Source organism: Musca vetustissima, unplaced genomic scaffold, assembly GCF_032173495.1.
Source record: "Musca vetustissima isolate MV318-11 ecotype Yass unplaced genomic scaffold, APGP_CSIRO_Mvet_v1 utg21051, whole genome shotgun sequence".
In the NCBI taxonomy this organism is placed as follows: Eukaryota; Metazoa; Arthropoda; class Insecta; order Diptera; family Muscidae; genus Musca; species Musca vetustissima.
Genome location: NW_026877149.1, coordinates 1 through 64822, shown reverse-complemented (window position 1 = coordinate 64822; position 64822 = coordinate 1). Strand labels below are relative to the sequence as shown.

General features: G+C 36.0%; 2 protein-coding genes across 2 annotated transcripts; both read right to left on the bottom strand.

Annotated features, from left to right (window-relative positions):
* Positions 1-15057: 15057 nt before the first annotated feature.
* LOC133321728 (lysophosphatidylcholine acyltransferase-like) lies at positions 15058-30888 on the bottom strand. Its single transcript, XM_061530809.1, has 10 exons — positions 30667-30888; positions 21603-21748; positions 21306-21523; positions 19104-19371; positions 18898-19035; positions 18703-18828; positions 18477-18627; positions 18302-18403; positions 18082-18226; positions 15058-15149 (listed from the first exon to the last, which is right to left on the bottom strand). The coding sequence occupies exons 1-10, from the start codon at positions 30886-30888 to the stop codon at positions 15058-15060; spliced, it is 1608 nt and encodes a 535-aa protein (XP_061386793.1).
* Positions 30889-36935: 6047 nt separating this feature from the next.
* Positions 36936-37498, bottom strand: LOC133321726 (RNA-binding motif protein, X-linked 2-like). Its single transcript, XM_061530808.1, has 2 exons — positions 37485-37498; positions 36936-37404 (listed from the first exon to the last, which is right to left on the bottom strand). The coding sequence occupies exons 1-2, from the start codon at positions 37496-37498 to the stop codon at positions 36936-36938; spliced, it is 483 nt and encodes a 160-aa protein (XP_061386792.1).
* Between the last annotated feature and the right edge of the window lie 27324 nt (positions 37499-64822).

The window sequence follows — 64822 nt, the reverse complement described above, 5'->3', positions numbered from 1 at the left end:
TTGGCCACTGTCCACCACTTTCCGTAGATGTTCTTCAAGGGTGCGATTGAATCTTTCCACCATGCCATCTGATTGTGGATGTAGGGGCGTCGTTCTGGTTTTCTTAATTCCGTAGGAGTCACACATTTCCTTGAAGATCGCTGATTCAAAATTCCTACCTTGATCGGAATGAACCTCAGATGGAACACCATAGCGACAAATCCAATTTTTGCTGAACACATCCACAATTGTCCTGGCTTCTTGATTTGGGATAGCATAAACCTCCGGCCATTTACTGAAGTAATCCATGACCACTAAGACATACCGGTTCCCAGAGTCGCTTGTGGGGAACGGTCCAGCTACATCCATTGCGATTCTTTCAAAAGGGGCTCCTGAATTATACTGCTGCATGTAGCCTCGACTCTTCCGTGTTGGACCTTTAGCTTTTATGCACCTTTCACAATTGGCGATCCAGTCGGCAATGGATTTTTGACAGCCGACCCAGTAGAATCTCTGCTTTACCTTTTCAGCGGTCTTTGCTATGCCAAGATGTCCTCCACTTGGCCCATCGTGAAACTCCGACAAGACATCTCTTATTTTGGAGTCTGGGACGACGATCAAGTTCCGGTGAGATTTACCGTCCTCACTTTCCCATTTGCGATATAGGCAGCCATCTTTTATAAGTAGACTGTCCCACTGGGCCCAATAGGATTTTAAAAGAGGGCTTTCGGAGGTAATTTCTTTACGACTAGGTCGCTTGCCCGTTTCAATGGCCGAAATTACTTTGCCCAGAATGGGATCTCTTCGTTGTTCCGTCGACCAATCTTCACCCGACTCAAACTGCAATAGTCGGACATCAACGATATTCTCCTTATTCTCAGCCTTTGAGCAATGCCTGCATTCCACCTTGCATGGCCGACGAGACAGGGCATCAGCATTACCGTGTTTTCCGCCTTTTCTGTGCTCGATTCTGAAATCATAACTCTGGAGCCTCTCGATCCAACGGGCTAGTTGACCTTCCGGATTCTTAAACCGCAGCAACCATTGGAGAGCAGCGTGGTCGGTCCTCAGCAGGAAATGCTGGCCATATAGGTATTTGTGGAAGTGTTTAACGCTCTCAAGGGCAGCAAGCAGCTCTCTCCTCGTCACACAGTAATTCCTCTCAGGCTTCGACAATGTCCGGCTGTAGTACCCGATGACTTTTTCCTGTCCGTCGATTTCCTGGGAAAGGACGCCACCGATGCCGCACGCACTTGCGTCTGTGTCCAGAGCAAACTTTCCGCCAGGTATAGGGTATGCCAAAATGGGGGCTCTGCATAGCATGTCTTTGAGTTTACTGAACGCCTCTTCTTGGTCGTTGCCCCACTTGAACCTCTGGCCTTTTTGCGTTAAGCGGTGTAGACAGGCGGCGATGTTGGCAAAATTTGGGACAAATCGACGGTAGTAGGTGCAGAGACCCAGAAAGCTTCGCAGCTCATGGAGATTTCGGGGCTGCGGCCAATCTCTGACTGCTTGAATTTTCTCCTTATCCGTTGATATGCCCTCCGGCGTCACGTGGTGCCCCAGGAACTTCACCTCTCGTTGGAAGAGACTGCACTTCTTTGGGTTCAGCTTGAGGCCTGAAGACGAAAGCTGCTGTAGAACATCCTTTAAGTTCTTGATGTGTTCGTCGAAGTTGCGTCCCATGACTATGATGTCATCCAGGTATATGAGGCACGACTTCCACTGCAGCCCTTTTAACACACGCTCCATCAGCCTTTCAAATGTAGCCGGGGCATTGCAGAGTCCGAATGGCATGACATTGAACTGCCAGAGACCCCCATTAACGCCAAACGCTGTTTTCTCCTTATCTTTCTCGGCGATCTCTACTTGCCAGTACCCACTCTGCAGGTCGAGGGTGGAGAACCATGACGTCCCGGCTAATGTGTCCAATGTGTCGTCGATTCTTGGGAGCGGATAGCTGTCTTTCTTGGTGACATCATTCAACTTTCGGTAGTCCACACAAAATCGGGTGCTTCCGTCTTTCTTCTTGACCAAGACCACTGGGGAGCACCATGGACTTGACGATGGTTCTATTACACCACCCTTTTCCATTTCACTTATCAGCTTCTGGACCTCGTCTCTTTTCGCCAGGGGAACACTCCTTGGATGCTGTTTAATGGGTCTCGCGTCTGCTGTATTGATTTCATGCTTCACCACTGATGTTCTTCCTTGGTGTTCTTTTGTCAACGCAAAGGTAGAGGCATATTTCCATAATAGCTGCTTAGCCTTGTTCCTCTCGGAAGGTGATAATTGGTGTGTCCATTCTTTTATGTAGCCGTCGAGGTTCTTCCTCTCCATGGCTGCTGGCTTTTCGGTGCTAGTTTCCAAATTAATCACAGCTTCAGCTGGTGTGCATTGTCCAACATCGGAAAATTGGCAAATTTGCTCTTGCTTGTTTGACAGGTTCAAAACTCTAACAGGAATCAATCCGTCCTCGTTGCTTTTCACCAGGGCATTCGCTATTAGGATGTTACTGTATCTGTTTTCTGCTGGTTCCACCACCCACAACTTCTCGGCTCCACAATCTCCATTCATAGGTACCCATATTATTGCTTCGGCACAGGGCGGTATTATCTCTGGATGGTCCGTAGTCAGACGTCTAATGGGTGTACTTTCATCGTAGCCCACGTTTAACGGAATTTCGACGTTAGACCAGGTCATCACACGCTCTTTCATATCCAGATTGATACCAAAGGCAATCATAAAATCTGCGCCTATGATCACTTCGTCTACGATATCGGCAACTATAAACTCGTAATCTTCCGATTTATTGGCAATAGTTAGTCTCAGGGTAATCTTGCCGTGTACTGCCGCGGGCTCCCCCGTTGCTGTGCGCAGTCTGACTCCATTAAGTTGCGTTATTTTTCCCTTTACCAGATCTGATCTTATGATGGACTTTGATGCGCCAGTATCTAACGTCAGAACTCGCTTGTCACCATTGATGTACCCAGTTGTTGTTAGATTGTGACTTTTCTGTTGTACTATTGCTATGGAGATTGTGGGGCCATCGTCGATGGGAGCCAGTTCATGCCCCGCTGGACTGGCTCTATTTAGTTTAACGGTGACTCTTTGGTGGACTGTTGAGCCATTCTTCTACCATCATTCGTTGGATGTGGTGACGATGACCTGGATCGTTTACGCTTAGATCTGCATTCGCGCGCAATATGACCTGTTTTATCGCAGTTGTAGCATCTAACCCTGGGCTTAGTCGTCGCTACTAACTTTGTTTCTTCTATTACCCGCCTCATAGCGTCTTCGATCGAGTTAACGAGAGATTTGGGATCGCAACCTTCGGTCTCCAGTTGGCGAATCTTGTGGGTCTGGGGCTTAACAATTATTCTTGCCGTCTCTTGGGCAAGGGCAAACGACACGGTTTCGGCAAATGACGTTTTTGGTGACGCATATGTTGCACATTTAATCTCAGGGTCACGTATGCCATTCACAAAGGTTTCGATTTTCATACGGTCCACCAATGGGTGATTCTCTCCTGGATACGCCATTAGCACCAAACGTTCCACCTCAGCTGCAAAGTCTTGTAACGTCTCGTTTGCCCTCTGTACTCTTCCCCTTAATTCCATAAGGTAGATGTTTTGTTTATGTTCGCCACCGTACTTACGTTCCAGTGCAGCAATAACATCTTCATAGTTGTTCCTAGAGGCGACAGGAATACTCTGTATAACATCAGCAGCACTGCCCTTCAATGCCAGAAGTAGTGCAACCGCTTTGTCGCTGTCGTTCCACGAATTTCTAGAAGCCACTGTCTCGAACTGTAACTTGAAAACATTGAATGACGTAGAGCCGTCGAATACAGGAGGTTTGATTTTTAGTGCGTTATCAGGAACTCGCACCGGACCACCTTTAATTTCCAGTTCCGACATTTTCTTCTCCAGATTCGTAAACCTGTGGTCGTGGGCCAGAAATTTCTCATCCACAGATAGAATCTTCTCGTCAACCGACTGCACTTTCTTATCCAACTCTTTAATTTGGACCTCCACGGTTTCCACTCTCCTTCCAATAACTTCTGTAATGTTCTCGAGTTTCTCGTTCATTATTCTCGAATTTTCATCTAACTTTCTGGAATTCTCTTCGAACATTCGTCTCGTGTTTTCTTCTAAGTTTCTGGAATTCTCTTCGAACATTCGTCTCGAGTTTTCTTCTGACTTTCTGGAATTCTCTTCGAACCTTCTGAAATTTCCCTCAAACATTTTGGCCAGCATTTCTCTGAAATCGTCACCCCTGGCAGCTACTGACGAGACTTCCCCACCGTTGGATTCGCGCATTTCCGATAAATCCACCTCATCCTTACTGTCAAACTCATATGTATCGATGTCCATACCACGGCGCTCGAACTCATCCAACAGACGTTTTTGTAGTTCAGCCTTGTTGCCAGTAGAGGACAATTCCAATTTATTGAGCTCCTTCTTCAAGTCTTCCACTCGTAGATCCTTAAACTTCATCGTAGTATTATCGTAATCCCACTTCTGACACCAATTGTTACGTTCTTGGACTTCACTTATTCCCGTGTAGACGTTGTTTTATTTCCCGATACAGTTCGTACCAAATAAAACGCGGGTTCGTTCTGATTACGATTATTACAATGACTTTATTCACACAACTTTACTTTGCACTTTACTTTACACGACGGTTTCAATTCGCGATCTGATTCACAACTGACTCACTGCCTTTCCATTCCCTCTATTTATATGAGCCCTGCCTGTCGCTACAGAAGTTTCTAGACGATCTGGTAACACCTAGATCACGAACAATCTACCAATGCAACAAACACATTGAGTAACAATAACAACAACAAACTTACTGAGTGAACAATAACAACAACAAACTTGAGTAAACAAACTTACAATAACAACAACACATATACAGGCGAGAGAGTAACAAAGAAAGATGAATTAAGCGATCATCAATGATGACGTTTAACAAGAATTATACGACAATAACAAAATAGAAAATTAAAGAGGAAATGGAAGGATGTAGAAAAATCTATACAGTAGTTGTTGTTGTGAAGTTATTCAAATAAACTGCGTAGTAGAAATTTACGTTACAATTCAAATTCTTAAATTAACGGAATTAATCTAAATTAACTTAAATCTAAAGTAACAATATCTAATTCCTACGGTAATGTTAATTTAAAATTTCAGGATTCCAGTTTAATTTGTACGTCCAAAATAAATTTGCACCAAATATAGTACCATATAGTACCTTTCGTACACATTAGCACACGCTTTTAAAACTCCTTGGGGACCCTACTTCTCAACCTTAATTCACACTCCAAATTTCAAGTTTTTAGCGCTATCCGTTCAAATGCTACAGAATTGTACCAAATTTAGTACATTTTCGTACTTTTTGGATAGTTATAGTTCGAATTTCCAAAAACTAAACTATCTATCCTACATTCCATCAACGACCACCAATCCAAATTTCAGAGTTCTAGCTCCACCGCTTCGCCAAATACATATGGTATCACATTTAGTACTTTTCGTACCGTTCTAGTACGAATTTCCAAAAACCCAGCCTTATCTGTCGCATTTGGACCAAGGGTGACCCTCACCCAAAATTTCAAGATTCTAGCTTCAGCCGTTTCGTCTGGGCGTTGATGAATCGTTAAATCAGTCAGTCAATCACTTTACACTTTCATTAATATAGATAAAATTTGCACCAAATATAGTACCATATAGTACTTTTCGTACACATTAGCACACGCTTTTAAAACTATCTCCTTAAGGACCCTACTTCTCATCCTTAATTCACACTCCAAATTTCAAGTTTTCAGCGCTATCCGTTCAAATGCGACAGAATTGTACCAAATTTAGTACATTTTCGTATTTTTCGAATAATTATAGTTCGAATTTCCAAAAACCCTTTGGTACATCTATCCTACATTCCATCAACGACCACCAATCCAAATTTCAAAGTTCTAGCACTACCGGTTCGCCAAATACAAATGGTATCACATTTAGTACTTTTCGTACCGTTCTAGTACAAATGTCCAAAAACCCAGCCTTATCTGTCACGTTTGGAGTGACCAAGAGTGACCCTTACCCAAAATTTCAAGATTCTAGCTTCAGCCGTTTCGTCTGGGCATTGATGAATCGTTAAATCAGTCAGTCAATCACTTTACTCTTTTATTAGTATAGATAAATCCACGCCTCGTCTTGATCCTGGAAAAATATTTTGATTTTCGTTTAAATTTCCCCACTGTACATGTTTACTATGATTTTATTTTATTTCTAAATTGATTTAATTTAAGTACGATATTATCTTAAAATGACCCATTACGTACACACACACAAAACCACATGGAAATGCAAATATTGTTGTCATTTCCTATTTATATATTTTTATACAAATAGAGCGGAACGTGGTTACATGGGTTAATATGAGTGGAAATCTAGTGGCCTCAATTGAGGTTCCTATAAAATTTCAAATTTGACAACTAAATTCTACCATGAAATATAACATACTTCGAAATATTGACCTAACCTGTCTTGACCTAACCTGTAATTCGAAATCCTTTATTTCGAGGATTGACTGTAATGGCCCACCTCCCTTACATTTTCTATCACTCCACAAATTCAAATATGATAAACGTATCTATGTCTTGACCTTGATTAAAAAATTACCCCATGCCGGGTGGCATGAAACAAAATAAACCTCGCTCATAACAAAATTACATTGCAATTTATTTGTGGGGTTCGTTTGGTTTGTTTTTCGGACACACACACACCTAAATTGAAGAAAATTATTAAAATTGTGACAAAAAATATGAAAAAAATTAAAACAAAAAAAAAATAAATTGAATTTATTTGTTTGAATAACTTAATGACCCCTTCTTCTTTTGTTAATAGAGAAAATCATATTCAGACCCATAGGTTGCATAATTAATGTCAGTACTAATACGCCCCCGGCATCACAAAATGTTAAAATTTTATTCATTATACGACATTTTTTCTTGTATTGTATTTTCACTTTTTTAATTTAGATTTATTGAAAAGTTCATTGCCTTTGATGTGAGCACGTGAATTTCGATGTCAATGATATTCAGGGTCAAAAACACGAAAATAGCTGGTGGCCGGTATTCCGTGAAAATATTACAAAAATTGATTTTTTAAAACTTTAAAAACTTTTTTAAGCATCTAAGCCAAAGTAGGTTGTTCGAAATTTAAAAAATAAACTAATCGCATTAAATGTTTATGGACAGCATGAAAATATTTTGAAAAAATTCAACATCTATGTTTTCGTTTATATAGCCTGATTGTAACTATTTTACAGAAAGATCTGCGCTGTAGACTTTTTGAAAATTTTAATTTGTAGGCCTTTGATATATTTTCAAAAAAAAACACATACGCCTGTTTATACAGTTTTGCAATTTACAAAGTCTACCTTGTTGTTTTCAGATGAGAAACCGCTCCATATTCATACGCCACCATGACAGCTAGACCATTATGTTGCATAATTGATGCCAGCACTTATACGCCCCCCTTCACAAATGTTGAAATACTGTTCATTAAATTTTCACTTCTATTTTTTTTTAATTCGGTTTTATTAAAGAGGGGGATGAACTCGTGAGTTTTGATGTCAATGACCTTAAGAGGCATTGGGGGCCAACGAAATAATTAAAAATTAATATACTTACAAGTAGCTGATATGAGCAAAGCTGAAATAAGAGTAATGACAGGAATCATTACTGGTCACTGCAATATCAGGGCTTTTACTAGTAAATGGGATCTTGCAATTCAATTGATTACTGTAGACTCTGCGTTGACGAGGAGGAGACGGAGACAATTGAGCATCTTCTGTGTCACTGTCCAGCCCTGGCTTACAGACGGCACAGACTAGTGGGTGCTCATTTCCTACCGAGTCTTAGCTTCTTCTCAACAACCGAACCTGCTCTAATCTACAGCATAATTAGAAACCTAAAGTGGTTGGACAAGTGCAAACCTTGACACGTAATATATCTTCTGTCTGATTTCTATAGCCATCGACTTTATACCAATCTTTCTTCAAGCTTCTCATCTCTCTTTATTTCCCCAATCTTCTCTCCCCTACAGATCTGTCCTTATCTCTTTTCTTCTCGTGGATGATCCCAACGAACCTAACCCTCTCAGAGTACTGCAGCCACATAAGTAACTGCACATCCCCAAACCTAGTACCTTTTAGTGCTGTATGTAGTTCATTTTTTTCTCTATGTACTTTTAATTTATTGTTTCTTTAATTAAAAAAATAAATAGATTTAAAAAAAACACTAAAAATGTGTTTTTTTATTTATGGACGTTAGAAGTTGTTACATATGATTTTTTATATATCTTTAAAAATGTATGTATGTAGCCCGAAAATTCTACCATCGGGTAAAACACCAAACCGAAGGCTTTGGTGCAGGCACATCCTCCTGTATAGATGAAGAAGTAAACCTGGTGATAGATAACGACAGCGTGCTGGAAAGATCATTTCGAAAAAAATTCTGGTGTCAAATAGTAGCGGTGAAGAGGATACCCCAGAACCAATAATAGATGACGGTATAGAGTGTATACCACCTAGCCAAGATGAAGTCAGAATAGCAATCAATCGGCTGAAAAATAATAAGGCAGCAGGTGCCGATGGATTACCAGCCGAATTATTCGAGACCAAATCAGCTGGAGCAAGCACCAGCTGATTTGTACAACTTGGCTAGAGGAATGCATGCCCAATGATTGGAACCTCAACATCCTGTGTCCCGTTCACATAAAAAGGAGACAAGACGATATGTGCCAACTATAGAGGAATTAGTCTCCTTCGCATCGCATATAAAGTGCTATCCTGCATACTGTATGAAAGACTGAAGCCAATGACCAATGAGACCAATGGCAAATCCACCATTGACCAGATTTTCACTCTGCGCCAAATCCTGGAAAAAAAACCCACGAAAAAGACATCGACACATACAGCCCTATCCGTTCAGAAGTGTATAAAGCCATGTCTGCGTTTGGCATTCCTGCAAAATTAATACGGCTATGCAGAATAACTTTAACAGGCACAAGTTCAGCAGCTAAAGTCGGAAATGACCTCTCGGAGCCCCTTAATAACGAACGCGAGGATTCAGACAAGGTGACAGTTTGTCGTGTGTCCTTTTTAACATTCTGCTGGAAAAGGTCATACGAGAGGTGAAAGTGAACAGAACTTGAACTCTGTACATCAAACAACACATGCTACTCGCCTCCGCCGATGACATCGACATAATGGGTCGAACACTGAGAGCGGTAACAGCCAACTTTGAACAAATTGATAAGGAGTCTGCCAAAGTGGGTCTAGCAGTAAACGGCGAGAAGACCAAGCTGATGGTATCAACGCGCAAGACGTTCAGTAGACTCGGTCCTTCAACTTGAAAACTACAGCTTCGAGGTAGCCAAAGATTTTATATACCTTGGTACCACCATAAACCAAACGAATGACATTAGTTTTGAAATTCGGAGAAGGATAGTGATGGCCAACAGATGCTACTATGGTCTGAGAAAACAACTCAAAAGCAAGGCCACCATCCGCCAGACCAAACTCACACTCTACAAGACGCTGATACTACCCGTGCTGTTATATGGATCTGAAGCATGGATACTTGCGCAACCAGTTAAGGCAGCTCTTAGAGTGTTTGATAGAAAAATTCTCCAAAAGATCTATGGGTCGATCTGCGAATGAATATCGCCGTCGAATGAACCATGAGTTGTACCAGCTATTCTCAGATATTGACATTGTTAGACGTATTGAGCTGCAGCGACTACGTTGGCTAGATCATGTTGGGAGAATGGATGAAGATGCCCCAGCCCAGAAGGCATTTAAAAAGTGAACCAGCTGATGGTTCACGGAGAAGGGGAAGTCCACAAATAAGATGGAAAGATCAAGTGGAAGACAACATTGTCGAACATGGTATTTAAAATTGGGAAAACTGCGCACAAGACCGACGCGCCTGGAAATCTTTTTTAAGCTCGGCTAAGGTATTTTAACCTCTGGGAACCCGAAAAGCTAAATTTTCAGCAACTGAGGTTCGAACTTAAAAAAAAATAACCTTAATAAGGAACACGTAGACCTAGATTGCAAAAATTTCTGCCAGTGGGCTTTTCATCTATTGAAAATAAAATGAGACAAATAGATCTATTGTTATATAATTATATTTAAAATAATATAATAAAAATAATAAAAATAAAAATATATATTCTGACCGAAAGCTATTTTATACTCTGGTAAACCGAAATGTGAATTGACAGATGCCTCGGTTCGATTATGCGATTATAACCTTAAATATACCTAAAAGAGGGCAGCTATGTAAAATCATGGCCAAATATTGAAAATATTCTTCCAGATTTTTGAACTCAGGACGAGGAGCATCATGATGATTACCAAAGGCGGGGAGGTTGGATATTCTTTAACCCGAAATGCCAAATGAATGTCATTTCGGTTGAAACATTTAGATATGACTCTCAAAATACCAAAAATGACACGTTATCATTATATGGAAGCTAGATAAAAAACATGGACCTCTGTAGTCCTATGAGAAGCTTATTTAAAATATCGAAAATCATTCGGGACACTTATTTATATAGGAGCTACTCCTATATTTATACATATCTGCCATAAATATCCTCTGAAATCTTAAATATCAAATTTCAACCACTTTGATTGGAAAATCGGTGAATGCGAACAGCATTTTGCCGATTTAAATGATGTCCACTTGATAATTTTTTTTATTTATTTCCTTAATTTTTCCGACAATCGTTATTGTTTTTCTCAAAATGAATTAATTTCCCAATGACAACAAACCTTCAGCAACAATCTAATATTAAAATGTTCGCAAATACACCAATTTCCAGTCATTCAAAGCTAATTTAACGTTTTTGCAAATGATCACGATTTTCCTAGTTCTCCGTGGTGAAAATACTCGTTTATCGATACACACAGCAACTACACAATTTACCCTAACCAACGGTAAAAGTTTGATGTCAATACGTTCATCCATTACTGAGTTATAGGCATTTCAAATTGACTCTGTGTCAAAATATAGCGGCTACACGATTCTGTTGGCCTGGTACCACAAATTGGAAAATTGAAGAAATCGCAAATGGATAAAACCACAAAATACTACAATGTTACCAGATCGCTACCATAATGTTTTAATGTTAGTTTATGAATGTTTATAAATTCTGAGCATACTTTTAGGCGTTACATTAAAATCACGAGCCATATAACTTCCTCATGGACATCATTTTAAATGATGCGCCTGAAAGTATGCTCAGAATTTGTAAGTCAACCAACCAAATCAAAGTAAAAAATCGAAAAATGTGGCAATGATGCTGTTTTGTAATTTTTCGCGTTTGTGAAAATGCCATTTTTCCAATTTGAGGTATCAGGCCAACAGAATCGTGTAGCCGCTATATTTTGGCACAAGGTCAACTTGAAATGGCTATAACTCAGTAATGAATGTACGTATCGACATAAAACTTTTACCGTTGGTTAGGGTAGATTTTGTAATTTGTATGTGTATCGATAAACAAGTATTTTCACCACGGATAACTAGGGAAATCGTGATGATTTGCAAAAACGTTAAATTAGCTTTGAATGGCTGGAAATTGGTGTATTTGAGAAAATTTCGATATTAGATCGTTGCTGAATGTCATGTTCTCATTGGAAAAATAATTCATTTGGAGAAAAACAATAAAAATTGTCGGAAAAATTAAGGAAATTAAGAAAACATTTTATCAAGTGGATGGACATCATTTAAGTCGTAAAATGCTGTTCGCATTCACCGATTTTCCAATCAAAGTGGTTGAAATTTGATATTTAAGATTTCAGAGGATTAAGTACCACCTCTTGGCTGATATTTATTAGTATAGGAGTATATGTTCTGACGCGTAGTTCCTATATAAATAAGTGTCCCAAATGATTTGTTGATATTTTAAAGGTCCTCACCGCGTAGTTTCCTAACCAAAGTGGTTGTAATTGGGTATTTCGGTCCTCAGCTTCTTATAGGACTACAGAGGTCCATGTTTTTTATCTAGCTTCCATATAATGGTAACGTGTCATTTTTGGTATTTTGAGAGTCACATGTAAATGTTTCAACCGAAATGACATTTATTTGGGATTTCGGGTTCGGATTAAAGGCTGGAAGAATATCCACCCACTCCCCCTTTTGTAATCATCTTGATGTTGTCTTCCATTACTCGTACTGAGTTCATAAACCTGGAAGAATATTTTCAATATTTGGCCATGTTTTTACATAGCTGCCCTCTTTTAGGTATATGTAAGTTTATAGCCGCATTATCGAACCGAGGCATCTGTCAATTCACATTTAGGTTTACCAGAGTATACAATACCTTTCGGTCAGAATATTTTTTGTAATTAATGTGAATAAAATTATATAACAATGGATCTATCTATCTCATTTTCTTCTTAAGTATTTTCCAAGAGATTTTTACAATGTAGGCTGATGACTTGACACATGGGTCCATGTGTTCCTTATTAAGGTTTTTTTTTTAAGTACGAGCCTCAGTGGCTGAAAATTTAGTTTTTCAGGTTCTGAGAGGTTAAAATATCTAACTTAGCTGGCTTGTGACAGAACTTTCGTTCCATAAGCCGAGCTTAAAAAAGATTTCCAGGCGTGTCGGTCTTTTGCACAGTTTTTCCAATTTGATAGACCCTATTCGGCAATGTTGTTTCCATCTTATCCCCTTCTGAGTGATCCATTAGCTGGTTCGCTTTTATATGCCTTCTGGGCTGGGGCATCTTCATCCATTCTCACAAGATGACCTAGCCAACGTAGTCGCTGCAGTTCAATACGTCTAAAAATATCGATGTCCGAGAATAGCTGGTACAACTCATGGTTCATTCGACGGCGATATTCACCGTCAACGCCAGATCGGCCTATAGATCTTTCGGATAATTTTTCTCTCAAACACTCCAAGAGCTGCCTCATCTGCTTGCGCAAGTACCCATGTTTCAGATCCATAGAACAGCACACGGGTAGTATCAGCGTCTTGTAGAGTATGAGTTTGGTCTGGCTGGAGGTGGCCTTGCTTTTGAGTTGTTTGCTCAGATCATAGAAGTATCTGTTGGCCATCACTATCCTTCTCCGAATTTCAAAACTGAGGTCATTCGTTTTGTTTATGGCGGTACCAAGGTATATAAAATCGTTGACTACCTCGAAGCTGTAGTTCTCAAGTTCCACAGTTGGTCCGAGTCTACTGGACGTCTTGCGCGTTGATACCATTTCTTGTTTTCTGCCAGACCCACTTTGTCACTCTCCTTTTCAATTTGTTCATAGGAGGTTGTTACCGCTTCCTTCTTTTTTCTGAAAATACGTTTCTCCTCTCCCCATCACATTACGTGTTGCTATTGCATGTAGGGTTGCCCTATAGGCACGATGCGTTTTCCACATCAGTAGCATTACGACACTCCTGATCTCATATGAAGCAAAGGAATATCAAATTTCATCGAAACTTTGCACATCGTAATATGTTTACCTAGCATAGATCATAGATCGAAGATGGGACCCGTCGGTCCTCTTCTTCTAATACCTTCGCTCAAAAGGTCAATATTTTACAAATCTGCAAATATTATTTAAAGCGAACGTGAGAATATATTTTTTAAAATTATATATTTTTATTTTATGATTTTTCGAACTTACCTGCAAAACGATCCTTTGCATAGAAAAAACAACAACTTCACCATTTTGTTCTACTTTCTAAATATACATTAGAATGTTCGTACAATACATACATATATTTTTTTTCATCGAAAATTATTTTTAAATCTAAGATTCTTAAAAATTAAACATGTATGAGTGTTTTTTTCGTCATCAGCAGCAAGGATGAGGAGGAGACCACAATTAAAAAGACGAATTTCAAAATTAAACAAAATATTTTTAATATTTAAAATATATTAAATATTTAAACAAAAATATTTTATTTGCTTATATACTTAACCATAAGGAAGGAATATAGAGCGTTGTTGATTGTTTTGTTATATGTCTATATATGTATATATTTATATATTGTTGTTGTAATCTGGTTTGTAAGTACAAAGGAAAGTAACCAATATTATTATGGGAATTCAATTTAATTATCTATGAAGGAAATGAGTTATTTATTTTGTGGTATAGATGATGTAGATAACTTAGGAACAATTATATTAAGATGTAATAGAAATTTTTGATGACAGAAAACAAATCAAAAAAAAATTTTCATATAATATATAAACCAAAAATAAAATAAAATTCATTTTTTTTATATTTAATATCAAGGCAATAGTAATAAGACAATATTTTCATTTTTTATCTTTTAAATGACTTCTAATGTTTTTTATGGGTTTTAAATTTATTTTTTAATGCACTAATGTACATTGAGAGAATTTGAGATTATAAGTGTATGCGCGATTGCTTAAATAATTTAATATCTAGAAATAATAATAAAAAAATCTCTATAGTTAAATGGGCAAAATCATTTTTTTTAAATCACAAAATAAGCAACAAAATAAAAAGTTTATTTCGTTTTTAGTTTAAGTCAAAAATTTATGTATTATTATCGTTAACACATAATAAAATCTGTGGAAGAAAATTTAAAATTTTTTTATAAAACGCCAAAAAGTATGCAACAATTTTTATGCCCTTCAATAACCATATTAAAATTCATTTCATTTTCAATTTAAAAATTACAATAAATTATTTCATTAAATGTTCAACCAAAAAATATGAATATTAAAAAAAGTCTCTCGGTATTGAAGAGCATTTGATTTAATTTAATTAATTGATAATTTATAAATTTGAATTCTATGAAAAATGTTTTGTGTTATTTTTGTTTTCGTCATGTGTTGTGTATTTAAGTTTATATATGAAAGTTCCTTATAATTATATATAATGATTTGTTTTTGCTTGTTTTATTTCAAAAGAAATACTAAAAACTCAACGAAGGCCATGTTGTCGTCGTCAAGTTCTGCGGTGTGCCAGCATTTGCAAAATCTCAAGTATCTCCTTTTTTGTGGTTGTTGTTTTTATTTTGTAATCTATTTGCTGGCCAGTTTCCTTCGAACGTGATCGTGTTTCTTAAACAACGACTTGAATTCGGATTTGTCACGAACATATCTCTCAAATTCATCTGCAAAGAAATTTAAAGGAATTTTTTTTAAAGAAAAAGTTTAATAAAAAATTAAATCTAAAAAAATATTTGGAAGCCTGGCCTACAAAAGAGTCGATTTTTCTTAAACATTTGCCAGCAGCAGCATTTATAGAAAAATATATTCAAGTTGTTCTGAATAGTGTTCGTCGTGGACTAATATGTAACTGAATTTTGGACTCATACCGACATTTGTACAAACCGATTATGTAAATCATGATACAAATTTCAGAAATTTTTAATGGGTGTATACACTTTCACACGATGAAAATGAGCCTCATCGAAATATTGGTTCTAGACCCCATGTTTCTTTGGACCAAATTTGTTTCAGATAATTTTGATTTCATCAAAACTTTGCTCATCTTATTATTTCTACCAAACTTAGTTCAAGTTCGAAGATGGGGAATATCGGTCCACTCCATCTGGTACCTCCCACATAGCGGCTAGGCCTAAATGTTCATATATAGTTCATTATCGAACCTTACGTTCTATTTTTTTATCTCTTTATCTTCCGCAGGTGAAATTATTGTAACAGAGTCTTAGAACCAAACCCAAAACGCGGAACAAATTATATAACTATTTTAATATAAATTATATAACTATTTTATATATGGGGACTACCCCTAAAAGAGGGCGAGTATTAATATTTTTTAGTGGGGAGATTTGTTACCATATACGACTACAAAATACCAAATTGCAACGCGCTCAAGAATTCGGTAGAAAAACGCGCTCAAGAACCCCAAAATAACGAAAAATGGGGGTACCTTTATATGGGGGCTATCCATAAAAATTGACCTATATTCATATTTTTTGTGGAGAGATTTGGTACCTATTAAGAACTCAAAATACTAAATTACAGCCAATTCGGTGGAAAAATACAATCAAAACCCCTAAAATACTGAAAATTAGGAGGTACCGTTATATGGGGGCTACCAGAAAAAGAGGACCTGCAGACAAAAGACACACCTATGCAAAATTTCTGCACCCTATCTAAATTCCTTCAGAAGTTAGCGTGATTACAACAGACAGATGGACGGACAAGACTAAATCGTCTTTATAGGTCGGAAATGAATATTTCGATGAGTTACAAACGGAATGACAAAATTAATATACCCTCTATACTATGCTGGAGGGTATAAAAACGTGAGCGTAAGCAAATCGAGATGTACAGGGGTCAGAATCAAGTCCGGAAATTTTACCAACGAGTAAAACACTAAACCAAAGCACATTCTCCTGTAGAGATGTAGAGAAGGAAACCTGATGACAGATACAGACAGCGTGTTGAGGATCTGGAAGGATCATTTTGAAAAGTTTCTGGTATCAAATAGTAGCAGTGAAGCAGATACCCCAGAACCAAAAAGAGATGACGGTATAGATTGTATACCACACCTAGCCAACATGAGGTCAGAATAGCAATCAATCGGCTGAAGAGTAACAAAGCAGCCGATGGGTTACCAGCCGAACTATTCTACACAGGTGGTCAGATGCTTGTCAGGAACATGCACAAACGGATTAGTACAATTTGGCTAGAGGAATGCATGCCCAATGATGATTGGAACCTCAGCATCCTGTGCCCTGTGCACAAAAAAAGGAGATAAGACGATATGTGCCAACTATAGAGGAATTAGTCTCCTTCGCATAAAGTGCTATCCTGCATACTGTGTGAAAGACTGAAGCCAATGGTCAATGACATTATTCGACCGTACCAATGCAGCTTCAGACCTGACAAATTCACCATTGACCAGATTTTCACACTGCGCCAGATCCTAGGAAAGACCCACGAAAAACACATCGGCACATTCCACCTATTCGTTGACTATAAAGCCGCATACGACAGCCCTATCCGTTCAGAGCTATTTAAAGCCATGCGTTCGGCATTCCTGCAAAATTAATACGGCTATGCAGGATAACTTTGAGTGGCACAAGGTCAGCATTTAAAGTCGGAAAGGACCTATCGATATCGATCGCAGTGGTATACATGACATCATGTTTATCCGTCAAGGGTGAATCATCCCAGCAGAGCTAAGTGTGAATACTTTCTTTACTCAGACGGAAAGTAAGGTCCGCAAAAAATGGTCGATATAATTTTATGGTTTTAAAGTATTTGTTAAGCATGTACTTCCCGAATTTAGGAAGTTACCTTAGCCCAAGAAGAGCAAGACCTGAAAAGAAGGTCCTCCGTCTATAGAATCTCAAAAAAAAGTATTTGGCCTGAGTATATAGAAGGCATGAAGGCGAAAGGCCTAACCAAGATCTTCTTTTTGATATTGCGCCTTCAGAAGCCATGAAGAAGTTCGTCGGCCTATAAAAGGCCTGAAGAAAGTCTTCTGTCCTATGCATATTAAAAGCTTGAAGGAGGTCTTTATCTACAAAATGCCCGAAGATGAAAAAATTCATCTGAGAGCCTACAGAATGCCTTCCCTCTATAGAGGGCCTGAAGATCTCATATATATAGAAAAGGTCTGAGGAAGCTACTGCGTTTTTACAAGCCCTGTAGTCATGTATCTACAAAAAGCCTTATGAAAATATTGCGTCGAAGTAAGTTATTCAGTCTATATTATGTCTGAAGAAAGCCTTTATTTCTCCCAAAAAAAAGTCCTGAATATCATCTATGTACCGTTTTATACATCCATCCTCACTTCTAGACGTGTTGCTCAAAAAGTTATTGTAAGGACTATCACTTTGTTTTGGAAGTGGGTTCTACATACTGTCCTATTTTTGACTTTATGGTGAAAAGAAATGTGTTCGTCTTGTCTGGATTAACATTAAAGCTGTTTAACGGCGTTTCACCCCTTTCTGCCTATAAGTTTTGATTATTTCCCCATAGAAAGATTAAAATAAAGTCTTCATAACAGATTGATTCAAATCCATATTCGGTTAAGTTCCTTAAGAGATATATTCGTTTACTACTTACCAAATGTGATTTTGCCTCGATTTGTAACATCAATTGACACATAGAGAGCATCAATTTTTTCTGTGGTAAATTTGCTGAGGTTGGCATGTTTAAGAATTTTGGCTAATTCCGGTCGTGTTATTTGATCACGTTCTTCTGTGTAAATCTAGAAAACAAAAGGGAAACCATGTTTAGTACAGACATTAACATCACAAAAAAAAAAATCCGAAGTGAAACCCACATTTGTTATAGCTTTTAAATACTCAATGGTTTCGGCGTTACTCATCTTACAGAAATGGGCACACAATAACAGATTCTTCAAACTAACCGTACCCGCATGACGCTGCAAAAAAAAAAATAATACATTTAAATTAATTAGAAAACAAATGACACAAAATATTCAAATGAAAACCTACATAATCCAATACTGAGAACAAACGATGTAAATGTGGATTTTTAATATTAACTTCTAATAGCTCTGAGAATGTCAAGAAATCTAGTTTATCACGATTTGGTATGCTTGAGAATTTTGTGGTTAATTCCGAGATTGGGGTGGCACTAATAAGGCTGTAAAAATAGAATAGAGGGATGCATTTAATACAACATTTAATTACACATAAAACCACCCGCATTAATACTCACTTCAATTTATCTAAACATCTTTCAATTTCAACAATATCACCAGACAGGGGGATTTTCAAGTCACGTGCCCTGGTCATAACAATAACATCTTCAAAGGAATATTCTGAGGTGGGGACACCCAATGCTCTAAAAATAATTAAAAGAAAACATAATTTAATTAATTTCCTCAAATCAAATGCGCATTAAAACACGTACTTGGCCATAACTTCTCGCACATTTTTAGCATATAAATTGGGATTGGCCTTCTCTTCCTCGGATGGATGATAGACGGGCAGAAATTCAATTTCACAGCGACTATAAAAACTGGCCATGGTCAACCAAAGAAGTTTTAATCTGAAAAATAAATAATTGAAAAAATTTAAAATTTTAGGATTTAAATTTTGAAATGTCATACAACTTACACTCCCGGTCCATCCCAGGTCCAGGTGAATGTATCATATTTATTGGGATAGCGTAGCAAGACGGGTTGTACCGGCACGCCGGGATAGAAAGCACCACCCTTAAATTTAATCAAAGCCTTACGATTGGTACATGTACCCTCGGCAAAAATGACCACCTGTGGCCAATCTTCACCAGATCGAGCCCGCTCGACAATTTCGCGAATGGTATTTTGTCGTGAATTAGGATCTTCACGTTGTACATAGATGGGTTGGGCATAATTGATGATTTCTGCAAGAAAAAATTAAAAAAATTATTATTATTCACATAAATGAGTTTATAAAATACATAAATATATAATTTAGATAACATAGATAAATTATTTTGGATTTTAGATAAATTATTTTCGAAATTTTTAGTTTTGCAAAAACTCAACTCCTTCGGACCACTTGAAAAATTTTTGTTACCCAAGTCGTTTAGAACACTCAAATAAATTAATGTGGAATTATTTTCGATATTTACAGGGTGAATAGTTTAAATAATTTATCTAATTAATTTCACTTAGATAATTTGTTATGATCTATTTGATAAGTCAAATACGATATAAATTCAATAAATTATATAATTTATTTATTGCATCCGGTTATTTGGAACACATAGATACGTTGTATAATATTTTTTTAGCTTGTTGCATTTATTATTACATAACATAGATAAGTTATCCAAGTCATTTGGATAACATAGATAAATTATGCAAAACATTTGGATAACTGATATTTTTAAAACTTAGATAAATCAGATACAATTGAATTCGTATTTAATATGTCCATACATTTAGAAAGCATAGATAATTTGTAAAATTAATTTAAAATACTTGGAAAAGTTATCTATCTATACAAAACAGATAACATAGATTGATTATACATATATAAATAAATTAGATATATAATTTACATACTTCAGATAACTTAGATAAATTATCCGTGTCATTTAGATAAATTATCCATGTCATTTAGATAACTTAAATAAATTTATTTATGTCATTTAGATAACTTAGATAAATTTTCCATGTCATTTAGATAACTTAGATAAATTATCCATGTCATTTAGATAACTTAGATAAATTTTCCATGGCATTTAAATAACATAGATAAATTATCCATGTCATTTAGATAACTCAGATAAATTATCTATGTTACTTCATAAGAAAACTTTATAGATATGTTATCTACATACTGCAGATAACTTAGATGAATTATCCATGTCATTTAGATAACATAAATATAATTATCCATGTCATTTAAATAATATAGATAAATTATCCACGACATTTAGACAAAATTGATTAATTATCCAAGTGGTTTGAACAATTTTTTTTAACAGATATAAATTATCTAAGTTATTTTGTAAGAAAAATTCATAGATATATTATCTACATGCTGCAGATAACTCAGATAAAGTATCCGTGTCATTTAGACAACTTAGATAATTTATCCATGTCATTTAGGTAACTTACATAAATTATCCATGGCATTTAGATAACTTAGATAAATTGTCCATGTCATATAGATAACTTAGATAAATTATCCATGTCATTTAGATAACTTAGATAAATTGTCCATGTCATTTAGATAACATAGATAAATTATCCATGTCATTTATATAAATTATCTACTACATTTAGACAAAATAAATTAATTATCCAAAAGATAACATAGATTAAGTATACATAGAAAAATTATCTAAGTTATTTCGTAAGAAAACTTCGTAGATATATTATGTACTAATTACTGTCATTTAGATAATTTACCTAATTTACTTAAATGTATTTAAAATATTTAGATAATTTATCTAAATTATTTGGATAATTTAGATAAATTATCTAAATAACTTAAATAAATTATCTAAATATTTTAAATAAATTATTTTAATAATTTAGATAAATTATCTAAATAACTTAAAAAATTATCTAAATAAATTAGGTAAATTATCTAAATAATTTAGGTAAATTATCTAAATAATTTAGATGAATTATCTAAATAATTTAGATAAATTGTCTAAATAATTTAGATAAATTATCTAAAAAATTTAGATATATTATCTAAATATTTTACATAAATTGTCCAAATATTTTCAGATAAATCATATCTAGATATATCTTTATAAGATTATTTATATACATAACCCCATTGAAACCATTCTTCTAGAGGCGTCGCGATACTTACTGCCCAACAATGGAATATCAGCTGTTTCACGTTTCGCCACAATGGCCGGTGGCCCGGTTGTGACCACAACAATTGAATCCACATATGATGAATGTGGTGCCACTACCAAAATGGGTGCTTCCTTGGGTGATGCTCTTTGACCTTTGAATGTGACATAGTGAAATGAGCCGGCGGCATAAAGCATGCGCATAGCCGAGGCCACCAAGGTCTGAATGTTTCTAAAATGAAAAAACAAGAAGAAGAAGAATTAAAAAATCAACAAAAATACAATAACAAAAGAAAACAACAACAACATACCTGCGCCAACCGGATAGCGGACGTTTATTTATCTCCTCGACTGTGGTGCCATACAAGCCAATGCAGGCAAACATCCAGGCGGAGACCAGTGAAAGTACACAGCCCACAACGCGAAGGGGTACCAAGAGGGCAGTGAGAATATAAATCTGAAATTTTGAAGAAGAAAAAAATCATTAATCAAGGCAAAGCCAAAAAACAAATGGATTAGATTTCAAGATTAGGCAAAATCAGGTGAAGTGGATGTGACGACGTGGAACGAAACTTGAAGAGCTTGCAATATTTTTGTGTACACTTAATAATAAAAAAAAATAATATATCGGCATATATATTTAAAAAACCAGATTAGATAAGCTTAAAACAATTTGTTAATACACAAAAAAAATTAAAATATCGAATGATTTATTAAATTCCGCCAAAAGCGCACCACTCAATGGGGATAAAGGTAATTCCGTCCCTATTATCGTCGTTGTGGTATTCTGGTGTGAGTCTCTGTCACATTTCAAAATAATAGATAAAACTCTGTTACAATGCAATGCATTTAAACGGCAACCGTTTGCAAATTTGAAACCCTAAAATTTCAAAATTGTCACGCAATATCCAAAGTAATGATGACTGGTAGTCTGTCTCTCGGCATTCGGATGAAATGAGGCGGTTAATGAAGAGATAAGAATGAAACAAATTAAGTAATTTGTTTATATTTTGCAAAAAAAACAGCTAAACGCCATAATATGCATGATTTATAAAACAAAAATGTCTGTTTTCTATTTCAAAAAATCGATTCGGTCCAAATTACAGCCAACACATTAAAATGTTGTGATTTATGACCAAAAACTAAACAACAAAAAATTAACTAAACAAATTCCAAAATTGCGAAAGAAAATTTTTTTTTTCATGATAAAGGTATATTTGTTTATATGAACATATTTAAATCTTAATGTGAAGGCAGATGGAGAATTTTCAAGGCATTTAGATAAAATTCACAAAAACTGTGGTAACAATTTGGAAAAAGCAGTAAGTTCAAAAGTCGGACGGGGCCGGACGACTATATGATAACCTTCACCACTTTGGTACATGCAAGACATGTTAATATATACAATATCCTGTAGATAGAACGGTCATAGAATCTTCGGAGGCCAATTGAGATGAAATCGGGTGGAATTAAATGTGCTATCTAGATAAATATTTGAACCAATTGAAAACCCCCATACACATACCATTCTGAAATCAATGAAATTGCATTTCAAACGGACAGACTTGGATTCTTTGGTGTACCATTTGCATGAAATCGAGTCAAATTATGTATGAGAGCTATATATAAACACATGGACCTAATTGAGTAACCGTTGCATACACCATTTGTTTTTTGTAATCACTATATTCAATATAATACCCTCTGCCAAATATCGTGTAACCACCATTTACATAAATTTGAACGAAAATGTATATAAGACCTATATCAAAATCTTAACCGATTTCAACAAAACTTATCACGCATCACTTTTTTCTCAGTAGCATTCGCTATGCAAAATTTTACTCAATCAGATAAATATTGGGTGTATCATTCACAAAAAATCTGAACCGATTTTAACAAAATTTTGCAGACATCAATCTGCACCTAATTCAGTACTCTGTACAAAATGTTATACCAATCGGACAAATATTGGAAGTTTGGTGTATCATTCACCAAAAAATCGGACGAATCTATATATGGGAGCTATATCTAAATCTGAACCGATTTTAGCAAAACTTCACAGACAACAGTCTGGACGTAAATCAGTACTCTGTGCAAAATCTTGTACAAATCGGACAAATATTGGAAGTTTGGTGCATCATTCACATAAAATCGGACGAAACTATAAATGGGAGCTATATCTAAATCTGAACCGATTTCAACTTAACTTCGCAGACAACAGTCTGGACCTAAATCAGTACTCTGTGCAGAATTTTGTCCCAATCGGACAAATATTGGAAGTTTGGTGCATCATTCACATAAAATCGGACGAAACTATATATGAGAGCTATATCTAAATCTGAACCGATTTCAACTTAACTTCGCAGACAACAGTCTGGACCTGAATCAGTACTCTGTGCAAAATTTTGTCCCAATCGGACAAATATTGGGAGTTTGGTGCATCATTCACCAAAAAATCGGACGAAACTATATATAGGAGCTATATCTACATCTGAACCGATTTTAACAAAACTTCGCAGACATCAATCTGCACCTAATTCAGTACTCCGTGCAGAATTTTGTCCCAATCGGTCAAATATTGGAAGTTTAGTGCATCATTCACATAAAATCGGACGGTACTATATACGGAAGCTATATCTAAATCTGAACCGATTTTAACTTAACTTCGCAGACATCAATCTGAATATGATTCAGTACTCAATGTAAAATTTTGTCTCAATTGGACAAATATTGGGAGTTTGGCGCATCATTCACGAAAAATCGGACGAAACTATATATGGAAGCTATATCTAAATCTGAACCGATTTTAACTAAATTTCGCAGACACCAGTCTGGACCTAAACAGTACTCTGTGCAACATTTTGAACCAATCAGACAAATATTGGGAGTTTGGTGTATCATTCACCAAAAATCGGACGAAACTATACATGGAACTATATCTAAATCTGAACCGATTTTCTCCAATTTAAATAGAGTTCGTCCTTGGACCAAATAAGTGATTTTAACTTAACTTCACAGACAAAAGTCTGGACCTAAATCAGTACTCTGTGCAAAATTTTGTACCAATCGGACAAATATTGAGTGTTTGGTGTATCATTCACAAAAAATCGGACGAAACTATATATAGGAGCTATATCTAAATCTGAACCGATTTTAACAAAACTTCGCAGACATCAATCTGCACCTAATTCAGTACTCTGTGCAGAATTTTGTCCCAATCGGTCAAATATTGGAAGTTTAGTGCATCATTCACATAAAATCGGACGATACTATATATGGAATCTATATCTAAATCTGAACCGATTTTAACTAAACTTCGCAGACATCAATCTGAATATGATTGAGTACTCTGTGCAAAATTTTATCCCAATTGGACAAATATTGGGAGTTTGGTGTATCATTCACCAAAAAACGGACGAAACTAGGACGAGATACATATATCTAAATCTGAACCGATTTTCTGCAATTTAAATAGAGTTCGTCCTTGGGCCAAATAAGTGAACTGTGCCAAATTTCATCCAAATAGGATCATAAATGCGACCAGGCCAATGGAATGTCTGATTTGAACCAAACTTTTCATAACCTATTATCTTTATCAAGCCCAGATGAAGTTCAAAAATGGGACCCATTGGTCCACTCCTTCTGCCACCTCCCACACAAATGGTCTAAATTTTTAATTTTTATGAATCCAATCAACAAAAAATCCCCAATTTTTGTTTAATTAAAATTTTTGTTTTTAAATGCAATCACATTTTTTTTTAGAATTTTAAAATTTTTTTAAGGAAATATGGCTCGAGATACGTGGATTTTAGATTATTTGAAGATTACTTTTTAAAAAATATGAGGGGATTTTCGAAATATTTTGTAGGGACGGTTACAATAAAATTGGAGTTTGAAAACTATTTTTAAGGACTATCACAAAAAATGTAAACATAACAATTTTTTTAATGACTTTCTGAATTTTTTTTTTTAATTTAAAACCCTGTTTTTAGATATTTTTTAAGAAAATAAGAGCGTCACAAGGGGTGGATTATGAATTTTTAGCATCACATGGCTAGGAATTTTTATAGAATTTTTAAGGATTATTAGAGCCCTACGTTTTATAATCTGGTACCCACAAAGCATAGGTTTTTCAAGACATCTTTTTAGTATTTTTTTATCAGTTTATCCTCCATTCGATTTAAAATATTCCAAAAAAATGTTCGAGCTCATAAATATTCAATTTGATCAAATCGAAATCAACAATTATCAAAAAAATCCCCTTTGAAGACAAGACAGACTTTTAGCGACGACCCCAACAACCAAATACATGGTATTAAAAATGTATATTTGTATGAAAAATTATTGTTGTTGCTATTTTTAGCATAATCTAACAACAAAACCAAAAAAATTGCATAAAAATCAATGACCGATAAAAATTCAATGTCAAGAGCAGAGTACAAAACGATTAGACAGACCTCGTGTAAGGCCGGGGGTAGAGATATTATCACACCTTATCGTACGATTTTTATACCTATACATATAATTACTAATGGCAACACTTAAGAAACAAAAATGTGGGAAAACAACAACAAAAATCACAACAAATGTGGGGTAAAGAATAACAACACAGAGAAAAATACAACTACTGCTGCTGCACTCTTGGCCATGACTGTGACACAGATTGTTAGTCGGCGGTTTGTCTTCTGTTTTGTTTTCTTTTTTGTGATTGTCCTCATTTTTTGTTTACTTATTTTTCTTATTGTTTCTCTGTTTTTTACAGATTTTAAAATTTTTATATTTAATTTTTCAACCTTGCATTTTGGGGCATAAATTTTCAATATCGCGTTCCTCATGGTGGATGATATGAACCAAACAAAAATATGTATATTGTTCCATTTTTTTTCAAAATTTTGTAGACATGAAAATCCTAAAAAAATTAAAAAATTTCTATTGCAAAATGTTTGTTGTATTGAAATCTAGATAATCGATTCGATTCCATAAAATAATTGATCACATTTCGACTTTGTACCGGTGTGGTTGTTGTTCCACCAGGTCATTTATGCTAATAATGCTAAAAATAATTCAATTATTTCCAATTCCCATACAACTTGAAATAAATATGTTGGGTAATACTAGATTTGTTGTTATGTGTGTTTATACATATATAAAGCGGATTTTTTTTTTTTTTGAGATATTTTGCTATCTATTTTTGAATGTATACTTTGTTTTACTTTTAGGTAGAAAAAAAAATTTAGTGAACATTTTATGTGCATATCTTAATCTTCAAATTGGATTTTGAATTTTTCGCCACAGTAGTTTTAATTTTTGTAAAAAAATTACCTTTTGAGTGATGGCCCTGCACTTGACCCGACTCGACATCAATTTGGATGATTGTTTTTCATATTCCATTGTTAATCATCTCTACTCATGTCCGATTGTTTTCGTTTGAATTATTCGTCTCTGTTTGTCTTTGGCCTGTTGGGGTTTTCTATTGTCATTTTTATTAAGCGGTTTGGGGCAATTTGTTGACAGTGTTTTATAGTCACATATTAATAATTGGGGCCAAATTTAGTCATCACCTCACATTTTTTATTATGATTTTATTTGTTTGCTAAGATATGCTAATGAAATCGCCAGCTATTGTCTTGCTGTCTAGAGTAGGGGGTCTTGGTCCAATTTATTTCAATTTTTTTGCTTATGAAATAGCTTCTAAGAATTGTTCATTTCCTTGAAAGATAAACATTTTGCACCCAAAATGCACCCAATAACGTAAATTAGGTGGTTTAAAAAATATCAAATACTGGCTGTGAAGAAGATACCCCAGAACCAATAAGAGATGACGGTATACCACCTAGCCAAGATGAAGTCAGCAATCAATCGGCTGAAGAATAATAAAGCAGTGATGGATTACCAACCGAACTATTCAAGACTGGTGGTCAGATGCTGGTGAGGAGCATGCACCAACTGATTTGACTAAAGGAATACCCAATGATTGCAACCTCGGCATCCTGTGTCCCGTGCACAAAAAGGGGACAAGACGTTATGTGCCAACTAAAGAGGAATAACTCTCCTTCCCATCGCATATAAAGTGCTATCCAGCGTACTGTGTGAACGACTGAAGTCAATGGTCAATGACATTATTGAACCATACCAATGCGGCTTCAGACCTGGCAAATCCACCATTGAACAGATTTTCACTCTGCGTGCCAGATACTAGAAAAAAACTCACGAAAAACACATCGACACATTCCAACTATTCGTCGACTATAAAGCCGCATTCGACAGCCCTATCCGTTCAGAGGTGTTTTTAAAGCCATGTCTGCGTTCGGCATTCCTGGAAAATTAAAACGGCTATGCAGGATAATTTTGAGTGGCACAAGGTCAGCAGTTATAGTCGGAAAGGACCTCTCGGAGCCCTTTAATACCGAACGAGGATTCAGACAAGGTGACAGTTTGTGTGTGATCTTTTTAATATACTGCTGGAAAAGGTCATACGAGACGCAAAGGTGAACAGAGAAATGACACTCTGTACACCAAACAACACTTGTTACTCGCCTACGCCGATGACATCGACATAATGGGCCAACAGCCACCTTTGAACAAATTGAGGAGTCTGCCAAAGTGGGTCTGGCAGTAGACGGCGAGAAGACCAAGCTGATGGTATCAACGCGCAAGACGTCCAGTAGACTCGGACCAACTGTGGAACTTGAGAACTACTGCTTCGAGGTAGTCAAAGATTTTATTTACCTTGGTAGCGCTATAAATAAAACTAATGACATCAGTTTTGAAATTCGGAGAAGGATTGTGATGGTCAACAGATGCTACTAGGTTTAGAAAAAAAGGCCACCTTCCGCCAGACCAAACTCACACTCTACAAGACGCTGATACTACCCGTGTTGTAATATTGATCTGAAACATGGGTACTTACGCAAGTAGATGAGGCAGCTCTTGGGGTGTTTGAGAGAAAATTTCTCCGAAAGATCTATGGCCGGATCTGCGTCGACGGTAAATATCGGCGTCGAATGAACCATGAGTTGTACCAGCTATTCTCGGACATCGACATAGTCACTCCTATTGAGCTGCAGTGACTACGTTGGCTATGTCATGTTGTAAGAATGGATGAAGATGCCCCCAAAACGCAAATAAAATCGAAACAGCTGATGGTTCACGCAGAAGGGGAAGGCCACGAATTAGATGGAAAGACCAAGTAGAAGACAAGATCTTGGAACGTGGTCTTTCAAATTATAGGAGATGCGCACAATACTGACGCGTTTGGAAATCTTTTATAAGCTCGGCTTATGGAATAACCGTTCTGTAACAAGCCAGCTAAGTAAGTATATCTAAATCTGTACCGATTTCAACAAAACTTGGCATACATCAATCTGGACCTAATTCAGTACTCTGTGTAAAATTTTGTCCCAATCGGGCAAATATTGGCAGAATGGTGCACCATTTACTTAAAATCGGACAAAACTATATATGGGAGCTATATCTAAATCTGTACCGATTTAGAAAAAAAAAAACTTGGCATATATAAATGTAGACCTAGTTCAGTACTCTGTGCAAAATGTTGTCTCTATCGGACCAATTTTGTCAGTTTGGTGCACTATTTGCATAAAATCGGTCAAACTTGTGTATGGGAGCTTTATCTAAATCTGAACCGATTTTATTCTGATTTTATTCAAATGACATGTGCCAAATTTCATCCAAATCGGATCATAAATGCGACCTGTACTTTGTTTACAATTTAACATGGACAGACGGACTAACGGACGGACATGCATAAATCCACTTATGCATATTCTCAATAGGAACCATTTGACTATCTCGTTTCCTTTTGCCTGTTACTAACATAAGCACAATGATATAATACCCTGCACCACAGTGTGGTGAAGGGTATACAAATTGGCTTGTGATTAAAAAAAGCCGTTCTAAAATTATAAATAGATTTTCTCTAGGAACAACAGTCCCCACATTCAAGTAGTTAGGGATAAATAATACTACAATCAGACATACCATCCACTTGAGGTTTGTGTACTAAACTGCATCAAAAATAAACAAACATTGTGGAAAACATCCCTGCTGTTCCAGGGTACTTGAAAAATGTAGAACATTGTTTCGAATAACGGCATATGGCGCCGTTCACATATGTTTCCTTGCTTTTCTCATATGTCCTCAACATAAATAAACATAAAACTATTTTCCATTTTGAAGTTACGCAAGGAAATAATGATAATGTCTGAGTTTTTATATGTTCACACATCAATTAAAATTGAACTTATATAATTAGTGGTTTTACTATTTTAATTACAAGTTATCTTTTATTGATTGGGGGTCTCCTAATGCCAAGATGATCGATTAAATCAGCTATTATTTAATTATTTAAATTATGTAAAATTGAAATTGGTAGTCGGAATCAGTTCTCCAAAGACCATTATGTTCAGTGGGAGCGCTTCATTTCAGTCGTCCATGTGGTGAACAGCGTGCCTGTTGATTTCGTGGCGGATATTTTCATATTTCTCAGATGGAAGAAATTAGAATGATCGGCTGTGTAGAAGTTTAACCTCTCACATATGTCATCAATAATGGGACCCGACGACATGATCGTACAATCATCTGTTGGCCAACACTATTCTCCTCCGGATTTCAAAGCTGATTTTATTAGTATTGTTTATGGCGGTATCGAGATATATAAAATCGTTCACTACCTCGAAACGGTAGTTTTCCCTTACGATTTCATTTACATGCCCGCTGAGTTGGTAAGTTATTTCAGATATCTGCACTTTTGTCTTTTCCTGCACAGAGATAATGCATGTGTTGTTTGTGTAGGTCAAGTCAAAACTATCCTATGTATGGACTCAAAATCCACGATTATGTATGGTAGGGGCCCTTGATTTTTTTAAATAAATATTCTTTAAAAACGTCTAGAAAGGCATCTAAAAAATGTCTTTAAAAATCACGCTTATTGGGCCTTGAAATATTTTCGTTTGAATCCATGGCTTGTGTCGGTCATTTTTTTTAAATACAATCCTTGTGTTGGCCCATGAAAATAAATTGTTAAATTTACGCTTGAATTTAAAAAAAAATATATTTTGAAAATTCCGTGCCCCAGCCCTGTAGTTAAACCTTTAGAATCTCCCTTCGCAGTAAAGTTCATTTCTGCCGAAAATATGTCTACTTTGTATGCCTTAAATTCGGAATTCTATAAAACACATGGCCTATGCTCTTTCAGCTATTCCGTCCTATCAACATTTTCGAGCACCTCAATATTTTCCCTCGCATTTGATTATAACATTTCACTGTGATTTATTGTGTGGAGTGCCAATAAATGGGGGAACAATAAAAAACATTTGAAAATTAAAATAAAAAAAAATATATTCCAACACTTACCTTGGCTAAATCGGCACGATTCTCGATATTCAAACGATGTATAAATGGATTTATATAATTATTTTCTGTCCAATCCAGAGATTCAGATTCTTCGGAATCATTTTTGGCAATGATGGCAGCACCGGCAACAGGTGTAGCCGCTACTGTGTCGGTAGTACTATCATCGTGTGGTGGGCTATGGGCCGATGGAGAACGTCTCCGTTTAATGGTGGATGTTGTCATAGTTTAAATAATGTTTATATAAATATTTTTTGTTTTAATTCTTTTTTTATTTGCTTGAATTTTGGCAATAGGTTTTAATTTCACTCTCTCTTTCTCTGGCTTTATATCTGGAAAAGAAAATTTAACAAATTTTTATTTTTTTTTATTCTCTCTTTTTTCCGTTGTTTACTTTTTATTATGATGATTATTGCCAACAACGCAGTATTATTTTTTTCCTTTTTTGTTCTTATTCTTCAAATAGATTCTTCTTCACTACGAAACTTCATTATTTTGTTGTTGCTGTTGTTGTTTTTTTTATTAACACGTTGTATGGTGGTATGATCTTTTGTAATAACTCTTTATTGAGGGGGAATTTGTTCTCACATGCAGCACACTCTTTCTCTCTCACAACAACAACTGTTGCTCTTTTCTTCTTGTTGTCAAGATAGGAAAAAGAAATTTCTTCTTTTTGGTGCAAAATGAATGGCATAGAAAATAAGGATAGACACCAAAAACTAAAATACACTTTCTTTTCGTTAGATGATTATTATTGTTGTTGGTAGTTTTTTTGCTATCGTTTTTTTATTTTATTATTGCAAACTTTATATTCTTTCTTTGTTTTATATGCTAATGACGCATACAGACAGACATTTCACACAAACAATTTTTGCTATTATTTTTTTTTAGAAAATACTGATGACGAACGATGATGATGATGCTTTTCAGCTGATGTCTCGTAAAAACCATTTTGATTTAACTTACGATCATGCATACATACAGAGAGATAAACACAGGCACACACACGAGACACACGGAAATTAAAAGAAAGCGGGAAATAAATATTAACCGTCCACCGTCTATGGTGGCTGAGCGCAGACTGAATGCTATTCAACGGAAAAAACAAACATTTGTTGTATATTTCTTATTACCGGTGCCTTGACCACTCACTTGTATTAGTTAGTTTGTATAGTTTGTTGTTGTTGCATCCGTGTTTGAACAGAGTCGAGTCGGCATGTCTGTGCAGTGCTGCCAGATAAATTTCATGAAAAATCGTCAATTTTTCAGAAAAAAATCGGCATAATCGGCATTTGTATTTTAAAAAATCGGCAAAAAATCGGAAGCATATAACTTATAAGTAAATTCATATTTTTTTGGTTTATAACAAATCAATATTTTTTTATTACACTAAAAAAAGATAACAAATTCAATTCTGTATAAAAAAATAACATAAAAGATTCATTTATCTTCAAAAAATGTAGATCTGTGGAAGAACCATAATTCTTTGTACAAATTTAGACAAAACTGGAAAAGCTAAATTGGAGTCGGAAATTTTTTTCCAAAAACTTTTTAAATTATATTCTGCATTTTCAAAAATTTCTTCAAAATTCAGAAAGTTTAACTCCCTAAACTCGGAGTCTAAAGATTTGCCTTATTCGATGTAAAATGTAAACTAGACAGAGTACAATGCTGTCAAACAATGCAGATTTCTAAGCCATTGAAAACGGCTGCGGCGAGTCGTCGATAGTTATGATGATTTAAAGCTGCAAATTTTATATGTTTGTATGGTAACGCCGTATTAAATTAAAAAGTTAGACAATTTGTGTCGATTGTTGAAATATCGGCAATTCTGAGGCAAAAATCGGAAAATCGGCATTTTCCATTTTTAGAGTGAAAAATCGTCAAAATGCCGATAAATCGGCAAATATGGCAGCCCTGTGTCTGTGGCTTGATTTCATTGTCAAGAGAGTGCGGCCATGCATTGTTTGATATTTCTTACGGTCCATTCTCTGTCTCTCTCACACTCATAAAGGGGAAAATAACAAAACAGAGTGTTATGTTGCGGAGAATGACTGCATGAAGCCAGGGATGGGGATGTATAATTACACTATAAATTAAAAATATAAAATAAACTAATGTGGAATAAAATAATAAAAATTAAAAAATGTAACAGAAATATAATTTAATAATAAAAAACTATATCAAATTATAATAAATTATTTATAAAAATTCTGGGAAATTATTAAAACAAGATAACAAAATTGCATTAAAAAATTATTAAAAATGCATTTAAAAAATATATATTATATGAATATTATATGAACAATTAAATCGACACAATGAAATAAATTAATACAATAAAATATATTAATATGATGATAAAAATCCAAATTAAATAAAAATAAATAAAAAATCCATAAATAGAAAATTAAATGAACAAATAAGAAATAAATATAATTTAATTTATATATAAATAATCATATAATATAATATTATAATATAATTTATATTATTTTTCTTTAGCTGGCTTGTGACAGAACTTTCGTTCCATAAGCCGAGCTTAGAAAAGATTTCCAGGCGCGTCGGCCTTTTGCGCAGTTTTTCTAATTTGAAAGACCACTTTCGGCGATGATGTCTTCGACTTAATCTTTACAACGTATTTTTGGCCTTGTCCTTCTGCGTGAATCATCAGCTGGTTCGCTCTTATATGCCTTCTGGGCTTGGGCATCTTCATCCATTCTCACAATATGACCTAGCCAACGTAGTCGCTGCTGCTCAATACGTCTGATTATGCCGATGTCTGTGAATAGATGATACAACTCATGGTTCATTTGACGACGATATTCACCGTGAAGGCAGATCGGCACATAGATCTTTCGGAGAATTTTTTTCTCAAACACTCCAAGAGCTGCCTCATCTGTTTGCGTAAGTACCCATGCTTCAGACCTCTGAACGGATAGGGCTGTCGAATGTGGCTTTATAGTCGACGAATAGGTGAAATGTGTCGATGTGTTTTTTTGTAAGTTGCAATTGGGTAAGTTGAGCGGTGTAGGGTACAAATTTCCGTGTTACGTTAGATCACACCTTTGCTGCTACATTAAGGCGCGTGCGTACCTTGGCTGCCACAAGGTAATGGTCCGAATCGATATTCGCACCTCGGATCGATCGGACGTCTAAAACACTGGATGAATGCCTTCTATCACAACATGATCGATTTGATTTCTCGTTGTTCGATCGGGAGAAATCCAAGTGGCCTTGAGTATATCGACATGCTTGAATCTGGTGCTGCTAACTACCTTTATTTTTGCTGCCGTGAAGTCAATCAACCTCATGCCGTTGTCTGATGTTTCTTCATGGAGGCTGAATTTTCCGATGGTGTGACCAAAAATATTTTCCCTTCCGATTTTTGCATTAAAATCTCCTAGCAGAATTTTAATGTCATAGTCAGGGCAACGGTCATTTGCTGTTTCTAGGGTCTTTGATTTGTTCATCTTTATCTTCGGTCGGAGCATGGGCGCAAATGAGACTGATGTAGAAGAACTTAGCTTTTATACGGATTATAGCAATTCGCTCGTCTACTGGAGTAAATCTGGAGACGAGGTCTTTAATTCTCCTCTTAACCATCAATCCCCAGCCAAATTCATGTCTCGTTTCATGGCAGCTATAATACAGGGCGTAATAATCTGATTTACTTACGCTAGTCCCTTTCCATCACATTTTCTGTAAGGCAATAATATCGGCTTGGAACTTGAAAAAATAATCTTTAATAAATCCTCGCCTTAAATGACCTTGAAAAAATAATCTTTAATAAATCCTCGCCTTAAATGACCTTGAAAAAATAATCTTTAATAAGTCCTCGCCTTAAATGACCTTGAAAAAATAATCTTTAATAAATCCTCGCCTTAAATGACCTTGAAAAAATAATCTTTAATAAATCCACGCCTTTTAGCCCCTTTTTGTTTTAACATCAAAAAATGTAAAGAGAACGCATCAACGCTGGTGTGCAAGCCTGCCCAACTATGCTTAAAGGAACTTAAAAAACTATATTTTTACAATTTCAAATAGAGTTTGTCTGAATTAAAATGTCCCATCCCTGGCTTCACCATTCATCAAATCCAATTGGAATTTCTCCTTTCATTTTTCTTCATTCTATCTCTCTCCCATATAATTTCTATGTCTGTTGTATTAAAGAGGCATTTTTGAATTTCTTTCATTTTTCGACGTTGACATTGACTGGCTGCCGCCGGCGATTAAATCTAGCGGCATGTATGTTTGTGTGTGTTTTATGGTCGGGATACAAACATTTGACCAAACAAAAAACCCGATTTTGTCTTATGCACTTATTAATTTATTTTTTTTTTTTCGTTTACTTTGTTGCAAAATATTTCGCTTTTAACTCGTTAATATTTAAATAAAAGATGTCTGTCGATCATTCGATAGATATTGGTGTGTGTGGCTCATTTGTTTTTGTTTTGCACTCAGAGATGAGAGAGTCTAGCCCGAGTCGTTGGTCTTATTGGATTTCTTATTGACTGTGATGTTGATGATGACGGCGGAGGTTTGTTTATCTGACTTACTTGTGCTCTGCTGTCTCTCTCACTCTCTCGATACCGTTATTTACCAACAGCAGCAATTAAGTGTTCGTTCATATTTTCTGTAATTAAATCAGGAAGTGAGACAGATAATTAGTTCTCTTTTTTGCATACAATTTAGGAGAAATTAATGAAAAATATATATATATATATATATATTCATGAAATATATATATATTCATGAAATTTTGTATTTTTAGTCTAAATAAATAAATTGTAGTTAATAATGTGAATATGTGGTATCCATATTGGGAATACAAAGTCCAATGTTCCAAAAGAAAGAAAATAAAATACAATAACATTTTATATACCTGATTTTTTTGTCTCTATTTGATAGTAAAATTCGAATAAAGAGGTCTCAAAAAACTTTATCTATGTTAGTGTACATTTTACCTAATTTTTCAAGGTCCTTTAAGGCGTGGATTCATTAGAAAATAATAGTAGGTTGGGTTTTCCGAGAGTGGGCATCAGGGATCAGCATACTGTGTACCGTGCACAAAAAAGGAGACAAGACGATATGTGCCAACTATAGAGGAATAAGTCTACTTCCTATCGCATATAATGTCCTATCCAGCGTACTGTGTCAATGGTCAATGACATTATTGGACCATTCCAATGCGGCTTCAGACCTGGCAAATCCACCATTGACCAGATTTTCACTCTGCGCCCTATCCGTTCAGAGGTGTTTAAAGCCATGTCTACGTTCGGCATTCCTACAAAATTAATACGGCTATGCAGAATAACTTTAACTGGCAAAAGATCAGCTGTTAAAATCGAAAAGGATCTATCGGAGACCTTTAATAACGAACGAGGATTCAGACAAGGTGATAATTTATCGTGTGACTTTTTTAACATCCTACTGGAAAAGGTCACACGAGAGGCAAAAGTGAACAGAAATGGTACTCTGTACACCAAACAACACATGTTACTCGCGTAGACTCGGACCAACTGTGGAACTTGAACTCACACTCTACAAGACGCTGATACTACCCATGCTGTTATATGGATCTGAAGCATGGGAGTATTTGAGAGAAAAATTCTTCGAAAGATCTATGGACCGATCTGCGTTGACGGTGAATATCGCCGTCGAATGAACCATGAGTTGTACCAGCTATTCTCGGACATCGACATTGTTAGACGTATTGAGCTGCAGCGACTACGTTGGCTAGATCATGTTGTGAGAATGGATGAAGATGCCCCAGCCCAGAAGGCATATAAAAGCGAACCAGCTGATGGTTCACGCAGAAGTGGAAGGCCACGAATTCGATGGAAAGATCAAGTCGAAGGCGACATTGCCGAAATGGTCTTTCAAATGGGAAAAACTGTGCAAAAGGCCGACGCGCCTGGAAATCTTTTTTAAGCTCGGCTTATGGAACGAAAGTTCTGTAACAAGCCAGCTAAGTAAGTAATTTTTCAAGGTCCCTTAAGGCATGGATTTATTAGAAACTAATTTTTCAAGGTCCTTTAAGGCGTGGATTTATTGAAAACTAAATTTTAAAAGGGCTTTTATCAACATTCTTACACATAGAAGACTTTATTCAAGCCTTCTATAAGACATATCATTTAAAAATTATAATTATTTTATAAAAAAATGACATTGTTTTTATTAAATAAATTATTGATTATAAAAATTAATATTACATCATGTTTTAATTACTCAAATAAGTACAAATTATTAATACATATTTTATAACATAATTATTTTCTCTTTTTCCTATCCGATGAAGATGACGACGACTTTTTATCATCCTCCCCCTTGATATTGCCCGCATAGACCTGTGGCAGCGGCGCACATGTCTCCAATGTACCATCGGATTTATCATCTTTGGGCGGTTTATAATCCATCACATGATCCACTCGTATGGTGCGATTTAATATTTTAATACCATTCAAATTGTCCACGGCCAATATTGTGGAACGGGTATCTTCATAGCAGATGAAACAGAAGCCTTTCGATTTACCCGTCTCTTTGTCACGCACTAAATGGATGTTAACAATTTCACCATACTGTGAGAAGACACATATCAAATCACCCTCCGTCAGAGTGTAGGGGAAGCCACCAACAAATATCCATGCCGAATCCCGATACATGTCATGCCATGAGGCCTTGCCGGTGGCATTGTTCTGCAGTTCATGTTCGCTTAGTTTAATGACATTTTTCACATTTCTGAAAATTGGTGGGGAAAAAATCGATAAAAAATAATTAGACAAAACGGGGGGAGGTGTGAACAAAATAAAAATACTTACGTTAAGGGATTCATGATGGTTTTTTGAGTTTTGTCTTTTTCTTAAATTTTGTCACCAAAAATCTAAAATAAATAAACAAAAAAATATAAACAAATCACAGATATGCATATCATTTTTTTTCATATTCCAAAAAAAAAATTATTTGCACTTGAATATACAAATGTCTGTGTTTTGTTGTTATTGGTCTTCTTCTTATTTCAATTAGTTTATTTTTAATTCATTTATCAGCTTGGCAAATTGAACGCTACGTAAGTGTTCCACAATAAGTGTACTTTGTACTCGATTGTACGATCGAGGTTTACTCAGCAATAACAGAAGTCTATCGATGTAGACAGAGCGTACTATGCCGGCCGGCCCATTTTATATGACGTTTTTGTTTTTACACAAAGATATAGGAATGGGGTGTAATGATCAATAATTACAAAAAAAGAATGACCTTGAAAAATATTCTTTAAAAAATTCAAGCCTTTAAAATCCTCAAAAAAAAAAAAAAAATAATTTTTTAATGGACTTTGAAAACATATTTTTTTAATAATAAATCCACGCCTTAGAGGACCTCGAAATATGATTTTTTAATAAATCCACGCTTTAGAGGACCTCGAAATATGATTTTTTTTAATAAATCCACGCCTTAGAGGACCTCGAAATATAATTTTTTATAAATCCGCGCCTTAGAGGACCTCGAAATATGATTTTTTAATAAATCCACGCCTTAAAGGACCATGACAATTCTTGAATAATTCTTCTTCTAAAAAATGTAAATAAATATTCTTCTTCAGGCCTTTCCAACCACAATATAATTTCCCCCAAATTGGAAGATTCCATCACTTATTCATCGGCATCCATAGTGCACTTGGAAAACAAATAACCACACTTATATATAAAACATCATCATCATTCACATCTACACCACATGCATTTACACATATGCATACTGATACATACATAATTAGTATTGTAGATATGTATGTAAAGAAATGTTTATGAAGAATGAAAAAAAACACCCATAAAATAAAACAAAAAAGACGCAAGACATCAGGCGATTTTCTTGTTCCCCATTATCAAATGCCAACATCCTCCTCCTCCGTCTGGCTCATCGGCGGCATGCAATGGCTATTTAGGGTTGCCAATATTTTCTCTTAATTTTGCATAAAATTATTTGAAAAATTTTTGCATGAATAATTAATGAATGAAATATGTGAAGAATACTTGAGGAAAATGGTATCCTTGGACGCGAAAAATGGAGCTAGTCACTGAACTTTTAACAAAACTAGTCCGAGTCAATCATTAAGCAGATGAGACAGCTCTTGGAGTGTTTCTCCGACCACATTGCAGCGACTACATTGGCTATGTCATGTTGTGAGAATGGATGAGGATGCCTCCCCAGCTCAAAAAGCATAGATAAACGAACCAGCTGATGGTTCACACAGAAGGGGAAGGCCACGTACCCGATGAAAAAATCTAGTGGAAAACAACATCTCAGCAGGGTATTTCAAATTGGATGATCTGTGCGCCTGGAAATCTTTTTTAAGCTCGACTTATGGAACAAACGTTCTGTCACAAGTCAGCTAAGTAAGAGGTTTAACAATTCCGGAGATATGAACCCTCCTTTGAGAACTCCTTACGGGGTTTAGACTTCCACGGGGTTTCTGAATTCCACATACAACTGGCGTCCACACACATAAGTTGATTATCTAACGTTTCAAACAAGGTCGGAGATTTGTCTTCTCTTCTGTCTTCGAACAGTTTGGCATGGTTGACCCTTCGATAGGTCAAGTGTCATCATAACTGTCCGGTTGCATGGCGTGGTCTGGTTAAGTCCTCTGCTAATATGTGTGGAAATGGCGTGCAATGCTGTTGTTATGCTTTACATCTTACGAAATCCATGTTGATGTTGGAAAACTGCTTCCTAACGATGCGAGGAATAGCGCTTTAAATGTCTTTGCTACTGTCAAAGGGTTTACTTAAAAAATTTTATTTATCACAGCCTTGGATATCGGTTTTGACAATTCGACAGGGGATGGATTGACAGAGGGTGATTGTGCCTTATCAGCCTTCCTGGAGGCCTTTTTACGGACTCTACTTCGACCTGACTTCGACAGTCCCCTACCTTCTGTCTTTGTGGATGCTGGTGTCTGAGACGTCTCAGTACTCAGTTTATCCTTGGAGGGTACTGAGGGCTTAGAAGTCTCAGGCACCAGCTTCCTAGGTGTAATAGGACCTCCGACAGGTTTCTCCTTCTTTGAAGGGACTACGGTGGTTGTCATCGTACTGGGTCTAGAAATCCCTTTCAATCAAGAAGTCCCTCACAATATCATTCGGATAGTTCCTGATGAATTTGAGGTTCCTCTTGATCAAAAGAAACTTCTTTAACGTGATGGAGTCGCTGTCGCGTCCGATGAATCGGTTGCAGTAGTTAACCGCTCTCCGGTACAACTTCTTGGCAGCGATCTCCTTGGCATCGACTTGCCTTGCAGTTACTGGTACTGGTGATTCATCCATCTTAACGACGGCAGTCTCATCAGTACCAGTATCCGCTTCGACAGCCAAGTACCTGAGTAGTCTCGCGACATCAGTAAAGGCCATGGAGATTGAGTTCGGATCCTAATATGTCTGAATCTGTTCGCGGAATAAAATTATTGTCGTTATAAACGATTTTGATTGTATTTAATTTTGTGGACCTGTGGGTATCGGACTAACGTTCCACAATACATTCACTCTACGTTCCGTCCTGCAGTTTTAAATACAATGGACCATATGCTATCTTGTGTCGCGACTTCTGTCTGCTTCCGATAGTCTCGCCTCCATTACCCCAACCAATTCCCAGCATTCTTTGCGACACCAACATCGCTATAAGGATGGATGGATGGATGCACCTATTCCCATTTTTTACACAATTTGGCAACTATGTTGGCAAGCGAAAAACCTCTATTAAGATAACAGAAAAATGTCGAAAGGGGTTATTTTGTTACACTCCCACGTCTTGCTACGAGATGTAGGTACTACGTCATAAGTGGAACTTATATATTTTTTGGTTCACACACTGGCTATAGCTGAGGAATGGGGGGCAAGAGGTACGGCCATGTGACGCCACACAAATAGAAATGTGTTAAAAATATGCAAAATAAAAACGAAAAAATTTTTAATATGTAATTATGAAGGAATACAATGAATAATACCACCCTGCAACAATCCAAATATTTTTCAAATCATTTTACCAAAAAGAAATCCCCAAAATTCAAATGCCCTGCTACTCCTCAAGCCTTTTTTTGCATTATTTATGCAGCAAGCAAAAATTAGTCCATAGATATTTCTGGGCCAAGAACTTGCATTACCTCTATTTCCAACACGTTCGAGATGTAGCAATATCCGTTAATATTGTTTTATATAATTCCGATTTTTATCTGAATTTTTATTTATTATTTTCTATGCCATTTATTTAAAGAAAACACACAAAACAATTGAATTTGTCACTACACACTTTTTCTTGTTTAGTTATGCCGAGCGATTCTCCGAACGAAATTATTGTCGCCGCCGCGTCCAACGTTTGTTTTTCGACTGGGGAAAAGAATAAGGCCTACTTTACACTATTCGTCATTAGAAGTCTTTTTTTCTCTCCCGCTTTTTTCACCGACTGCAGACACATTGAAAAACGTTCCACCTGTTACGAATGGGATAAGACAAAATGCCCGATAACGAAGAAGTCAAAGTGGAGAACCCAAAAGTTAATTGTTGAATGATGGAAAAGAAATAAATGTGAATAGCGATGCGTTAGTGTGGGGTATTTGGTAACCTAACAAAGCACTGAGTCGTATATGAAACGTAACGTAAACGTACGGTAATAGCAATGGGTAACATACTTTAAAAGATTTATATTTATTACGTATTTTTTAAAGAACACCTTTTCAAAGTTCTTTTAAGGCGTCGTCTTATTAAAGAATAGTTTTTAAAGGTCCTCTAAGACGTGGATTTATTAAAGAATAGTTTTCAAGGGCCACACGAGGCGTGGATTTATTAAAGAATATTTTTCAAGGGCCAACTGAGGAGTGGATTTATTAAAGAATATTTTTCAAGGGCCAACTGAGGCGTGGATTTATTAAAGAATATTTTTCAAGGGCCAACTGAGGCGTGGATTTATTAAAGAATATTTTTCAAGGGCCAACTGAGGCGTGGATTTATTAAAGAATATTTTTTTAGAGGCCTCTAAGGCGTAGATTTATTAAAGAATAGTTTTTTAAGGTCCTCAAAGGCGTGGATTTATTAAGGAATAGTTTTCTGGCCTTCCATAAGGCGTGGATTTATTAAGGAATAGTTTTTAAAGGGCCACTAAGGCGTGGATTTATTAAAGAATAGTTTTTAAAGTGCCTTTAAGGCGGGGATTTATTAAAGAATAGTTTTTAAAGGGCCCTTAAGGCGTGGATTTATTAAAGAATAGTTTTTAAAGGGCCCTTAAGGCGTGGATTTATTAAAGAATAGTTTTTAAAGGGCCCTTAAGGCGTGGATTTATTAAAGAATAGTTTTTAAAGGTCCTCTAAGGCGTGGATTTATTAAGGAATAGTTTTTAAAGGGCCTCTAAGGCGTGGATTTATTAAAGAATAGTTTTTAAAGTGCCTTTAAGGCGGGGATTTATTAAAGAATAGTTTTTAAAGGGCCCTTAAGGCGTGGATTTATTAAAGAATAGTTTTTAAAGGGCCCTTAAGGCGTGGATTTATTAAAGAATAGTTTTTAAAGGGCCCTTAAGGCGTGGATTTATTAAAGAATAGTTTTTAAAGGGCCCTGAAGGCGTGGATTTATTAAAGAATAGTTTTTAAAGGGCCCTTAAGGCGTGGATTTATTAAAGAATAGTTTTTAAAGGGCCCTTAAGGCGTGGATTTATTAAAGAATAGTTTTTAAAGGGCCCTTAAGGCGTGGATTTATTAAAGAATAGTTTTTAAAGGGCCCTTAAGGCGTGGATTTATTAAAGAATAGTTTTTAAAGGGCCCTTAAGGCGTGGATTTATTAAAGAATAGTTTTTAAAGGGCCCTTAAGGCGTGGATTTATTAAAGAATAGTTTTTAAAGGGCCCTTAAGGCGTGGATTTATTAAAGAATAGTTTTTAAAGGGCCCTTAAGGCGTGGATTTATTAAAGAATAGTTTTTAAAGGGCCTTAAGGCGTGGATTTATTAAAGAATAGTTTTTAAAGGGCCCTTAAGGCGTGGATTTATTAAAGAATAGTTTTTAAAGGGCCCTTAAGGCGTGGATTTATTAAAGAATAGTTTTTAAAGGGCCCTTAAGGCGTGGATTTATTAAAGAATAGTTTTTAAAGGGCCCTTAAGGCGTGGATTTATTAAAGAATAGTTTTTAAAGGGCCCTTAAGGCGTGGATTTATTAAAGAATAGTTTTTAAAGGGCCCTTAAGGCGTGGATTTATTAAAGAATAGTTTTTAAAGGGCCCTTAAGGCGTGGATTTATTAAAGAATAGTTTTTAAAGGGCCTCAAAGGACCAGTTAGCAAAAGTCAGCTGTTTTTCTCAAGTCTAGTGTCAAAATTTGGTCTTTTGCTGTCAAAATGCATTATTGTGAATTGACTCTCATTATGAAAACGTAAACAAAGTAGACATTTTTGACATTAGACTTGAGAAAAAACAGCTATTTTCCGATTTCGATTGCTACCTTTGTGACCTTATTAATAGATCTTGTTATTGTAGATCTCTTATTGTAATTATGAAGGAATACAATGAATAATACCACCCTGCAACAATCCAAATATTTTTCAAATCATTTTACCAAAAAGAAATCCCCAAAATTCAAATGCCCTGCTATGCAGCTCTACTCCTCAAGCCTTTTTTTGCATTATTTATGCAGCAAGCAAAAATTAGTCCATAGATATTTCTGGGCCAAGAACTTGCATTACCTCTATTTCCAACACGTTCGAGATGTAGCAATATCCGTTAATATTGTTTTATATAATTCCGATTTTTATCTGAATTTTTATTTATTATTTTCTATGCCATTTATTTAAAGAAAACACACAAAACAATTGAATTTGTCACTACACACTTTTTCTTGTTTAGTTATGCCGAGCGATTCTCCGAACGAAATTATTGTCGCCGCCGCGTCCAACGTTTGTTTTTCGACTGGGGAAAAGAATAAGGCCTACTTTACACTATTCGTCATTAGAAGTCTTTTTTTCTCTCCCGCTTTTTTCACCGACTGCAGACACATTGAAAAACGTTCCACCTGTTACGAATGGGATAAGACAAAATGCCCGATAACGAAGAAGTCAAAGTGGAGAACCCAAAAGTTAATTGTTGAATGATGGAAAAGAAATAAATGTGAATAGCGATGCGTTAGTGTGGGGTATTTGGTAACCTAACAAAGCACTGAGTCGTATATGAAACGTAACGTAAACGTACGGTAATAGCAATGGGTAACATACTTTAAAAGATTTATATTTATTACGTATTTTTTAAAGAACACCTTTTCAAAGTTCTTTTAAGGCGTCGTCTTATTAAAGAATAGTTTTTAAAGGTCCTCTAAGACGTGGATTTATTAAAGAATAGTTTTTTAAGGTCATCAAAGGCGTGGATTTTTTAAAGAATAAGGCGTGGATTTATTAAAGAATAGTTTTTAAAGGGCCTCAAAGGACCAGTTAGCAAAAGTCAGCTGTTTTTCTCAAGTCTAGTGTCAAAATTTGGTCTTTTGCTGTCAAAATGCATTATTGTGAATTGACTCTCATTATGAAAACGTAAACAAAGTAGACATTTTTGACATTAGACTTGAGAAAAAACAGCTATTTTCCGATTTCGATTGCTACCTTTGTGACCTTATTAATAGATCTTGTTTGATAGTCAGATGGTATCCAGTTGGTCTCCCTGGACGACCTTATTTATAGGCCTTTCTGCGTTGCATTTTTTTGTTTTTGTTATTTGCAATTGAAGTTTTTCCCCGGTATCATCAGTGCCTTCTTCTGACTGTTCGAAATGTTGGTGGGACCTTCAAGAAAAATTTGTATCAACAAATTTCCATCACTACAACCACCTCAATTAAATTTCAAATTGTTGTTGTCCACAACAACCCCAGCAAAAACAAAACACTCAACAGGTGTTGATAACCACAAAAATGACCCGCCACCACTACGTTCCGTATATGAACAATTGGATGCAGTGAAGGCAACCACCAGCAGTTCCTGGACCAAATCCACATTTGGAGAATTTGCCGAAAATATGATAATAAAAAGATTTGAATATTTATTGGAAAAGACCAGCTATATGGAAGAATTAAGGAAATCGAAAAAGCGGATGTTGGAGATACAGGTAGGAACTAGGAGAAGAAATAGTCGACAATATAGGTAATTTTATTCAATAAAACGGATTTGAAATCATGACATTGTAAGGCATAATTTGTTTCATAGCGTTATCAGCATTCCAAAGTTCCGAAAGAATACGACTTTGGACTTCTGTAAAATAATTTCCAAAAACATTTTATCTAATTCTCTTTTTCTTGATTTCAGAAAAACCTCAATGAAAATGCTGAAAAACGGCGTAAAATAATTAACAAATTAAATGGTTTCATCGTGAGCAATGCCCGAGTCCAGGGAAATCAAATACCAACCACAAACTCTTTGGTATGTCCTTGTTAGTAAAATGTTATTCCCCCAAAGAAATACCTTTAATTTATCTTTCTTCAGAACATGGCAATGGAAAAACAACTATGGTCCAAATACACGGAACTTGAACAGGAAGAATTATCACTGTCTGCCCGATCGGTATTGGCCATTAATGAAACCTATGAAGCTGAAAAAATGCATACACAATTTATGCATGTCGTTGCAATCCTGCTGACTATTGCCGGTTCGCTAATAACCTTTTCGTTGTCTTATATGATACGACGAGAACAACAGCAGCCCCGTGAGCAACATCATTGCTGTAATAATACGGCAGTGGGAAACAGTTCACAAACGCCAAAGGAAACATGGACTTCATATTTACATAGAAATAGTCGTTGGATGTATGATTGGATAGATCGGATCCGATGATGTAAATGTGTTAAAAATAAAATCGTATATTAATTAAAGCGGCTTTTTATTAAAGGATATTTTTTCAAGGACCACAACAAGGCCGGAATTCTTTAAAGAATATTTTTTCAAGGAAATTTATTAAAGAAAAGTTTTTCAAGGTCCTTTAAGGCATGTATTTATTAAAGATAAAGTTTTCAAGGTCCTTTAAGGAGTGGATTTACTAAAGAATGCATTTTTCAAGGTCCATTAAGGCGTGGATTTATTAAAGAATGCATTTTTCAAGGTCCTTTAAGGAGTGGATTTATTAAAGTATACATTTTTCAAGGTCCTTTAAGGCGTGGATTTATGAAAGAATACAATTTTCAAGGTCCCCTAAGGCATGGATTTATTAAAGAATACATTTTTCCAGTTCCTTTAAGGCGTAGATTTAATAAATAATAAATTTTTCAAGGTTCTTTAAGGCGTGGATTTAATAAAGAATACATTTTTCAAGGTCCTTTAAGGCGTGGATTTAATAAAGAATACATTTTTCAAGGTCCTTTAAGGCGTGGATTTATTAAAGAATGCATTTTTCAAGGTCCTTTTTCAATGTCCTTTAAGTCGTGGATTTATTAAAGAATGCATTTTTCAAGGTCCTTTTTCAATGTCCTTTAAGTCGTGGATTTAATAAAGAATACATTTTTCAAGGTGCTTTAAGGCGTGGATTTAATAAAGAATACATTTTTCAAGGTCCTTTAAGGCGTGGATTTAATAAAGAATACATTTTTCAAGGTTCTTTAAGGCATGGATTTAATAAAGAATACATTTTTCAAGATCCTTTAAGGCGCGGATTTGATAAAGAATACATTTTTCAAGGCGTGGATTTAATAAAGAATACATTTTTCAAGGTCCTTTAAGGCGTGGATTTAATAAAGAATACATTTAAGGCGTGGATTTAATAAAGAATACATTTAAGGCGTGGATTTAATAAAGAATACATTTTTCAAGGCGTGGATTTATTAAAGAATAATTTTCAATGTCCTTTAAGGCGTGGATTTATTAAAGAATGCATTTATCAAGGTCCTTTTTCAATGTCCTTTAAGTCGTGGATTTAATAAAGAATACATTTTTCAAGATCCTTTAAGGCGCGGATTTAATAAAGAATACATTTTTCAAGGTCCTTCAAGACGTGGATTTAATAAAGAATACATTTTTCCAGGTCCTTTAAGACGTGGATTTAATAAAGAATACATTTTTCCAGGTCCTTTAAGGCGTGGATTTAATAAAGAATACATTTTTCAAGGTCCTTTAATGCGTGGATTTAATAAAGAATACATTTTTCCAGGTCCTTTAAGACGTGGATTTAATAAAGAATACATTTTTCAAGGTCCTTTAAGGCGTGGATTTAATAAAGAATATGTTTTTCAAGGTCCTTTAAGGCGTGGATTTAATAAAGAATATGTTTTTCAAGGTTCTTTAAGGCGTGGATTTAATAAAGAATATGTTTTTCAAGGTTCTTTAAGGCGTGGATTTATTAAAAAACAATGTTGAACAAATACAAATTAATTATTTTTCACAAAGTATTTTTTAAATACTCTTTTTTTATACGATAACCGGTATTCGTGCGTATATATATGGGGAATCCCCGCTTTCCTATGACAAAATAAAAGCAAAAGATAAAATTTTGTTACTCTAGGCAACAAAATAATAATAAAAATAATTGTTGCGCATTTTATTTGCTTGCCCAGCCATACAGCCAACGGGTATTTCTTTTCAAGTAGCTACCCCATGACTCTCGTTGCGTTTGCTCCGTCAACAAAGATATTTCATTTTCCAAAGCACTTCGACGTTTCGAATGATTATACGATATAAAAATTATAGTTAACAGCGATGAGACAATTACACCCATTACGCAGACCAATTTCAGAAATTGTCGTTCTTTGTTGATCGCATCCACGAAGTTCATAACTCCCGTTGTGGATTGTTTATTTAACAAGAGTTCGGTTTCATCCGCCTCGCTATACAATTTCAGCAAATGCTTTTCCATATCGCAGAGCTAAAAGAGAAAATGGAAATCTATCGTGCCAAATTTCTAATAAATATTATTCAAATTCCCCTTACAACATCAATTTCTTTGCGTGTCTCTTCCAGATAGCTGCGATTCAGCTTTTCCATATCCAGATTTGTGTAAATAGTATTTAGGACCGCACGAACATCGCCAAGTTTTTTCATAATTGAACGCTTTCTATCGCCAATGTCCACAAGTTGTTTCTGGTGAAAATAGAAGGCAAACATGAAATCACTTCCGAATTGATCGAACCTTACATACATACCTGAAGCTGGAAAATATGCTCCTTGGATTTTCGTAAATTCTTAACTGTACTGGAATTTTCCAAAATCGGTGCATTGCCTATTTTATCGGCCAACAATGGATACGATGATTCTTTCCATTTATTTATGGACTTTATGGCATCATCCCTTATTGTTGTCCTTAATTGGTCAGTAGTCTGTTTGGCATCGCTAGACACCAACTTTGAATGTGCTGCACCATAGTATTTTGGAGACCAAATTTTGGTTCTCAAGGTTCTGGATAATATTAGAGAATGCATTGTTTCTGCTGTTGTGTGACCGGAAAACTGTCCTGTCCTGCACTGCACTTCAGTTCTTTGAGTTCGATGTCTATTAGCCGGTATGTGGGTACCGATTGCTTAGATCGTTTTTTGCACCTCCATTTGTTTGCGAATTTAATGCAGTAGTCGGTATTTGAAAAAAGTAATCGGAGCTTGTAAAAGTTAATTTTTAATAAATCCACGCCTTAAAGGACCTTGAAAAATGTATTCTTTAACAAATCCACGCCTTAAAGGACCTTGAAAAATGTATTCTTTAACAAATCCACGCCTTAAAGGACCTTGAAAAATGTATTCTTTAACAAATCCACGCCTTAAAGGACCTTGAAAAATGTATTCTTTAATAAATCCACGCCTTAAAGGACCTTGAAAAATGTATTCTTTAATAAATCCACGCCTTAAAGGACCTTGAAAAATGTATTCTTTAACAAATCCACGCCTTAAAGGACCTTGAAAAATGTATTCTTTAACAAATCCACGCCTTAAAGGACCTTGAAAAATGTATTCTTTAACAAATCCACGCCTTAAAGGACCTTGAAAAATGTATTCTTTAACAAATCCACGCCTTAAAGGACCTTGAAAAATGTATTCTTTAATAAATCCACGCCTTAAAGGACCTTGAAAAATGTATTCTTTAATAAATCCACGCCTTAAAGGATCTTGAAAAATGTATTCTTTAACAAATCCACGCTTTAAAGGACCTTGAAAAATGTATTCTTTAATAAATCCACGCCTTAAAGGACCTTGAAAAATGTATTCTTTAATAAATCCACGCCTTAAAGGACCTTGAAAAATGTATTCTTTAATAAATCCACGCCTTAAAGGACCTTGAAAAATGTATTCTTTAATAAATCCACGCCTTAAAGGACCTTGAAAAATGTATTCTTTAATAAATCCACGCCTTAAAGGACCTTGAAAAATGTATTCTTTAATAAATCCACGCCTTAAAGGACCTTGAAAAATGTATTCTTTAATAAATCCACGCCTTAAAGGACTTTGAAATAATTGTCTTTAATAAATCCACGCCTTAAAGGACCCAAAAGCAATTGTCTTTAATAAATCCACGCCTTAAAGGACCCTCACATAATTTTCTTTAATAAATCCACGCCTTAAAGGACCCTCACATAATTTTCTTTAATAAATCCACGCCTTAAAGGACCCTGAAATAATTTATTCTTTAATAAATCCACCCCTCAGTTGGCCCTTGAAAAATATTCTTTAATAAATCCACGACACTTGAAAAATATTCTTTAATAAATCCACGACCTTGAAAAATGTATTCTTTAATAAATCCACGACCTTGAAAAATGTATTCTTTAATAAATCCACGACCTTGAAAAATGTATTCTTTAATAAATCCACGACCTTGAAAAATGTATTCTTTAATAAATCCACGACCTTGAAAAATGTATTCTTTAATAAATCCACGACCTTGAAAAATGTATTCTTTAATAAATCCACGACCTTGAAAAATGTATTCTTTAATAAATCCACGACCTTGAAAAATGTATTCTTTAATAAATCCACGACCTTGAAAAATGTATTCTTTAATAAATCCACGACCTTGAAAAATGTATTCTTTAATAAATCCACGACCTTGAAAAATGTATTCTTTAATAAATCCACGACCTTGAAAAATATTCTTTAATAAATCCACGACTCAGTTGGCCTTGAAATTTATTCTTTAATAAATCCACGACCTTGAAAAATGTATTTTTTAATAAATCCACGACCTTGAAAAATGTATTCTTTAATAAATCCACGCCTTAAAGGACCTTGAAAAGTGTATTCTTTAATAAATCCACGCCTTAAAGGAGCTTGAAAAATGTATTCTTTAATAAATCCACGCCTTAAAGGACCTTGAAAAATGTATTCTTTAATAAATCCACGCATCAGTTGGCCCTTGAAAAATATTCTTTAATAAATCCACGCCTCAGTTGGCCCTTGAAAAATATTCTTTAATAAATCCACGCATTAAAGGACCTTGAAAAATGTATTCTTTAACAAATCCACGCCTTAAGGACCTTGAAAAATGAATTCTTTAATAAATCCACGCCTTAAAGGACCTTGAAAAATGTATTCTTTAATAAATCCACGCCTTAAAGGACCTTGAAAAATGTACTTACTTACTTAGCTGGCTTGTTACAGAACGGTTGTTCCATAAGCCGAGCTTAAAAAAGATTTCCAAGCGCGCCGGTCTTGTGCGCAAGTCCACCAATTTGGAAGACCACGTTCCAAGATGTTGTTTTCTACTTGGTCTTTCCATCTAATTCGTGGCCTTCCCCTTCTACGGGAACCATCCGTAGGCTCATTTTTATATGCCTTTTGAGCTGGGGCTTCTTCATTCATCCGCACAACATGGCCTAGCCACCGTAGTCGCTGCAGCTCAATACGACTGACTATGTCGATGTCTGCGTATAAATTGTAGAGCTCGTGGTTCATTCGACGCCGATATTCACCGTCGACGCAGATCGGCCCGTAGATCTTTCGGAGAATTTTTCTCTCAAACACCCCAAGCGCTGCCTCATCTGCTTGCGCAAGTACCCATGCTTCTGATCCATATAATAGCACGGGTAGTATCAGCGTCTTGTAAAGTGTGAGTTTGGTCTGGCGAGAGGTGGCCTTGTTTCTAAACTGCTTACTTAGACCATAGTAGCATCTGTTGGCCATCACAATCCTTCTCCGAATTTCAAAACTGATATCATTCGTTTTATTTATGGCGGTACCAAGGTATATAAAGTCTTTAACTACCTCGAAGCTGTAGTTCTCAAGTTCCACAGTTGGTCCGAGTCTACTGGACGTCTTGCGCGTTGATACCATCAGCTTGGTCTTCTCGCCGTTTACTGCCAGACCCACTTTGGCAGACTCCTTTTCAATTTGTTCAAAGGTGGCTGTTACCGCTCGCAATGTTCGACCCATTATATCGATGTCATCGGCGTAGGCGAGTAACTGGTGTTGTTTGGTGTACAGAGTGCCATTTCTGTTCACCTTTGCGTTTCGTATGACCTTTTCCAGTAGGATGTTAAAAAGATCACACGACAAACTGTCACCTTGTCTGAATCCTCGTTCGGTAGTGAAGGGCTCCGATAGGTCCTTTCCTACTTTAACGGCTGACCTTGTGCCACTTAAAGTTATCCTGCATAGCCGTATTAATTTTGCAGGAATGCCGAACGCAGACATGGCTTTAAACACCTCTGAACGGATAGGGCTGTCGAATGCGGCTTTATAGTCGACAAATAGGTGATATGTGTCGATGTGTTTTTCGTGGGTCTTTTCCAGGATTTGGCGCAGAGTGAAAATCTGGTCTATGGTCGATTTGCCAGGTCTGAAGCCGCATTGGTATGGTCCGATGATGTCATTGACCATTGGCTTCAATCGTTCACACAGCACACTGGATAGCACTTTATATGCGATGGGAAGGAGACTTATTCCTCTATAGTTGGCACATATCGTCTTGTCTCCTTTTTTGTGCACGGGACACAGGATGCTGAGGTTCCAATCATTGGGCATGCATTCATCTAGCCAAATTGTGTTAAACAGCTGGTGCATGCTCCTGACCAGCATCTGGCCACCAGTCTTGAATAGTTCGGCTGGTAACCCATCGGCTCCTGCTGCTTTGTTGTTCTTGAGCCGATTAATTGCTTTTATGACCTCATCTTGGCTAGGTGGTATACACTCTATACCATCATCTCCTATTGGTTCTGGGGTATCTTCTTCATCGCCACTATTTGATACTAGCAGCTTTTCGAAATGCTCCTTCCAGATCCTCAACACGCTGTCTGTATCTGTCACCAGGTTTCCTTCTTCATCTCTACAGGAGGATGTGCCTGCACCAAAGCCTTCGGTTTGGTGTTTTACTCGTTGGTAAAATTTCCGGACTTCATTCTGACTCCTGTACATCTCGATTTGCTCACGCTCACGTTTTTCTTGTTCTTTCTTCTTTTTTCTGAAAACACGTTTCTCCTCTCTCCTTTTCTCCCGATAATTCTCCATCACGTTACGTGTTGCTACTGTCTGCAGGGTTGCCCTATACGCTGCGTTTTTCACATCAGTAGCAATACGACACTCCTGATCGTACCATGGGTTTCTTGGTGGTGGTTTTTGGTACCCAATTGTTCTTTTTGCTGCAGTTTGTAGGGAGTGGGCAATTCTTTGCCATTGTGCTTCTATACTATTATCGGGACAAGAAGTGCTTTCTTCAAGCAGGTGGGTAAGTTGAGCGGAGTAGGCCTCGGCTACCTGTTGTGTTTGCAGCTTTTCGACGTCGATTTTCCGTGTTGTATTAGATCGCACCTTTGCTGCAACATTTAGACGGGTGCGTACCTTGGCTGCCACAAGGTAATGGTCCGAATCGATATTCGCTCCTCGGATCGATCGGACGTCTAAAACACTGGATGCATGCCTTCCGTCTATCACAACATGATCAATTTGATTTCTCGTTACTTGATCAGGAGAAATCCAGGTGGCCTTGTGTATATCGAGATGCTTGAATCTGGTGCTGCTAACTACCATGTTTTTTGCTGCCGCGAAGTCAATCAACCTCATGCCGTTATCGGATGTTTCTTCATGAAGGCTGAATTTTCCGACGGTGGGGCCAAAGATATTTTCCCTTCCGATTTTTGCATTAAAATCTCCTAGCAGAATTTTAATGTCATGGCCAGGGCAACGGTCATATGCTGTTTCTAGGCGCTCATAAAATATATCTTTGGTCTGTTCATCTTTATCTTCGGTCGGAGCATGGGCGCAAATTAGACTGATGTAAAAGAACTTCGCTTTTATACGGATTATAGCAATTCGCTCATCTACTGGAGTGAATCTAGAGACAAGGTCTTTTATTCTCCTGTTAACCATAAATCCGCAGCCAAATTCATGTCTCGTTTCATGGCAGCTATAATACAGGGCGTAATCGTCTGATTTACTTACGCCTGTCCCTTTCCATCGCATTTCCTGTAAGGCAATAATATCGGCTTTGTACTTCTTGAGTATATCCGCCAAAGCGAACACTGCCCCTGTTCTGTATAGCGTGCGCACATTCCAAGTGCAGATTCGCAGATCGTGGTCCTTTATACGTTTGCGGGGGTCGTCAACATTAGGGGGGTTTGGTTTTCTTTAATAAATCCACGCCTTAAAGGACCTTGAAAAATGTATTCTTTAATAAATCCACGCCTTAAAGGACCTTGAAAAATGTATTCTTTAATAAATCCACGCCTTAAGGGAGCTTGAAAAATGTATTCTTTAATAAATCCACGCCTTAAAGGACCTTGAAAAATGTATTCTTTAATAAATCCACGCCTTAAAGGACCTTGAAAAATGTATTCTTTAATAAATCCACGCCTTAAGGAGCCTTGAAAAAATATTCTTTAATAAATCCACGCCTTAAGGAACCTTTTTAAAAAAATATTCTTTAATAAATCCATGCCTCAGTTGGCCCTTGAAAAATATTCTTTAATAAATCCACGCCTCAGTTGGCCCTTGAAAAATATTCTTTAATAAATCCACGCATCAGTTGGCCCTTGAAAAATATTCTTTAATAAATCCACGCCTCAGTTGGCCCTTGAAAAATATTCTTTAATAAATCCACGCCTTAAAGGACTTTGAAAAAATTTTCTTTAATAAATCCACGCCTTAAAGGACTTTGAAAAAATTTTCTTTAATAAATCCACGCCTTAAAGGACCTTGAAAAATGTATTCATTAATAAATCCACGCCTTAAGGGAGCTTGAAAAATGTATTCTTTAATAAATCCACGCCTCAAAGGACCTTGAAAAATGTATTCTTTAATAAATCCACGCCTTAAACGACCTTGAAAAATGTATTCATTAATAAATCCACGCCTTAAAGGACCTTGAAAAATGTATTCTTTAATAAATCCACGACCTTGAAAAATGTATTCTTTAATAAATCCACGACCTTGAAAAATGTATTCTTTAATAAATCCACGACCTTGAAAAATGTATTCTTTAATAAATCCACGACCTTGAAAAATGTATTCTTTAATAAATCCACGACCTTGAAAAATGTATTCTTTAATAAATCCACGACCTTGAAAAATGTATTCTTTAATAAATCCACGACCTTGAAAAATGTATTCTTTAATAAATCCACGACCTTGAAAAATGTATTCTTTAATAAATCCACGACCTTGAAAAATGTATTCTTTAATAAATCCACGACCTTGAAAAATGTATTCTTTAATAAATCCACGACCTTGAAAAATGTATTCTTTAATAAATCCACGACCTTGAAAAATGTATTCTTTAATAAATCCACGCCTTAAAGGACCTTGAAAAGTGTATTCTTTAATAAATCCACGCCTTAAAGGAGCTTGAAAAATGTATTCTTTAATAAATCCACACCTTAAGGGAGCTTGAAAAATGTATTCTTTAATAAATCCACGCCTTAAAGGACCTTGAAAAATGCATTCTTTAATAAATCCACGACCTTGAAAATGTATTCTTTAATAAATCCACGACCTTGAAAAATGTATTCTTTAATAAATCCACGACCTTGAAAAATGTATTCTTTAATAAATCCACGACCTTGAAAAATGTATTCTTTAATAAATCCACGACCTTGAAAAATGTATTCTTTAATAAATAAACGACCTTGAAAAATGTATTCTTTAATAAATCCACGCCTTAAAGGACCTTGAAAGATGTATTCTTTAATAAATCCACGCCTTAAAGGACCTTGAAAAATGTATTCTTTAATAAATCCACGCCTTAAAGGACCTTGAAAAATGTATTCTTTAATAAATCCATTATTTTAGCCAAGTAAATTTTTTGACAAAGCCTAGAATTAGGTTAGGGTCTATTTTGGAGAAGAAGACTAGATTATCAATTTCATAACATCCAAACTGTTTATGTCTTCTGCTGATCAGCGATGGACATTTGCAAAGGATGTGCTCAATTGTTTCCACTTCTTCTTCATCCTCACATAGACGACAGTAATCCTCTCCACTGGAGTCCCACTTAGAAGTGAGAGATCTAACTTTGCAGTGACCAGTAATGATCCCCACAACGATCTTGATCTCCCTCTTGTTGTGATCCAGCAGCGAAGACGTTCTTTTACGAGAGAATTCTGGCCAGATAGATTTAGAGATTCTGCATGCAGGTTCCCTTAGCCATCTGTTGCCGACTACCTCGCAATGGAACGCGCGTATTCTGCCAATGAAATAGCTAATAGGGGGTTTCACAGATCTCTCAATCAGAAGACTGGTCGACTGTGACCCCCCTCGAGCAAGCTCGTCGGCTATCTCATTCCCTTCAATATCGTTATGTCCTGGAACCCAGCATAACCCAACTATTTGACGTATATCATTCAGAGCGGTTTTACAATCATGAACTGCTTTCGAGTTTATAGTATGCGACTTCACCGCTTTCAGGGCCGCCTGACTATCTACGTAAATAGTCACCGGTCCTGTAATGTCTGTATTAAGTGCTTTTACTATCTCGGCCGCTTTCGTGATTGCAAGAATCTCTGCTTGAAAAACGCTACAATCATTGTTGAGTTTATATGAGTTTCGTATACCTAATTCCCTGCAGTAGACGCCTGCGCCAGTGCCTTCCTCCATCTTGGACCCGTCTGTGAAGATTGACAGACCTGGCAGAGGTAGGGAGCCACTAGTCCAGGATTCCCTGTTAGGAAATTCGACTTTAATGTCATTAAAATCCCGGTGGGGGGGGGGGTGGGTGGAATATAGTCACTGATATGACTATCCCCCCTAAAAAGGTCATAACTTGGCGTTATGTTTAGAATGCTGGCATGACCATAGTTCAGCGATTTCAAGGCATCTGTTTCCCGGAGTCTCAGGGCACACCTAGCAGCCTGGAACTTGATCAGAATGTCCAATGGTTGGAGATTCAAGATTGCATTCAAGGCTGCTTGTGGTGTGCTTCTTAATGCTCCAGTGATCAGAATTGAAGCCGATCGCTGTACTAAGCTCAGTTTTGTCAGCAGCTTCTTTTTATTCTTTTTATTCAGATTTCCTCACGGAACTCTCTCCTAGGGATGAGTTGATAATTCTGCTTTCCAGCATTCTATCAATCCATTCCGTAAGGAGTGAGGGGATACCTATGTCTACGAGAGCAGAATGGATTGCCTCTAGCTTCACATTGTTGAAAGCTCCTTCGATGTCGAGGAATGCTGCCAACGTGTATCCAGAGGACTCCATATTCTTCTCGATGTATCCAACCACCTCATGCAGAGCTGTGTCCACTGATCTGCCTTTGATATAGGCATGCTGGGATTTACTAAGTTTATTACGGTCAATGGTATCTCTAATTTCTGAGTCTAGTAACCTTTCTAAAGTTTTTAGTAGAAAGGAAGAAAGACTAATCGGTCTATAGTCTTTAGGTACCGTATGACTCGGCTTCCCGGCTTTCGGGATGAAGGTCACGGTAACCTCTTTCCATAGACTGGGTATGTACGACAAAAGTAAACAAGCCCTAAAAATGTCCTGCAGAAATTATATTATCCGTTCATCTGCGTGTTGCAGCATGGCCGGTGTTATACCATCTGGACCAGGAGATTTGTAGGGTTGAAAATTATTTATCGCCCATATCAGTTTTGGGTATCTTATAGTGTCTTCTATCATCTTCTCCTCTTCCCTCGTCCGAACTGTAGGCTGATGCACACACTGCGCATCTTCCCTATAGTCCTTACAACCAGGAAAGTGGGTTGATGATAGAAGATCAAGAGTCTCACTACCAGAGTTTGTCCACGTACCACCACTTCGCTTAATACTTCCTATGGATTTTGGATCCTTAGAGAGTACTCTGCGGAATCTGGCCGCTTCGTTGACTCCTTCGATCGACTCGCTATAGCAGACCCAAGACTCACGTTTAGCTTTCTTGATTTCGCCCTTGTACCTATTGAATTGTCTTTTATAGACATCCCAATCTGTACTGAGCTTTGTCTTACTAGCTCTATTATAAGTTTTCCTTGCAGCCTTCCGCAAGGTTGCAAGGTCCTGTGACCACCATACCGGCTGAGATTTCTTCCCAGGGTATGTTAGAGGACAAGATGCCTCATAGCTCTTCAGAAGAGTGGCCGTGACATTTTTCACAGCTAATTCAACATCCTCAACCGTTTTGAGATCATTACGATCCCGAAAAGAGACTGCTGTTTTAGCTTTGAATTTGTCCCGAGGATTCCTATAAGGTTTCTGTTTACCTCTAGAGGTAGGAATCTGGAAGGATATGAGTCTATGATCCGAGAAGGAACATTTCTCAGACACCTCCCAGTTTACGACCCCAGAGTCGTCCATATTTGTGAGGGTTATATCGATGACTTCACCTCTCAGAGGACCTTGAAAAATGTATTCTTTAATAAATCCACGACTTGGAGGAACTTGAAAAACTATTCTTTACTAAATCCATGTCTTAAAGGACCTTGAAAATGAATTTTTTAATGAATGCACGCTTTAAAGGGCCTTGAAAATCATTCAAATCAATATACGTATCATAATACGTTATCCCCATTTATACCTTTTCATCTAAGAGGTTACTCGAGTAACTGCATTTGCTTGAATGTGTGGTGGGGTGGCAACATTTTCCCTAATCACAAATATGGCATGCCCACTGCATGAAATAACAACACACAGAGAGAGTGAGCGACAGCTCAGCTAAAGAGCAAGAGTGTCAGTTCATATCGGGCAGATTAACAAAAATAAAGATAATTTTCTTGATGGGAATTGCAATATATTGAAAATTCAAAATAGAAAAAAACACAGTGAATTAATTGTGAAATAATAATTTCAAAAAACAAGTGTTTACTAAATGAATTACAATTTTTAAATAACAAGAATATTTGTGATTCTTTGTTGTGTCAATTCTTCTTTGTCTTCTTGAGGGGCAAAGACAAAAAACAAAACGTCATTCAGAGACCAAATTTGTTTTTTCTTATTGGAGGAGCAACTGGGGGAACTGATTGCTGCTGCAGCTGGCCCACAATACAAAAAAGTGTTGTAAGTGTTCTCTATTGTTGTAAAATGTATTAACTATTTGTGTTAAATATTACATTAAAGATGGGCTGATGGTGTCATCTGTTAGGGGTTCCCCCACTAGGAGGGGGGTCATTTGTGGAAAAGAAATAAATATACATATTAAACAAACTGCAGTTACCAACATTGCTACATATAGTATATATAGATGATGAAGTGTACAAAATGTGTGCGTGTGTGTGCGTTGGACTCCTCTTCTTGTGTCCCCTCCACCCCTTCCATGTTGTTATTACGTCTTTTCTAGTTATTTCGATCATGGTTATTATTATTGTTTTGCTTCACTCTATCTCCCTCTCTCTCTCTCTGTCATTATGTCGTCTGTTTCTCTCTGCATTGTGATTTGTTTGGGGTCGTCCGTCAGTCATATGTTTTTGTTGTTATGCTTTGTTATTGTTTTGAAATGGATTTTGATTTTTGTTGTGTTTATTTTATTAACGGTAATTTTTGAAAATTTAACAAAAATTTTAATTTCCCAAAAATAATGTGAGTAGGGGGGGAGGGAATTATCAACCCTCCACAATCACTCCCTAGAGTCATTAAAAACAAAAGGAGGCTCTTATCTATAATTTTTTTTTGAATGAAACAAAAAAAGGAACCTCTTTTTTGTGTGAAAGATCCATGTACCTCCATCCATACCTACATATATATGCTTACTTTTCTATATACATATGTGTGGTACATACATATGTATATACACAGCTCGGTGTATATAATCCGACCAAATGTTTTCTTTGCATGATTATCATAGTTGGTGTTGTTGTTGTTTTGAACTTGTCTGTCGATAACTTCACTTTTATTTGCTTTTGTTGTTGTTACTGTTTCCTTTATTCCATTCGTTTTGTTTTACTTCACATTGTTGTTGTCGTTGTCATTGTTGTGTTGCGTTGTGCTTCATACAAAACTCACTCAAACTCGCAGCAGGAACAACAACAACACCAAACAATAAAAACTACTACGCAGTTCTTTTATGTATCGCCAATAATAATTTTTTGGTTTTGAAGATTTCTTTGTTTGAAAATTGTTTTTTGTTTTTTATGTTTGGTGCATAGAAATACATATTAACACACAGAGAGGCACACACACACACGTACATACATATATATATTTATATACGCGTATACCAAAAAATAAATAAAGAAAATGTTTGTTGATGACTACTGATAAATGCGTAGTTCCCCACTTCAGAAAAAGGGAGATTTGTCATTGACCTATTGAAGGTCTTGTAGAACTGCAACAGAGATCTACTAACTATGATAGATCCTCGGTAAGTCTATGTGATATTTCTCATAATCAAGAGTCAAGGCCCATTATAAGCGGGAATTTTTTGAATAATATTTTTTCAAGACTTTATATGCGGGGATTTTTTACAAAATTATTTTCAGGACCCATTATATGCGTGGATTTTTTAAAGAATGTCGTTTTAGGGACCATTGTAGGCGTAGATTTATTATTTTTATTAAAGAATATTTTTTCCCGACCCATTATAAGTGGGGGTTTTAAAGAGTATTTTTTCAAGACCCCTTTTAACAGAGAATTTATTAAAGAATATTTTTTCAAGGCCCATATTATAAGCGGGGAAATATTAAATAATAGTATCTCATGACATCTCTCAAGGCAAATTATAAGCGGAGATTTTTTAAAAAGTTATTTTCGGGACCCATTATTTATTAAAGTATATTGTTTGAAGGTCCATTATAAGCGGACTTTATTAAATAATATTATTTCCCGACCCATTTATAAGCGGGGAAATATTAGAGAATGTATCTCAAGACCCCTAAACGGGGATTTATAAAGAGTATTTTTTCAAGACCTCTTTTAACATTATAAGTGGGAAAATATTAAAGAATAGTATCTTGGGACTCCCTCTCAAGACAAATTATAAGCTGGGATTTGTTTTAACAGTTATTTTCACGACCCAATGATATGCGTGGATTTTTAAGGAATGTTGTATAAAGGGATCATTATAGGCGTAGATTTATTAATGAATACTGTTTGAAGGTCCATTGTAAGCGGAATTTATTGAAGAATATTTTTCCCGACCCATTATAAGCGGGGATTTATTAAAGAATATGGCTTAACTCTAGTTTAGTAAAAACAATCCGAATTTTTTTTTTTGAATTCTTTTCCAGGGGTAGGTATTTGTACCCTAATTATGGGGATATATAGTTTTTACTTGGGGAATGTACCCGGTTAACCGATTATTTAACCCGGAAGTTCCGGGTATCGGTACCCGGTTTTATGGTTCCGGTTAATATAATGAGTAATTAATAGCTTATAAAAATAACTTTCCATCGAGTGGTAATAAGATGGGGTTATCTCAAATCGTTTTGAGATATACAGTGAAAGAAAATGGGCTTTGAAGCCCGATTTTTTTTTTTGAAAAACTCCCAAAAAATTGAACTTGGGTCCCTTATGGTCCCTCTCCAATCCTGACTCAAAGAATAGTGAAATATGTTTTTCTTGAGTGACGTACCTGGTTATTTGACCCGGAGGATCGGGTACCGGTACCCGGTTCTACGGATCCAGTTAATATAAAATGGGTATAATTTTAAAGCTTATACAAAATCTATTGAGTGGTAATATGAGGGCGTTATCTCAAATCGTTTTGGAGATTCAGTAAAAAAAATCCCTTTAAAAAACTCTCTAACAGTCGAACTTGGTTCTCTTATGGTCACTCTCCAATCCTGACTCAAATGATAGACCACAATTTGCCCTTTCCAAAATGGTGCGATATGTGGCTGTATCTGTTGTGGATCAAAAGATATGGGCCTTAGAACCATACAACCGGATATAACCGTGTATCCGTACCCGAACTTCCGGATCAAATAACCGGGTAACAGGGTACGCTTCCTTCAAGAAAAATAGATTTACCCATAATTTGGATAAAAATACCTACCTCTGGAAAAAAATGCAGAAAAAAGATATTCCCATAATTGGGGTAAAAAACCCAGCTCTGGAAAATTTTTAAGCGGGAATTTATAAAAGAACCCATTATAAGCTGGGAAATATTGAAGAATGTTATCTCAAGACCCCTTATAATAGAGAATTTACTGAAGAATATTTTTGCAATGCCCATTATATTTTTCAACCTCTTTTAAATCGTGGATTTATTAAAGAATATTTTTCAAGCTCATTTAAGACGTGGATTAATTGAAAATTTTTTTTCCAGCTCCTTTAAAGGCTTTGATTAATAGAAAAATATTTATTCAAGCTCCTTTATATGCTTGGTTCAATTGAAAAAAAATATTTTTCAAGCTTCTTTAAAGCGTGGATTTATTAAAGATACATTTTCCAAGATCCTTTAAGGCGTGGATTAATTGAAAAATATTTTTCAAGGTCCTTTATAGGCAGATTTTAACATTTGCTAAAAACATTATTTTTATCAAGGTCAAGCGATATTTTTAAGGCCCTTATAAGCGGGTCATTATTTATTTTTTTTTCAAACGCCTTTTGTGCAAGAATTTATAAATGAATATTTTTCTCAAGAACCAACACCTGACATGGAATTATTATAGAATGTTTTTTAATAGTGCGGGGAATAATTAATGAGTAATTTTTGTTCAAGGTCCAAGCGGGGATTACAGAATATTTTTAGGGACTATTATAAGTGGGGATTTTATTTTATTATTTGTTCATTAACAATTTCATTACACATTTAATTTGTTGTTAGTACCGTGTACGGAGTTCCGCTATCAGCTGTTTTCTCGTTGTTTTGATGATGTTTGTCCCACTGTCATCAACGAACGCAAAAAACAAAGTTAATGTCAAAACAATCCATCTGTACATAAGTATGTGTAAGTGTGTGTGATTGGTTGTTACTTTGGCTCTCTTGAAAATATTGTACTCTCTTCAGATTATTAACGAAATTTCTGATTGGGGTTGCCAATAGTAAAAATATTAAAATGTCTTATGGTCAATGGTGGTGAGTATAGCCAAATTTAAGAGAGTAAAAAAAAACATTTAGATATAGCTCCAACATATAGTTTCGTCCGATTTTAAGTAAATGTTGCACCAAAGACCCAATTTCGATTTTTAAGGAATTTTCCAAAAAAAAAAAAAAAAAATCGGTGTGCAAAAACCACCGATATCACGACTCAATGGAAAGGTATTTTTATAAGCTATAAAATGATACCCATTTTATATTAACCAGGTACGGGTACCCGAACCTCCAGGTCAAATAACCGGGTACGTCACCCAAGAAACTATAATGTCCCCATAATTAGGGTAAAAATACCTACCTCAAATAACCGGGTAACCGGGTACGTCACCCAAGAAACTATAATGTCCCCATAATTAGGGTAAAAATACCTACCTCTGGAAAAAATTCAGAAAAATCTGATCGTTTTTACTAGAGTTAAGCCAAAATTTGGGTAATTCCGACCTAGCTAGCTGGAAAGTAACCCAATTAAAGCCCTTTTAGTTCAGAAAATTAGTTCGGAAAATTTAGCGACTCGGATTGAGGTCTATATAGTGATCGTACCCGCTTTAGTTATAATAGAATTTCATGGGTTTTCCAGTAAGAACATGTCAACAAAGCCAATTGGAAAACATGTGTCGCTTCAAATGGTCCATTGGATTTATATGTTGACTTAGCCATAATCTCCTCTTAAAGAACATATGTGGTGTGTGATGGTTAGGCGATAGATTTTTTCAAAAGTCTGACTTTCAAAAGAGGGAAAAATTAGTTTAACGACATAGAATTCCAGTCCCATTCTTTTGAAACCACAAAATATTAAGGAGTCCCATTAGTTTCTTACTATGGCTGTGTTTATATAAACATGCAGGCTTATCTCTTAGCCGTTTATGGCATCAGTTTTAGTCGTACCAGAGCTCTTTTGAAGTACGTTTCGTTGGTAACAAGCCTCTATTAAATTTTTTTCTGCCCCGTTCAATATGGAGAACCAAAAGAAGCATTTGCCGGCAGGTTATGCTTCATTTGCATCGTTTACTGGTTTAAGACATTGAGAGCCGGGTTTAAGGACTTTAGAGCTGGTAATTTTGATTTTCAAGATGAAGATCTCAGCGGACCTTATCAAGACTGTGCTCGATGAAAATTCGTGAGATAGTGGATGACACTAACATTGCTAAGACAACGGTACATAGGCATTTGATCAAGATGGGATATGTAAATCGATAAGAAGTTTGGGTTCCACACCTATTAACGGAGACCGGCCTTATGAACCTTATGAATATTTTGCAAGTAAGCCTCAACAATTTTGGAGAGAGGGGCATAATGAGGCTTCCAGAGAGAAGGTTATAAAACAGAACGCTTCATATATAATACAATAAATCAACCTCAACAAATATCGTGTATTCATTTCGCATCGTAAACCTAAATTTTCGCCTGCCTGTCCGTTGAAATTACCACAGAGGCCTATATTGACTTTTTGAAGTTTTTAGTCCCATTATTCAACTGATATAGGATTGAATTTTTGCAATATGGGTTCAATGGTTCTAGGCTGATTTTCGTTTTTTAGATTTAAGTCTGCACTGTAATTTGACGTTCCGGTTTTTCGAGGAGTGACAAACATTTCCTTAGAACATTTTCGATAGCCACCGTACAAAGATCTCGCTTAATTTTCGTAAAATTGATGATCTTAGCGCAGTTTTTCAAACTGAGTGCCTGGAATTCGGCATTTAATTTTCTCACAGCATTAAAAACGCCTCGACCTAATTTAGATACATATTTTGAATGATCGTTCATATTTTGGTGGAGGGAATTGGACGTTTTTCCATGAGGGCATTATAGGTGTATTACAAGCACGTTGGCAACCCTATCATATGTATTTGCTGCTGCTCGAAAGTTTTTATTTTGTGGTGTGTGCTTTTGCTGCTGCTGTTTTGGCTATCAGTGCGATTTTGTTATTCAAAGGTATACGACGACGGTGACGACGTTTGTGTTCAGTCGAGTTGAGTTGTGTGGCAGTCGTGTCGAGTCGAACGGATGGCGAGCGACGAGTGAGTGAGTTAGTGCGTGTGTTTGCCAGTCAGACAGCCAGCCAGCTAGAGCTTGCAACTGTTTTTCGTTTCGTGTGTGCGAGTTTTCTTTTTTTTTTTCTTACACTTGCAGACAAAGAAAATTTAAAACAAAAAATTAAAAAAAAAACGAGGAAATGAATTCTGTTTTCTGTTGCTGTTAAATTTGCAAAGTGCAAAAAAAAAAAAAAAAAACAAAATTACAAAATTTTTTGTGTGTAAAATTTAATGCAAGAAAATTACAAAATTTTTAAATCCCCAACTTCAGACAACGTGAGTAAAATGTAAAACAAGGTGTTGTTTGTAGGGGAGTAATTTAAAATTGTTTAACCTAGGTGATGTTTAAAGTTTTCTATATTAAAATTAAAAAAAAAATATTTGTATAAACAAAATCTGCAATTGTTTGGGACAAGAATTTGTCTGTTTTCATTTTCTTGTAATTTTTTTCCTTTGTTTAATTTTGATTTTGTTCTAAAACAAACTAATTCCAGACAATGCAAAATTTGTTGGTTGGGGGTCGCTCTCGTCATTTGTATTTCTTCTACTAAACGTAGTTGTTGTGTGGTGGTCGTCTGTTATTGTTGTTGTTATTATTATTTTTGTACGCTGACCATTAATTTCAAAGTAAGGTTTTGCTCTTTTCCCCTTCGTAAATACCCCACTCACTCTCTCATACGAAACGAAACAACAACAACCACACGTAAAAAACATAATGCACAAAATTCGCAAGTTTATTTTATTTAATTCACTTTGTTGTT

Coding starts and splice junctions, on each gene's coding strand:
- LOC133321728 (XM_061530809.1), bottom strand. CDS start 30,888: ATGACAACATCCACCATTAAACGGAGACGTTCTCCATCGGCCCATAGC. Junction 19,372..21,305: donor TGATATTCCATTGTTGGGCA/GTAAGTATCGCG, acceptor TTTTTCTTGCAG/AAATCATCAATTATGCCCAA. Junction 15,150..18,081: donor TCGAGGCAAAATCACATTTG/GTAAGTAGTAAA, acceptor ATTTCTTTGCAG/ATGAATTTGAGAGATATGTT.